The sequence below is a fragment of the Gopherus evgoodei genome, chromosome 9 (assembly GCF_007399415.2).
Source record: "Gopherus evgoodei ecotype Sinaloan lineage chromosome 9, rGopEvg1_v1.p, whole genome shotgun sequence".
NCBI classification, from domain to species: domain Eukaryota; kingdom Metazoa; phylum Chordata; order Testudines; family Testudinidae; genus Gopherus; species Gopherus evgoodei.
Genome location: NC_044330.1, coordinates 67692756 through 67764844, shown reverse-complemented (window position 1 = coordinate 67764844; position 72089 = coordinate 67692756). Strand labels below are relative to the sequence as shown.

Here is a 72089-nt window from a genome sequence, read left to right as displayed (position 1 = left end):
ATTTTTTTTTAAATGAGCAGTTTTGACTGTGGACCACAAGGTGGCAGCTTCCAGGAAAAGGGACAGGCTCACCAAACTGCCATGAGCCATTCCGATTCCCTTTATGACTGAGGCCTGGTCTACACTACGCATTTAAATCGATTTTAGCAGAGTTAAACCGATTTAATGCTGCACCCGTCAACACTACGAGGCCCTTTATATCAATATAAAGGGCTCTTTAAATCGGTTTCTGTACTCCTCCCCGATGAGAAGAGTAGCACTAAAATCGGTATTACCATATCAGATTAGGGTTAGTGTGGCCACAAATCGATGGTATTGGCCTCCGGGGGGTATCCCACAGTGCACCACTGTGACCGCTCTGGACAGCAATCTGAACTCGGATGCACTGGCCAGGTAAACAGGAAAAGCCCAGCGAACTTTTGAATTTCATTTCCTGTTTGGCCAGCGTGGAGCTCTGATCAGCACAGGTGACCACGCAGAGTGCATCAGCACAGGTAGCAATGCAGTCTCCTGAGAATAGAAAAAGAGCTCCAGCATGGACCGCATGGGAGGTACTGGATCTGATTGCTATATGGGGAGAGGATTCAGTGCTAACAGAACTCTGTTCCAAAAGACAAAATGAAAAAATATTTGAAACAATTTCCAAGGCTATGATGGAAAAAGGCCACACCAGGGACTCAGTGCAGTGCAGAGTGAAAGTTAAGGAGCTCAGACGAGCCTACCAGAAAACTAAAGAAGCAAACGGAAGGTCCGGGTCTGGGCCAAAAACATGCCGCTTCTACACTGAGCTGCATGCAATTTTAGGGGGCTGCGCCACCACTACCCCACCCTTGTCCGTGGATTCCGAGGTGGGGGTTGTAATCTCAACCATGGCTGAGGATTCTGCGGAGGGGGAAGATGAGGAGGAGGAGGAAGAGGAGGACGACCTTGCAGCGAGCACACAGCACTCCGTTAGCCCCAACAGCCAGGAGCTTTTTCTGACCCAGACGGAATTACCCTCTCAGCCCTCCCAAGCCACTAGCCCAGACAGTGAAGCCATGGAAGCAATCTCTGGTGAGTGTACCTTTGTAAATATAAAACATGGTTTAAAAGCAAGCGTTTTTTAATTATTGATTTGCCCTGAGGGCTTGGGATGCATTTGCGGCTAGTAAAGTTACTGGAAAAGTTTGTTAACATGTCTGGGGATGGAGCGGAAATCCTCCAAGGACAGCTCCATGAAGCTCTCCTGGAGGTACTCCAAAAGCCTTTGCAGAAGATTTCTGGGCAAGGCAGCCTTGTTCCGTCCACCATGGTAGGACACTTTACCACACTATGCATGTAGCAAGTAATCGGGTATCATTGCATGACAAAGCATAGCTGCGTATGGTCCCGGTGATTGCTGGCATTCAAGGAACATCCGTTTTTTATCTCGCTCTGTTATCCTCAGCAGAATGATATCGTTCATGGTAACCTGGTTAAAATTCAGGAATTTAATTAAGGGGACAGAGATGGCCATTTCTACTGGGCTGTTTGCCTGCTGCTTAAAAGAAATCCTTCCTTGCACGTAGCCAAGCGGGGGGAGGGGAGGAAGGATAGCGCTGAGCTTTTTTGCGTTTGTCTAGCAGGAATCTTCCCAGCTACCAGCCACGTGGGGGAGGAGGCAGGGGGGTGATTAGCACTGATCTTCCATGATACCAGCTATGCAGTTGGGGGAGGGGTAAAGCAATCATCCTAGAGAATTGGATGAGGGGGGTTGGCTTCTGCTGCTGCATTTTAACTGGAAAGAAGCATCAGTGAATGGGATTTGTTTGGTATTTGAGAAAGGAGGGCACTGTGTATATGAAGGCTGGAGAAGCCGAAAGACAACGGCTTACCATGGCCACATGCAAGCTGAATTCTGATGCCTGCACCTGCGTCTGTGAGATCTGTAACACCAGAGCCGCAGGCACTCAATATTAAGATGCAAAATGTGACCTTGTAGTGAAATCACATGTGCTACGTAAGGTGAATAGTATTGTTCACTGTGAAAGAGTATAACCGTTGTTCTGTAAAATGTATCTTTTTAAATACTTCTCTCCCTTGTTTCCCTCCCTCATGCAGCTGCAAATTTTTCAAGCCTCCCTACTCCATCCCGAAAGCTAGCTCAGATAAGGCGGAGGAAAAAGAAGTTGCGAGATGAAATGTTCTCGGAAATCATGGAAGTGACCCGCAATGAAAGAGCTCATCTGAATGAGTGGAAGGAAGTGGCAGTAAAGTACAGGAAAGATGCCAGTGAACGTGAGGATAGGAGAGACGCTCGAGATGAGAGGTGGCGGCAGGAAGATCAGAAGTGTAGGCAGGAAGATCAGCGGTGGCGGGATGCAATGCTGGGGGTGCTGCGTGATCAAACTGATATCCTCCAACGACTGGTGGAGCATCAGGAAGAGCAGCAGGGTCACAGAGTGCCACTGCAGCCCCTGTGTAACCACCTCCACCACTCACCATGTTCCATATCTTCCTCACCCAGACATGTAAGAACGCGTGGGGGAAGGCTTCATGCACCCGCCCACTCCACCCCCATGGACAGTCCAACCAAAAGGCTGTCATTACACTGAAATGTTTTTAGTGGCCTTTTCCTTCCCTCCTATCCTCCTCCCAAACCACACCTGGGATACCTTGTCAGTTCTCTCCCTCTTTTTATAATGACTTTTTAATAAAGAATACATGATTTTTAAACACTAGTGACTTTATTTCCTTAAGCAAGCTGTAATCGAAGGGGGAGGGTGGGTTGCTTACAGGGAATGAGTCAATCAAGGGGGTGGTTCATGAAGGGAAAACAAACACAGCAGTCACACCGTATCCTGGCCCTTGATGAAACTCATTTTTAAAGCTTCTCTGATGCGCACCACTTCCTGGTGTGCTCTTCTAATTGCCCTGGTGTCTGGCTGCACGTAATCAGCGGCTAGGTGATTTGCCTCAGCCTCCCATCCCGCCATAAAGGTCTCCCCCTTACTCTCACAGAGACTGTGGAGCACACAGCAAGCAGCAATAACAAAGGGGACATTGGTTTGGCTGAGGTCTGAGCGAGTCAGTAATGTGCGCCAGCGCACCTTTAAACGGCCAAATGCACATTCTACCACCATTCTGCACTTGCTCAGCCTGTAGTTGAACAGCTCCTGACCACTATCCAGGCTGCCTGTGTAAGGCTTCATGAGCCATGGCATCAAGGGGTAGGCTGGGTCACCCAGGATAACTATAGGCATTTCAATCCCCAACTGTTATTTTCTGGTCTGGGAAGTAATTCCCTTGCTGCAGCCATTTAAACAGAGCAGTGCTTCTGAAGATGCGAGCATCATGAACCCTTCCTGGCCATCCCATGTGGATGTTGGTGAAACCTCCCTTGTGATCCATCAGTGCTTGCAGCGCCATGGAAAAGTACCCCTTGAGGTTTACATACGGGGTGCCCTGGTGCTCCAGTGCCAAGATAGGGATATAAGTTCCATCTATCGCCCCCCCACAGTTAGGGAATCCCATTGCAGCAAATCCATCCACTATGACCTGCACGTTTCCCAGAGTCACAACCTTTCGTAGCAGCAGCTCATAGACTCATAGACTCTAGGACTGGAAGGGACCTCGAGAGGTCATCAAGTCCAGTCCCCTGCCCTCATGGCAGGACCAAATACTGTCTAGACCATCCCTAATAGACATTTATCTAACCTACTCTTAAATATCTCCAGAGATGGAGATTCCACAACTTCCCCAGGCAATTTATTCCAGTGTTTAACTACCCTGACAGTTAGGAACTTTTTCCTAATGTCCAACCTAAATCTCCCTTGCTGCAGTTTAAGCCCATTGCTTCTTGTTCTATCATTGGAGGCTAAGGTGAACAAGTTTTCTCCCTCCTCCTGATGACACCCTTTTAGATACCTGAAAACTGCTATCATGTCCCCTCTCAGTCTTCTCTTTTCCAAACTAAGCAAACCCAATTCCTTCAGCCTTCCTTCATAGGTCATGTTCTCAAGACCTTTAATCATTCTCGTTGCTCTTCTCTGGACCTCCTCCAATTTCTCCACATCTTTCTTGAAATGCGGTGCCCAGAACTGGACACAATACTCCAGTTGAGGCCTAACCAGCGCAGAGTAAAGCGGAAGAATGACTTCTCGTGTCTTGTTTACAACACACCTGTTAATGCATCCCAGAATCATGTTTGCTTTTTTTGCAACAGTATCACACTGTTGACTCATATTAAGCTTGTGGTCCACTATGACCCCTAGATCTCTTTCTGCCATACTCCTTCCTAGACAGACTCTTCCCATTCTATATGTGTGAAACTGATTGTTCCTTCCTAGGTGAAGCACTTTGCATTTATCTTTATTGAACCTCATCCTGTTTACCTCAGACCATTTCTCCAATTTGTCCAGATCATTTTGAATTTTGACCCTGTCCTCCAAAGCAGTTGCAATCCCTCCCAGTTTGGTATCATCCGCAAACTTAATAAGCGTACTTTCTATGCCAACGTCTAAATCGTTGATGAAGATATTGAACAGAACCGGTCCCAAAACAGACCCCTGCGGAACCCCACTTGTTATACCTTTCCAGCAGGACTGGGAGCCATTAACAACTACTCTCTAAGTACGGTTATCCAGCCAGTTATGCACCCACCTTATAGTAGCCCCATCTAATTTGTACTTTCCTAGTTTATCTATAAGAATATCATGCGAGACTGTATCAAATGCCTTACTAAAGTCTAGGTATATCACATCCACCGCTTCTCCCTTATCCACAAGGCTCGTTATCCTATCAAAGAACGCTATCAGATTAGTTTGACACGATTTGTTCTTTACAAATCCATGCTGGCTATTCCCTATCTCCTTACCACCTTCCAAGTGTTTGCAGATGATTTATTTGATTACCTGCTCCATTATCTTCCCTGGCACAGAAGTTAAACTAACTGGTCTGTAGTTTCCTGGGTTGTTTTTATTTCCCTTTTTATAGATGGGCACTATATTTGCCCCCTTCCAGTCTTCTGGAATCTCCCGTCTCCCATGATTTCCCAAAGATAATAGCTAGAGGCTCAGATACCTCTTCTATTAACTCCTTGAGTATTCTAGGATGCATTTCATCAGGCCCTGGTGACTTGCAGGCATCTAACTTTTCTAAGTGATTTTTTACTTGCTCTTTTCTAATTTTCTCTTCTAAACCTACCCTCTTCCCATAAGCATTCACTATACTAGACATTCCTTCAGACTTCTCAGTGAAGACCGAAACAAAGAAGTCATTAAGCATCTCTGCCATTTCCAAGTCTCCCGTTACTGTTTCCCCCTCCTCTTTGAGCAGTGGGCCTACCCTGTCCTTAGTCTTCCTCTTGCTTCTAATGTATTGATAAAAAGTCTTCTTGTTTCCCTTTATTCCCATAGCTAGTTTGAATTAATTTTGTGCCTTTGCTTTTCTAATCTTGCCTCTGCATTCCTGTGTTATTTGCCTATATTCATCCTTCGTGATCTGACCTAGTTTCCATTTTTTATATGACGCCTTTTTATTTTGTAGGTCACGCAAGATCTCAAGGGTAAGCCAAGGTGGTCTTTTGCCACATTTTCTATCTTTCCTAACCATCAGAATAACTTGCTTTTGGGTCCTTAATAGTGTCCCTTTGAAAAACTGCCAACTTTCCTCAGTTGTTTTTCCCCTCAATCTTGATTCCCATGGGACCTTACCTATCAGCTCTCTGAGCTTACCAAAATCCGCCTTCCTGAAATCCATTGTCTCTATTCTGCTGTACTCCCTTCTACCCTTCCTTAGAATTGCAAATTCTATGATTTCATGATCACTTTCACCCAAGCTTCCTTCTACTTTCAAATTCTCAAGTTCCTCCCTATTTGTTAAAATCAAGTCTAGAACAGCTTCCCCCCTAGTAGCTTTTTCAACTTTCTGAAACAAAAAGTTGTCTGCAATGCAGTCCAGGAACTTATTGGATAGTCTGTGCCCCGCGGTGTATTTTCCCAACATATATCTGGATAGTTGAAGTCCCCCATCACCACCAAATCTTGGGCTTTGGATGATTTTGTTAGTTGTTTGAAAAAAGCCTCATCCACCTCTTCCACCTGATTAGGTGGCCTGTAGTAGACTCCCAGCATGACATCACCTGTGTTTTTTACCCCTTTTAGCCTAACCCAGAGACTCTCCACACTTCCATCTCCTATGTCCATCTCCACCTCAGTCCAAGTGTGTACATTTCTAATATATAAGGCAACACCTCCTCCCTTTTTCCCCTGTCTATTCTTCCTGAGCAAACTATACCCATCCACACCAACATTCCAGTCGTGTGTATTATCCCACCAAGTTTCAGTATGCCAATAATGTCATAGTTGTATTTATTTATTAGCACTTCCAGTTCTTCCTGCTTATTACCCATACTTCTTGCATTTGTATATAGGCATCTAAGATACTGGTTTGATCTTGCCTCCCAGCTTTGCCCTGACCCTCCTTCCTCTCTGCCATTATAGCCCGTGCTCCCTCCTGTTTCCAATCCATCTCCCAGGTCTTGTTCCCCACTTACCTGTGGGCTTTGCTCACCTGTCCCCGTCGAACCTAGTTTAAAGCCCTCCTTACTAGGTTAGCCAGTCTGTGCGCAAATAAGGCCTTTCCCCTCTTTGAAAGGTGAACGCCATCTGTTCCTAGCAGTCCTTCCTCGAATAGCATCCCGTGGTTGAGGAAGCCAAAGCCCTCCTGGCGACACCATCTTCGCAGCCAGGCATTCACCTCCACGATGCATCTGTCTCTGCCCGGACCCCTACCTTCAACAGGAAGAATCGAAGAGAATACCACCTGCGCTCCAAACTCCTTAACCCGTACTCCCAGAGCCCTGTAGTCACTCTTGATCTGCTCAGTGTCACACCTCGCAGTATCATTTGTGCCCACATGGATGAGTAGCATGGGGTAGTAGTCAGAAGGCCGGATAATCCTCGACAATGCCTCTGTAACATCTCGCATACGGGCCCCTGGCAGGCAGCATACCTCCCGGGATGAACGGTCAGGGCGACAGATGGGTGTCTCCGTCCCCCTCAGCAGAGAGTCTCCAACCACCACTACCCTACGTTTCTTATCAGTGGTGGCAGCAGACCTCCCAGCCTTAGGGGTACGAGGCTTCACCTCCTTAACTGTTGGGGGTGATTCCTTCTCTCCTGTATCAAGAAGAGCATAACGGTTATCTTTTACCATAGCAGGAGGGTTCGCAGCTTAATGATTGCTTTGGCTACTTGCATCACAGCAGCCCCCACAGTAGATTTGCCCACTCCACATTGATTCCCGACTGACCGATAGCTGTCTGGTGTTGCAAGCTTCCAGAGGGCTATTGCCACTCGCTTCTCCACTGTGAGGGCTGCTCTCATCTTAGTATTCTGGCATTTCAAGGCAGGGGAAAGCAAGTCACAAATTTCCATGAAAGTGCCCTTACGCATGCGAAAGTTTCGCAGCCACTGTTAATCGTCTGATGCCTGCAAAACTATGCAGTCCCACCAGTCTATGCTTGTTTCCCAGACCCCAAATTGGCGTTCAATGGCTAGAACCTGTCCCATTACCAGCAGGATCTCCAAAGTGCAGGGGCCCGAGGTTTGAGAGAATTCTGTGTCCATGTCTTCACCACTCTCGTCGCCACGCTGCCATAGCTGCCTCCTCCTCGCCTGGCTTTGCAGGTCCCGGTTCAGCATAGACTGCACGAGAATGCACGAGGTGTTTACAGCATCCACGATTGCAGTATTGATCTGAGCAGGGTCCATGCTTGCTGTGCTATGGCGTTTGCACAGTTCATCCAGGAAAAAAGGCACGAAATGCTTGTCTGCTGCTTTCATGGAGGGAGGGGTGAGGCTGTACCCAGAACCACCCGTGACAATGATTTTTGCCCCATCAGCCACTGGGATCTCAACCCAGAATTCCAAGGGGCAGGGGAGACTGCAGGAACTATGGGATAGCTACGGAATAGCTATCCACAGTGCAATACTCCGGAAGTTGACGCTAGCTTCAGACCATGGACACACACCGCCGAATTAATGTGCTTAGTGTGGCCGCGTGCACTCGACTTTATACAATCTGTTTTACAAAACCGGTTTATGTAAAATCGGAATAATCCCATAGTGTAGACGTACCCTGAGGCGTCTCAGGTAGGCAAACACTTTCTTGTTTTCTTTCCCTTTCCCAGCACACCGCACCCTGGACTTCGCTGCCCCTGGCGGGGTGATTTTAGTTGTGCTGATTGCTGTTCTCCTAATAAAGAAGATCCACCAACTCCAAGGTGAGATTAAATCCTTTGGAGACCTGTATTTAAATACTGCATGTTTGACAATCCCTGATTTGGGGAAATGGCATCACAGATGTTGTGCTGAGGCCGAATCTCATGCTTCACATCAAATACAAGTGTCCCTGTTCTCCCTTTACACAGATACACCTTCCACCATAACTCAGAACTAGAGCTGGACAGGGAACCTCAGATCCACAAAAGTTACTCCTAACTTTTGCTGAAATCAAAATGTCTATAAAAAATAGGGAGGGGGGAAATCCAAGGGCAAATTGTGGGGGGAGGGGAACATGACAATGACAATTTTTGACCAGTTTTTTTTTAGCTCATTGGAACTCTGGAAAATGGAACATTTGTAAATTTCCTTTGTAAAAGTTTTCAGCATTTCTTTCTCCCATTTTTCAGCCAGTTGTGCTCCAAAAAAATCACTGAGGCTTGGCTTAAATAAAGATTTATTAAACAGGCTGACACTCTAATTTTCTCTTGGTTTGTTTTCTAATCCACAGAAAAAGGCTGCACCGAGTCTGTTGATTTAACCATCACAGTTAGCATAGCCATAGCATCCCTTCTTCCTCTCCTAGCAATCTTTGCGTGCTGTAAGTATCCCAGCCGTTTCATTCCACAAGCAACATGATATCCCTTGCACTAGGTCTGTCTTGTGTATGAAACATCAGCCAAGAACTAACGCATCGCTGCTTTACAGATCATATTAACCAAACATGGCAGAGAGAAGGACAGGAACCCAGAGGGCAAATCTTGCAGGTGGTAAATCTCTGTTAATTGTCTATTTCAATATCAATTGATACTGTCTAGAAACCACCCTAAAGCACAAGAAAGAATGTAAAGTGCTGAGCCTTGTTTCAAACCACAAAAATCAGAAAACACAGGGCCCAATCAGTCCCTTACGCTCCTTAATTTACACCAGTGTAACTCTAATGAGTTCAGTGGAGTTGCTCCTGACTTGGGCCCCAGTTCAGTAAAGCATTAAGCACATGCTTAACTTTAAGCCCATGAGTAGTCCCATCAATTTACTTTAAGCATATGAGTGAGTCTCATTGAGGTTGATAGAATTACTCATCAGCACTCTGCACCTTATAGAACTGAGTCATTAGCTTGCCCAGTGCAGGAATTTGTCAAGCCCAATGGATTACTGAGACATTCCTAATTCAGCAATTAGCCTCCAAAATATACAGCCCCAAAACTCACATATAAAACTGGTCCTGTTTCGAATACATTTCCAGTGTCAAGGCCAAACCATTCCTGAGTTACATATGGCAAGAAAGCATGTATCCAATTCTCATCTATCAGAAATGGCATGTCCAAATCAACTAGTGTTGGAGCACAGACTCAAAAGTCCCAGATGGCTCACAATCATTTCTGCTCCACACACTATGCTCAGTTCTGAATGCCAAATACCCCCTCACCACCCAAATCCACTGTCCCTTTTCCCATTGGACAGTGAAGCATGGCATTACTTCTTTATCTGCACTGATCCTGCTGTATGTTGACACCGTGAACATTTCAATGAGAATTACACATAAACATCAGTGGGCACAGTTAGGATCTGGCTTAGTTAATAGAATTTCTTCATCTTTCACCTTGAAAGTGGGTGTGAGCACTAACACAAGCACTTTCAGACGGGCACATGCAGTAAGATCCAAGAGCCATCTGTTTCTCCAGGCTCTTGATTACGGCAGGCTGGAAGGGAAAGTGTGCTATAATGTAAGGAACAGACTGGGAACCTTGTTTTGTGCTTTTTGTGCAGCGATATTGTAACAAGTCAGAAGTCTTTGGGGAGTTGGTTTTGGATGAAGCCAACTGTTGGCAGTATGCTGTAACACTTGATTTTAATTACCTCATTAATTACATAAATTATCATAGAGAAATAAGCTTTCTGTTCACTACTTACTTTACAAATTTAAGCACAATATAATAAAGGGGTACCAAAATCACCAGAATCACACTCTGTTCACATTGGATCTGATTTAAATGCCTCTTGGAGTCAACTGGAGTCTTTCCATTGACTTCAGTTGGTGTTGGATCAGGCCCATACAAAATTACTGTTGGTTTCCATGTTTAGAGTGGTCTCAGAGAAGTACAACACTGTCTTCCTTTTCTCCTTTACAGAGTCTTGAACACACTTCTGCTTGCCCTCTTCAGTAGGAGTCCATTCACTTCTTTCATGAGTCCCGTGTGTCTGCCTTTGTTTTCCTGTCTCATTAGACCACTCCAGTCTTATCCTACAGGCTAATAGTCCAAATGTTTCTTAATTGTTTTGGTTTCATTGTGAGGCACATAGAATCGCTACTGAATAAATTACCTCAAAATAGTTAAATATCTTTTTTTTTTTGGGCCTTCTTTTTTGGCGGGTTGATTTCGTTTTCTATTACTTTCCCTTCCTATTTTTTTTCCAACTCAAACTTGTAGGGTAGGAGAGCTCATTTTTAAAAACAAAGTAACAATATTTTAAACTATCTCTTAGATATTATTTATTGAGATTTTATGATGCCAATGCTTATACGCTTGGTGGTTTATAAAGTGTAAGAAACTCTAATCAGTACACAAATTCTAACAGAAGAGGAATCAAATTACCAGATAAGAGCCTGATCAAATTCTCATACAGTGGGGAGTGGATGGGGATGGATGAGTAGATGGGTGGGTGGATAAATGGGGGAGGACATTGAATCAGGATCTATACCCACCTCTATATGTGGCCTATTCATCTATCAAGTTATCCCAGTAAAAATGCCCATACAAGGTGGGTTAAGCAGCATGTTCCAAGTTCTGGCTGACCAAGCGGGAGATGGGTATTTCAACTTCATAGGGCGCTTCACAGAGCTTGTCCTGCATGACCTCTCCCATATAATCCCAGTGGCTCCGTCCCAGGTGATTTATCAGTCACACAAGGGGCAGCAAGGCAGTGGGAGAGAGACGCAGTGTCTGAGAACAGCACGGAATGGAGATCAATGGTGCCAACATCATCTTTGCCAGCTCTTTTAGTTGCTTACCACAGCCTACTAATTATCTCACTCTTATCTTGGCTCTTCTCTTTCCTGCAGTAGATGGTGAAAAACTACAAACAAATGAACTAGTTCATGCCCCCAGTGTGTTCCTTCTTGAGGCTACAATAAATCCCTATACCAGCAAACTACCGGGGTGGGAGGAATATTAAAATATGTCATTTAGAAGAAATAAGACAATTGATTCAAAATGTGTAATTTATGTAAACACAACAGCTTCCAAAATGGTACCATAGACCAGGGCCATCGGTACCCATTTGCAAAGTGTGCTTGCTGCTCCAGCCCCTGTTCCGGCTCTTCCCCAGGGGCCCTGTCCCTGCTCCACGCTGCCCCACTCCTTCTCCACCCCAACCCCACCCCCACTCCCCTGAGGACTCCAGAAGCGGTTGGGCCTGCACTCACCAGTAAGTAGAGTGACCCGGCCTCAGTCTGCTCTGCTCCCCTGGCTCCCAGCCGCACCGCTTGTAAGTGCTGGGGGGCGGTTCTCCCCTCCCACCAAGCCTGGGAGCCAGAGGACCAGAGCGGGCTGGGGCTGGGTCATTCCACTTCCAGCAAGAAGTGGCCAGCCTCCCTCCCACCCTAACCCCAATGGAGACCTGAGGCCAGCCCCCACCCCCGAACTCCTGGGGTGGGGCCCCACACAGCCCCCCCACAGAGGCCTGGGGCCAGGAGGGGCTGGGTAGGGCATCAAAATAGCTAGGGACAGCACTGCCATAGACCTATGTGAAAAGAATTAAATGATACAGCTACACATGAGGGTGGCATATGTCATTAGGCTCTGTTTCAAATGGAGGTCAGAAAGCACTCCAATATCCTTCCATGCACACATGCTTTTCCTCCAGCAGGCTCTCCAGGGCTGGGGAGATATGCACAGGGATTCCTTCTGCTCAAGAGGTAGGACTGTGACATTCTATACCTTGGGGGAATGTACTGTAACCCCCATAGTCCTCATTTTCATATAATTGTGATCTTACATATAAAGCATGCCTTGTTAGGTATCAGGGGAAAGGTTATGATCTGCTGAAACTCATTTATCTATCCATATATGTGTATCATTAATGCATATGAAGTTATGAGAATTGTGTTCTATGGTTGTCACTAAAACATACTGTAAATTGGGGAATCAACCAGATATTAGTTCCCCAGAGGCAACAGCAAGGAAAGTAGCCAACACCTAGGTGGGGTGTCAAACAACCCATCAACAGCCATTGTCCAGCAAGGGAGCCACAATGCAGACTCACTTGCATGAGGCCATCCCAGGGGAATTGCTCAACCTTGCTTGGAGAGATTCAGCAATACCTCCCAGACATGCCTGCACTTGTGCTCCCCAAGCACATGGACTGATGGTATAAAACAAACAGAGTGGCCACATACTGGACCCGTCTCCTTTCCCTGCCTTCGCTGCAAGCAACTAAGACACTGAGAAGAAGACAAGACTCCAACGCAGGAGACTGACCCAGGTTTAAGGAACAAACCTGTATATTAAGGATTGCAATATCCAGTGGAGTGAGAAAAACTGCTTAATCTAGATGTTGCCTGGTCTAATAGGGTTGAGAGTTTAGACTGCTTGCTTATTTCTTTTGGTAACTAACTATGACTTTTTGCCTATCACTTAATATCATATAAAATCTATCTTTGTAGTTAATAAATTTGTTTGTTTATTCTACCTGAAGCAGTGTGTTTAGTTTGAAGTGTGTCAGAGCCGCCCCTTGGGATAACAAGCCTGGTACATATCAATTTCTTTGTTAAATTGACAAACTCATATAAGCTTGCAGTGTCCAGCAGGCATAACTGGACACTGCAAGACAGAGGTTGCTAGGGTTGTGTCTGGGACTGGAGATATTGACTAGTGTCATTTGGTTGCCCAATCCAAGGAGCAGTTTACATGCCAGAGGCTGTGCATGAACAGCCCAGGCGTGGGGGTTCTCACAGCAGAGCAGGGTAAGGCTGGCTCCCAGAGTCAAGGACTGGAGTAACCTAGCAGATCACTGGTACGGATAACACCAGGGGAACGTTACAAGGTCATTTGACAAATGGTGGCCCAATTCCCTGCTCCAGCAGAAAAAAGAATTCTGAGGTGGAAGCCACCAGTTGCCAAATCTGCTATAGATGATCGTTGGTGGCCTGTGCTAAAAATCCCCTGTGCTGGTGGCCCAACCTCCAGGCAAATGGTCACTGATGACCCCATGTACTGATTTGGTGGCATATTAATTCCAAAATTTTTGGTGGTGGGGTTTATTTAGGAGGGGATCAGCTAACTGGGATGAAAAGTGAAGGGGTTCAGAGAGACAGGGCAGGAGAGAAGAGGATTAAGAGTAGGTGTAGAGTGAAGAGACTGTAGGGAGAGGGAAGATTGGAGCAAACAGCCCATTAGCACAGGGTAGAGAAGTTAGTTGCATGGTTTATATGAGCTAATGGTTTGCACAAGGCTACCAGGAAATAATTCACTTGAATTAAAACAATAGCTCCTCTACTGAAATATGGCATTTATTCAGAAGGTTAAAGTATGAGATGGAGAGAAAAATGCTTCCAGATAATATATCACAGGTCAACATTTAAAATGCTGTAGCGCAGTGGTCCCCAACCTTTTCTGTCTGGCAGGCGCCAGACGACGAGCCACGGAGGACCACGACCGCAGACGAACATCTGCCGAAATGCTGCCAACAAGTGGCAACGTCAATAGGCGTCGCCACCAAAATGTCACCGACAAGCAGTGTCATCCAGAAGCGGCGACACCTCTGGATGACGCTGCTTGTCGGCGGCATTTTGGTGGACGCTTGTCCACCGTCCAGTATGCGGGCGCACTTAGACACCCTGGCGGGCACCATGGCACCTGCGGGCACCACGTTAGGGACCCCTGCTGTAGCGCTTCAATGAACACACTACTATGCTGATGGGAGAGCTTCTCCCATCAGCCTAATTAATCCACCTCCACAAGAGGTGGTAGCTGTGTTGATGGGAGAAGATCTCCTGCAGATACAGTCATGTCTACATGAGTCCTGTACAGATACATAACTTGTATCCGCATCCAATCTGCAATCCACCAACGTATCTCTAAAATGGGTATCTGAAGATTTGTAGAGCTTTAGATATGAAATTTGGATCCACATACATCCATGATCTGCAAATATGGTCCACAAATATCTGCATCTGTGGATGTCAGCAGATATCTGCAGATTTGCAGGGCTCTAGGTATAACTAAGTTGTTCTGGGGCATGGATTTTTCACACGCCTGAGCGAGGTGGTTCTCCCAATGTATGTCTATAGTGCAGAGCTGGCTACAAATATATGCCAGTACAGGTACATCGCTTAGGGGCATGGACACCAGTAAGCCATGCAGTTACTGCCAAACTCCCAGGCCAGGTCTACACTATAAACTTAAGGCAGGGCTACACTACAAACTTGCATCAGAGCTGCTGCACCAATGCAGCTGTGTCACTGTAGTGCCTCTGGTCAAGCCACTCTAAGCCAATGGGAGAGAGCTCTCGTTGGGTTAGTTACCCTTCCTTGGCGAGAGGCAGTAATTATGTCCACACGTGGGTTAAGGTCGGTATAACTACATAACAGGGGCAGGGCTGGATTTTTCACACCTTTGAGTGATGTAGTTATATCGAAATATGCACTGTGCCACTGGCCTTACATGGATTTAACGGCCTCGCTCGGGGTGTGAAAAATCCCCCTCCCCCACAGTGCTGAAGATATACTGGTCTGATAGGAACAATGAGGAGTCTGGTGGATGTGGTCCACTCCCAATAACTGATGACCCTCTCTTGGTATTGACACCTCCTCATCAGTTATTGGGAGTGGACCACATCCACCCTGACTGAATTGTCCTTGTCATCGCTGGTTCTCCATTTGTACTGTAACTCCCTTCTCTTCATGTGCTAGTATACCTATGCCTGTATGTGTAATTTTCACTCCACGCCTCTGAAGTGGGGTTTTTACCCATCAAAGCTTATGCCCAAATAAATTTGTTAATCTTTCAGGTGCCCCCGGGCTCCTCGTTTTGGTGGCTACAAAGAGGGCTACCCTTCTGAAACCCGATCTGACAGGCTGGGCTTAGAGCCCTGCCCTGGGGAGGAGCCCGACTATTCAGCAAGGCGCTGTCGGAGAGAGTAGGCTGCGGAAATGATTCACTAGTGTTTTTAGCAGCCCTGGGCCCCGCCCTAGAGCTGCTGTTAGCTGAGGTAAGTGTGTGTTGCTCTATGTACACTTTAGATTAGGATCCGCTGTTGGCGGTTTGACACCTTCCTGCCCCGGCTGCCAACTGTTTGCTGGGCGTGTCTTGAACTTTCGGTTTCACGCTTAGTCCGGCCACCCCGTCCTGAGCTGGGACTTCGCACGCCTGATAGGATCTTTTATGCCCAGCCCCGCCCCTGGCATAGGGCCAGCGCTGGGAAGAGGGTTATGAGGAAGGTTTCTTTGGTGCTTTTCTTCTCCTGCCCCCGGCCGTGCAGGAGACCCGCGCTTCCCTCTGCAGGGCCGAGCCTCCGGCCCTTTCACACAATGATCTGTCTGTCCCCGCGACCCTTCGGCGGGTTCCCACTCACGGCACGGGGTGCACCCGCTCCTTGGCAGGCGCAGGCAGCTTACGGGGGTGGCCAGCACTGGGCAGTCAGACGCAAAAATCACAGCTTCCCTTCTCCCCGCAACACAGCCAGCCGCGCAGCCTGCGAGAGGCCCCATGTTAGGGTGTGCGCAGCTTCCTGGACTCTCCGGTTGACGCGGCTCGGAGTAAGAGCCAGGCTTGGAGCAGAGGGGTGCACCAGGGAGAGTGGATAGAAGAAGCCTTTAGCTGCAGAAGGCGCGCCAGGGGAAGGGAAATGTTTTCAGTTAAACCGGGGACAGGCCAGGGAGACGTGTCTGCAAAGCATTCTCTTCCCCTGGGACCCCGCACCTGGTTCTCTCAAGCCTCTTGGGGAATACACTGGGAAATTATTGCTTTATATTCCTGTTTTCTCTCCCAATACTGAATGGCAACACCCTTTGCTGCCGTGCCCTGCCCTCCCCCCCTCCGCCAGGAGTCACAGACTGCTATGAAGCTGGACCCACATAAAGCATGTTCAGAAGGGTACTGAAATGTGACGCTCACTACCTACTGAGTGGCATCACAAGTTATAACCGAAGAACCAAAGCTGTCTTGGCATCTTTTTCATTGTTAACAGGATTCCACTGCACCTCTGAATCAAGGAGTGCAGTAGGGAATACTGTGACTAACAATGAATGTGTATTGAGTTCTGATCACAAATATTATGGTAGCCCCCAAAGGCTTTGATTGGGGCTGGATCCCATTGTGCTAGGCACCATGCAGTTATCATAGTCTCTTACCTTGAAGAGTCTACATCCTGCAAAGGTCTGTGTGAGTAACTTTACTCACATGAGCAGCCCAACTGGAAGTTAATAGCACTAAGTGAGTAAGGTTAGTGGGGTGCATGTGTCTGCAGGATTCAGCCTTGAGACAAAATGCAACAAGTGAGTATATCAACAAAGAATGAGGGAAGTGGGGGAGATAAATGATAACATGGTTCCTGAGGTTCAGTTGGGCATGTCAACACATGAAAATTATTCTAGGATAAGGTAAGTTTTAAACTTAAAGCATTCCAGTGTAGCTCCATGTGTAGATGAGCCGTTATTAGTGATGTGCTGCTGCCTCATTCCTTAAAAAACAAAAGCCAAAATAGCACTTCTGCCATTTCTAAATACTTGAAAACACTAAAACTAGGCTGGATAAAGCACTAGAAAACTTCCTGCTGTGGCCCCTAGGGAACAAACTATAGGTGACCTAGCAGGTGTCTTTCATGTGCTGATACATAAGTTAAAGAACAAACATTTGTAACCAAGAACAAAAACATTGGGTGTCCAATACAAACATGTTAAGTACCTCTGGTTAATTGATTTCCAGACAGGAGTCAGTACTTCCGAATTTTCATCCTGCGGGTAAACTTAGTTCCGGAGGTGTTGTGTCTTCCCCATTGGTCTGCATACTGATCTTCAGCTAAGTACTTAGCTGAAGTAAACTAGTGTTGCTTCAATGGAGCTGCAACAGTTTTACCCAAGCTAAGGATCTGGCTTCATGTCACAATTGCTGCTACTTTTTGTGTGTCATTATACTTTGGTTTCTTGGGTAAGATGATTTTCTTGGAGACTTGCCTTTACCTTGGTAAAATGAGCTTAAGAAACCAAAGCAGACAGTAGCCTCTAGATCAGAATATTCAAACAATAAGTAGGAGAGAAGGACTTTTCAGCAATTGAGTTAGATCTCTTGTAGTGTCCCTGCCCTAGTCTAGCCTTTTACTGATGTGGATGAGTATTTAAGGCCCAGATCCTCAAAGATATCAATCAATGACAGTTCAACACCTTAAAATCTTTGAGGATGTGGGGGTAAACCATCTCCTGTATATTACAGAAGAATAGAATTGTGTTGCTTTCTTGGAAGTTACTGTGCTTTCTTTAATGTTTGGGTTCCAGTTTTAAAGTCTCTAGGTGGTTAAACAGTTTTCCTTTCACAGATGCTGATCTGTTTCTTCTTGGACACCCTGGGTAAAGGCTGTGCATTCGTTGCAGGTAATGTGCCTTTGAGCTAGGCTCAGTCTGGAAGCAGCTCCAGTGAGTTTTGAACAATATTTTTAAAAAGAACAGGAGTACTTGTGGCACCTTAGAGACTAACAAATTTATTTCAGCATAAGCTTTCGTGGGCTACAGCTCACTTCTTCGGAGGCATAGAGTGGAGCACACAGACTGGAGATATTTATACATACAGAGAACATGAAAAGGTGGAAGTACCCATACCAACTGTAAGAGTCCAATCAATTGAGATGAGCTATGTCATGGTATAATTCCCCACTCTGAACCTTAGCGTCCAAAAGATGGGGTACCAGCATGAATTCCTCTAAGCTCAATTACCAGCTTAGTACTTGTAGCGCTGCCACCAACCAGGAATTCCAGTGCCTGGTACATTCTGGTCCCCCGAAAACCTTGCCTGGGGACCCCCAAGACCCAGACCCTCTGGATCTTAACACAAGGAAAGTAAACCCTTTCCCTCACTGTTGCCTCTCCCAGGCTGCCCCTCCCTGGGTTACCCTGGAAGATTACCATGATTCAAACTCCTTGAATCTTTAAACAGAGAGGAAAATTCACCTTCCCCCCTCCTTCACTCTCCCCCTCCCAGACTCTCCCTGAGAGAGAAAGTAATCCTAACACAGAGAGAAATTAACTTTTCTTGCCCCCTTCCCTCCTTTCTCCCCACCAAGTCCCTGGTGAATCCAGATCCTGTCCCCTGGGGTCTCACCAGAGTAAAAAAACAATCAGGTTCTTAAACAAGAAAAGCTTTTAATTAAAAAAAGAAAAAACAGTAAAAGTTATCTTTTTACATTTAAGATGGAATATGTTACAGGGTCTTTCAGATATAGACACTGGGAATACCCTCCTAGCCTAAGTATACAAGTACAAATTAAAATCCTTTTAGCAAAATACAGATTTGAACTCCTTCCAGCCAAATACACATTTGAACTCCTCCCAACCAAATACACATTTGCAAATAAAGAAAACAAACATAAGCCTAACTCACCTTATTTACCTCGTACTCACTATTCTGACCTTATAAGAGCCTGTATCGGAGAGATCGGAGAGAAACCTGGTTGCATGTCTGGTCCCTCTGAGCCCCTAGAGTGAACAACCAAAAAACTAACAGCACACACACAAACTTCCCTCCCTCAAGATTTGAAAGTATCCTGTCCCCTGATTGGTCCTCTGGTCAGGTGACAGCCAGGCTCACTGAACTTGTTAACCCTTTACAGTCAAAAGAGATATAACGTACTTCTGTTCTATTAACTCCTACTATCTGTTTATGGCAAGCTATCATCAGCAGGAAAAAAAAAAAACCTTTGAAGTGATAATCGAGATGACCCATAGAAGGTGTGAGGAGAACTTAGCATAGGGAAATAGGTTCAATTAGTGTAATGACCCAACCATTCCCAGTCTCTGTTTAAACCTAAGTTAATTGTATCTAATTTGCATATTAATTCGAGTTCAGCAGTCTCTCTTTGGAGTCTATTTTTGAAGTTTTTTTGTTGCAAAATTGCCACCTTCAAGTCTGTCACTGAGTGGTTAGAGAGGTTGAAGTGTTCTCCCACAGTTCTTTGAATGTTATGATTCCTGATGTCAGATTTGTGTCCATTTATTTTTTTGCGTAGAGACTGTCCGATTTGGTCAATGTACATGGCAGAGGGGCATTGCTGGCACATGATGGCATATATCATGTTGGTAGGTGTGCAGGTGATTAGGACCTAATCACATCAGCCACGCCATCAGGGGCTTGTTCACCTGCACATCAACCACTGTGGGGAGTTTCTGTACTAAACATTTTTATTATTATAATTAATTTTTACATAAGAATGGTCATACTGGGTCAGACCAATGGTCCATATAGCCCAGTATCCTGTCATCCGACAGTGGTCAAGGCCGGGTGCTTCAGAGGGAATGAACAGAACAGGAATCATCAAATGATCCATCCCGTTGCCCATTCCCAGCTTCTGGCAAACAGACTAGGGACACTCAGAGCATGGTGTTGCATCCCTCCCAATCCTGGCTAATAGCCACTGATTGACCTATTCCCCAGGAATTTATCTAGTTCTTTTTTTAATCCTGTTATAGTTTTCGTCTTCACAGCATCCCCTGACAAAGAGTTCCACGGATTGACTTTAGGTTGTGTGAAGAAGTACTTCCTTTTGTTTTTTTAAAACTTGCTGTCTATTAATTTCATTGGCTGACTGCTAGTTCTTGTGTTATGTGAAGGATTAAATACCATTTCCTTATTCATTTTCTTCACACCAGTCAAGATTTTATAGACCTCTATCATATCCCCCATTAGTCCTCTCTTTTCTAAGCTGAAAATTCCCGGTCATTTTAATTTCTCCTCCTGTTTCATACCCCTAATCATTTTAGTTGCCCATCTCTGTACCTTTTTCATTTCCAATATATCTCTTTTGGGGTGGGGTGCATACAATATTCAAGGTATACTCATACTATGGATTTATATAGAGGCAGTGTGATATTTTCTGTCTTATTATCTGTCCCTTAATGATTCCCAACATTGCTTTTGTGACTGCTGCTGCACATTGAGCGGATGTTTTCAGAGAACTATCTACAATGACTCCAAGATCTCTTTCTTGAGTGTTAACAGCTAATTCAGACTCCTTCATTTTGTATGTATAATTGAAATTGTTTTCCAATGTGCATTATTTTGCATTTATCAACACTGAATTTCATCTGCCATTTTGTTGCCCAGTCACCCAGTTTTGTGAGATCCCTTTGTAACTCTTTGCAGTTTGCCTGGGGCTTAACTATCTTGAATAGTTTTGTATCATCCAAAAATTTTGCCACCTCAATGTTTACCCATTTTCCCAGATCATTTATGAATATATTGAACAGTACAGGTCCCAGTACAGACCCCTCAGGAATACCACTATTTATCTCTCTCCATTCTGAAAACTGATAATTTATTCCTACCCTTTGTTTCCTATCTTTTAACCAGTTACTGATCCATGAGAGGACTTCTCTTTTATTCCATGATGGCTTACTTTTCAAAAGTCAATTTAAATTAAATATTTTTTTTTAAAAAATTATATGTTTTTAGAAATCTAGACCTGTTATGTGTTTTGGTGTAACTTGCATTATCCTTATATTAAATTTGCATTATCCTAACAAAACATTTACTTTATTCATATCTCTTTTATATATCTCATCGACCCTGACACCCCCCTGGTAAATTCGAACACACCCACTAATTTCAGTTCCTGGGGAAACTACTGGATGTGGCTGCTCAGATGCCTCCCCATGCTCCTGGCCACCTCCCTGCTGGGGGGATGCCAAATGCCAGGCTCCCGCTTCCCTGCAACACACATTACCATATCCTCTTCTCTTCTCCATCCCATTCTCCTTCCCCTCCCCAATGCACGCACCCTATCCTCAACCCCCCACTCCACCATTCCCTTCTCTTCCCCCTGCCCTGTCTTACCCCCTCTTCCCCACTGTCTCTTCCACCCTTGCCCTGCCCTTGGGCTCTCATAATTGTACAGAACAGGCAGGCACTAGGACCCAGGAGGCGGTGTCCAGCTGCAGAGGTAGTGACCCAGAACAGCTGCTCCATCCCACTCCCTGCAGGACCTGGCTGCCTGGGACAGGAGCCCAACGAGTGTGGGCATGCAGCGTGGGAAGGATATAACCCACCCCTCCCCCAGCAGGCCGATGAGCAGAGCAAGCCCTGCTGGGCAATTCAGTACTCGCAGAAATCGGGGGGGAGTCGCACGTTCCTCCCTGTACCCCTCTTTGAGGGATCATTGCTCCCCTTGCCGCACCCCAAACTACGCCCATGGTCAAAAGGTACAAAATGCAGAACTCATGGAAGTGGTTTTGAAGTGGTGGAAAGGGTTACGATGTTCCCTACAATGTGCAGAGACCCCCCAGCTGGATTACACCTCAGACTATGCATGCAAACAGGTGAAAAGCATATCATAATGTGGAACCAATGTACCCGTGATATGCTGTGCAGAGGACTGTAAGGCAGCCCCTCGGAGTGATCTAATAACTGAATGCCATAGTGACGCCCCACGAAAGAGCACATGCCCTACAGCAGGCACAGATGAAGCTTCCATATGCGAACTGCAGGTGGAAGCGAGGTGCCCTGCAGACCCCCAAGAAGCATCATGATCATCCTTACTGCTTAGGAATACGGCACTTATTTTTCCTGTTAGAATTTGCCTGACTTTAACTTCCAGCCATCAGTTCTTGTTCTCCCTTTCTCCACTGAATTAAAGAACCCGTTAGTACACAGTGTTTTCTCACCACGAAGGTACATAGAGACTGTAATCAAGTGTCATCTCAGTCTTATTTGGTTAAGCTAACCAAAGTCTCTCACTGTAAGATACTTATTCCAACCCTCAAATCATTTTTCTGGCTCTTCTCTGCACCTTCTCCAGTTTTTCAACCGTCCTTTTTAAAGAACAGCACTGCAGTATACTGAGTCACTCTATGAAGTCCTTTGCAGTATATTGTGAGAGACTTTGTCCTTTCTGAGCCTATGTGTGGAAGTTAAAGTAAACCAATTCCAGTTTTGCACACTCCAGATTTCTATCTGTGGCCTTCATTGCAACTTGTGGCAAGGCGTGGGTTCAGCTTGCAGCAATGACCAGTACCAAATGTTGACAAAAGGAAGAAGATCCAGATCACTAGATGTGGGGAAGGACAGTTCGGCAACTGAGGAGAGCACACAGGCTACATGTAGAGCTGCCAGACTGGAGATGGCTGATGCAATTTTTTATTGTATTTTATTTTGTTAACAGATCATTTATTTTAGGCTGATGAATGCTGACCAGTGATCCTGAACCAGGACCACAATCACAGAATGGTGTGACTACATCTTCACACAGACCTCAGCTCAGAACTTCTGCATGAGGATGGCTACATGTCTGGATCTGTGTGTAGTGCAAGCCAGTCCGTTAGCACCAGGATGTGCAGGTGACGGGCAGTTCCAGCCCCAAAATGGGTTGCTATTGTCCTCTAGAAGCTGGTTACTGCAGGTGGTTACAGAGCTGTGGATAATCAGTTCAGCACTGGTAAGTCAGCTGTTGATTTTGTAGTGATGGATATTTGCCAGGCAACAGTTGCTTTGATTTCACCCCTGCTTGGTGAGGATAGGAAATGTGCCTGAAGTAATAGTTGTCTTTCAGTGAATAGATGACCAGCCATCCATGGTGCAGGTGTACCTCTTATCATGCTCTTGACCAAGATGACAATGTTTATATAAACAGGAATGGATGCTACTTGCTCATTATGGAGGCCTTGATAGACCATACAGGGAGGTTCATAGACACCTACATGGGATGCAGCAGCAAAGTGCATGATGCCAGTGTATTCTGGAGATCCAGTGTATTCAAATATGGCCAAGCTGGGACCTTATCCACAGTTTTTGGGTGGAAGATCAATGAGTTGTCTGTGCTCACTGTTTTTATGGGGGACTGTCATAAACAGATAGCTAAGGGTTAATGTCTCTTTCACCTGAAGCACCTGACCAGAGGACCAATCAGGAAACCGGATTTTTTCAACTTTGGGTGGAGGGAATTTTGTGTCTGAGTCTTTGTTTTCTGGCTGCCTGTTTTCTCTGAGCTTTGGAGAAGTAGTTTCTACTTTCTAGTCTTCTATTTCTAAGTGTATGGACAAAGAGATCAGATAGTAAGTTATATGGTTTCTTTTCTTTGGTATTTGCATGAATATAAGTGCTGGAGTGCTTTGATTTGTATTCTTTTTGAATAAGGCTGTTTATTCAATATTCTTTTAAGCAATTGACCCTATATTTCGTCACCTTAATACAGAGAGACCATTTGTATGTATTTTTCTTTCTTTTTATATAAAGCTTTCTTTTAAGACCTGTTGGAGTTTTTCTTTACTTCAGGGAAATTGAGTCTGTACTCACCAGGGAATTGGTGGGAGAAAGAAATCAGGGGAGATCTGTGTGTGTTGAATTTGCTAGCCTGATTTTGCATTTCCTCTGGGTGAAGAGGAAAGTGCTGTTTGTTTCCAGGACTGGGAATGGAGAGGGGGAGTCACTCTGTTTGGATTCACAGAGCTTGTGTCTGTGTATTTCTCCAGGAGCACCTGGAGGGGGGAAGGGAAAAAGGATTATTTCCCTTTGTTGTGAGACTCAAGGGATTTGGGTCTTGGGGTCCCCAGGGAAGGTTTTTCAGGGGGACCAGAGTGCCCCAAAACACTCTAATTTTTTGGGTGGTGGCAGCAAGTACCAGGTCCAAGCTGGTAACTAAGCTTGGAGGTTTTCATGCTAACCCCCATATTTTGGACGCTAAGGTCCAAATCTGGGACTAAGGTTATGACAGGGACCTAGCCTATCCTCTACTGCCCTGGCTCATTAAGGCCTACCCTGGTGTGGGAACGCATGGCAGAAGACAGTCTGACTTTGCCCTGAGCAGGCGGTGGAATGTGCGTTTGGCCAGCTGAAGACAGGAGGGTGTTGCCTACAAGCCATTTGGACTACAGTATATAATATGCCATTCATGTGATTGAGGCGTGCTGTGTACTGCACATGGATGTGAGGATAAGTGGGAGTACTTTGGCCAGGAATGGATCACTCATGCTGTTTTATGGCCCTCAGCCAGCCAACCAGAAAGTGCACCTCTGGAAACGGAGACTGGGTTCAGGAGAGCATGAGAAATACCTCTGTGCATCATAAGGAGACAGAAACTGCAACTTTATCTCCCTTTGCATCCCATCCCATCCATCCCTACACTTCTCTGCTTATTGCCGGCATGTCCCAGGTTCCTTCTTCCTAACAAGAACATGGCATTGCTTTCTGTTTATTGCCACAAATGTTTTGGTATCTGTGTGTGGCTTTGGGACATTAGCTTGATGTGCCAAAGGGTGGAGGGCTGTGAGAGGAAGGCCAGGGAGGTAGATGGTCTTACAATTTTTTCAGGCTGTGGTAGCATTGGCTGATGAGAGCTTGCTGGAGATCCCTGGCTGGAAAAGAGAACAGTTCTTCCAGGTCTGTCGTAGCAAATCATCCCTGTGTGCCATGGAACTGTTTCATTGTCTGGTGACAGATGGGAAGATTATTTATTAGAGACAACTAGTGAGCTACAAGCTGTGGGGCATGGGGAGTTTGTCTTACTCCAAAATCTCTCTCTCGGGAGTTCCTGTAGAATGAAAAATTCTTCTGCATCATTCCTCAAGTGGACCAAAATTTGTACCATCATGAACAGAATGTTGATTTAGGATGCAGCAGCATAGAACCACCATGAATGTACCTGTGCAACCTTCCCCTACACCCCTGCTTTTGCCTTAGTACCACTGAAAAGCTCAGTTCGAGCAGTCCTGTAATGTCATATGAGGATCCGAGGAACCCTAGTTTTTTTTGTTTTGTTCCTGTAACTCTGTGCAAAAAAGTTATAAAACACTGAGAATTTTCAAAAGCAGCCCAATTTATTGGAAGCGGTCAGTATTTCAGGAGCGTCTTGACCAAATGACCTCAGATTTGCTTCAGTCTGCTCAACCCTTCTTATGGCATAATTATCCAAGACAATTTCCCCATGCGGGTGAATTTTGGATTTTAAAAGCAGATCATCTGTGGTTTGAGGAGGGGAGAGGTGTGTGGCTGGGGAAACCACTGGGCCAGATGACTCTATACTTTCACCACTAATGCTACCTCTGGTCCTGGTGAGGCAGCATAATCTTAAAGAAACTTTGAAAAATTGGCTCTGAAACAAAAAGCTTTGCTCAGCGTTAACTATGGAGTCATTAGTGCTCCATAATATTTCAAATCACTCTTCAGACAGAACTAGTGAACACTAACAGCAACTGTGTGGGGAAGGTAAGTCCTTTCATCCCCATTTTACAGATGAGGAAAATGAAGCATTCTAGTAGGTCAAAATATTTAGGTACTTGAGTAAGTAGCCTCTTGGGTTTTTTTCTTCAGATCCTGGGCTCTGAATTGTGTAAAAGATAGAAATAAAATAGCCAACTATGATGTGTTGGAGAGAACTTCATAAAAAAATGTTCCACAGAGCTATTGTTTTGAGGCATTTTCAGACAATGTCATTGAAAGATAGTGCAGCCCAATCACCTGCACGGTGATGCTATCACTGTCAGTCTGTCCCCATACTCGGCATGTTTTCAGGAGCAAGTTCTACACATTTCCCACAAAGTGCAGTTTCACAGAAATTTGTTTTCCAAGAAATGCTGCCTCCCTTCTTGGCTATGAGAGAGCATATTTGTTTCAATGGGCAAACACATCAGTATATTCCTTGACCTCACCCCAGGGCATAAAGTTGCATCACAAACAGTGGGATTTTCCTCTTGTTAAAATATAAGCAGCATGGCTCTGCTTACAGTATTATGTTATAGGCATAAAACCTCTATACTGGAGCTCATAGACTCATAAACTCATAGGTCAGAAGGGACCAATATGATCATCTAGTCTGACCTCCTGCACAAGGCAGGCCACAGAACCCTACCCATCCACTTTTATAACAACCCCTAACCCAGGACTGAGTTATTGAAATCCTCAAAATTGGTTTGAAGACCTCAAGCTGCAGAGAATCCACCAGCAAGCGACCCATGCCCCACGCTGCAGGGGAAGGCGAAAAACCTCCAGGGCCCCTGCCAATCCGCCCTGGAGGAAAATTCCTACCCGACCCCAAATATGGCGATCAGCTAAACCCTGAGCATGTGGGCAAGACTCACCAGCCAGCACCCAAGAAGGAATTCTCTGCAGTAACTCAGTTCCCATCCCATCCAACATCTCCCTGCAGACCATTGAGCAGACTTATCTGGTGATAATCCAAGATCAATTGCCCAAATTAAACTATCCTATCATAACATCCCCTCCATATACTTATCAAGCTTAGTCTGAAAGCCAGATAAGTCATTTGCCCTCACTACTTCCCTCGGAAGGCTGTTCCAGAACTTCACTCCCCTAATGGTTAGAAACCTTTGTCTAATTTCAAGTCTAAACTTCCTAATATCCAGTTTGTACCCATTCGTCCTCGTGCCTACATTAGTACTAAACTTAAATAATTCCTCTCCCTCCCTAACGTTAACCCCCCTGATATATTTATATAGAGCAAGCATATCCCCCCACAGCCTTCTTTTGGCCAGGCTAAACAAGCCAAGCTCTTTGAGTCTCCTTTCATAAGGCAGGTTTTCCATTCCTCGGATCATCCTAGTAGCCCGTCTCTGGACCTGTTCCAGTTTGAATTCATCCTTCTTGAACATGGGACACCAGAACTGCACACAATATTCCAGATGGGGTCTCACCAGCGCCTTATATAACGGTACTAACACCTCCTTATCCTTGCTGGAAATAGCTCGCCTGATGCATCCTAAAATCGCATTTGCTTTTTTAACAGCCGTATCACATTGGCGGCTCATAGTCATCCTGCTATCAACCAATACCCCAAGGTCCTTCTCCTCCTCTGTCACTTCCAACTGATGCGTCCCCAACGTATATCTAAAATTCTTATTATTAATCCCCAAGTGCATGACCTTGCACTTTTCACTATTGTATTTCATCCTATTACTATTACTCCAGTTTACAAGGTGGTCCAGATCTTCCTGAATAGTATCCCTGTCCTTCTCCATGTTAGCAATACCCCCCAGCTTTGTGTCATCCGCAAGCTTTATTAGCACATTCCCGCTCTTTGTGCCAAGGTCAGTAATAAAAAGGTTAAATAAGATCGGTCCCAAAACCGATCCTTGAGGGACTCCATTAGTGACCTCCTTCCAGCCTGACAGTTCACCCTTCAGTACGACCCGCTGGAGTCTCCCCTTTAACCAGTTCCTTATCCACCTTACAACTTTCATATTCATCCCCATCTTTTCCAATTTAACTAACAGTTCCCCATGTGGAACTGTGTCAAACGCCTTACTGAAATCGAGGTAAATTAGATCTACCGCATTTCCTTTATCTAAGTAATCCGTCACCTTCTCAAAGAAGGAGATCAGATTGGTTTGGCACGATCTACCTTTAGTAAATCCATGTTGCAATTCGTCCCAATTACCATTGACCTCTATGTCCTTAACTACTTTCTCCCTTAAAATTTTTTCCAAGACCTTACATACTACAGATGTCAAGCTAACAGGCCTATAATTACCCGGATCACTTTTATTCCCTTTCTTAAAAACAGGAACTACGTTAGCAATTCTCCAGTCGTACGGCACAACCCCCGAGTTTATCGATTGCTTAAAAATTCTCGCTAACGGGCTTGCAATTTCACGCGCCAGTTCCTTTAATATCCTCGGATGGAGATTGTCCGGGCCCTCCGATTTTGTCTCATTAAGCTGTTCAAGTTTGGCCTCTACCTCAGTTGCGGTAATATCCACCTCCATATCCACATTCCCGTTTATCATCCCTCCATCATCACTAAACTCCTCACTAGTCTTATTAAAAACTGAGGCAAAGTACTTATTTAGATATTGGGCCATGCCTAGGTTATCCTTAACCTCCATTCCTTCCTCAGTATATAGCGGCCCCACTTCTTCTTTCTTTGTTTACTTCTTATTTATGTGGCTGTAGAACCTTTTACTATTGGTTTTGATTCCCTTTGCAAGGTCCAGTTCAATGCGGCTTTTAGCCTTCCTCACTTTATCCCTACATGTTCTGACCTCACCAAGGTAGCTTCCCTTGCTAATCCCGCCTTTCTTCCACTCCCTGTAAGCTTTCTGCTTTTTCCTAATCCCCTCTCTGAGTTGCTTGCTCATCCAGCTTGGCCTACAACTCCTGCCCATGTGTTTTTTCCCCTTTCTTGGGATGCAGGCTTCCGACAATTTCCGCAGCTGCGACTTAAAGTAATTCCAGGCCTCCTCCGCATTTAAATCCACAAGTTCCTCCGTCCAATCCTCTTCCCTAACTAATTTCCTTAACTTTTTAAATTTAGCCCTCGAGAAGTCGAAAACCCTAATCCGAGATCTACATTTGTTTATCCTTCCATCTAGTTTGAACTGAATCAGCTCATGATCACTCGAACCAAGGTTGTCCCCTACCACCATTTCTTCTACGAGGTCCTCACTGCTCATCAAAACCAAATCTAAAATGGCATCCCCTCTCGTAGGTACTTCAACTACTTGATGAAGAAATCCATCTGCTAACACATCCAGAAAAATCTGACCCCTATTATTCTTGCAAGCACTCGTCCTCCAGTCTATATCCGGGAAGTTGAAGTCTCCCATAATCATACATTTCCCCTTTGTGTTTACTTCATTAAAGACATTAAAGAGGTCTCTATCCATATCCAAATCAGATCCCGGCGGTCTATAGCACACCCCAAGCACTATCTCAGGGGAAGCTCTAGTTGCTTTTTTACCCAGTGTGATTTTTGCCCAGACAGACTCTGTCTTATCCATTCCATCGCTTTTTATTTCATTACAGTTAATCTCATCATTGATGTACAAGGCTACTCCACCACCTTTGCCTTTCTTCCTGTCTTTTCTAAACAGCACATAGCCTTCAATACCTGTACTCCAGTCATGAGTACTATTCCACCAGGTGTCTGTTATCCCTATAATATCCGGTTTCACTTCCTGCACCAGTAGCTCCAGTTCCTCCATCTTGTTACCTAGGCTCCTCGCATTAGTGTACAGACATTTTAATTTTTGGCGTTTGGCGTCAGTGACATTCTTTCCCCCGTCGTGCACAGACCTTCTACCACCAGCATCACCCGTTAATCTGGTTTCTACTCCACTATTCCTCCTTGGATCAATTCTTTGGTCCGCAAGGGTATCCCCTCTCACTTTGTTTACTTCCCTCTCCAGGTTATATTCCGGCGTGGAGATCTCCTGAACATCTCCCAACCATCTCCCCCAACTTCCTAGTTTAAAGCTCTCTTGATGAGGTCGGCGAGCCTCCATCCTAGAATTCTATTTCCCTCCTTACTTAGATGAAGTCCATCCGGAGCGAACAGTTGTCTGTCCGTAAACGCTTCCCAATGACCGTACATCCCAAATCCCTCCTTATAACACCAATGCCTGAGCCATCTGTTGATCGCAATAAACTTGTCACTCCTTCATCGCCCTGCTCTAGGAACTGGCAGAATCCCACTGAAGATCACCTGAGCCTCGATTTCTTTGAGCTGTCCACTGCCAGAGTAAAACTTGCCTGTGCAGGAGATGGAGCTTTCACAGGAGCAATCCAAGGCTGTAGAATGAACTCCAACAAGATCTAAGACTTGACTCTAATGTCCTCACCTTCCATTCCAAGTGCCAGGCAAGATTCTTTGATCTTGCCTTCACTAACACACCTAGCACAACAGACGTAATATTAAAAATAAACAACTATAAAATCCTCAAATAATTGTCTTCAAGAGGAAAAAGAAGTAAGGGGAAAAACCCTTGACAAATGCTAGTTCTCTTGTGTAATGCGCTTCTGGAAGGTGCTCTGGTGCTATAGTGATGAGGATGGTATAAATCAGGTGTCGGTAACCTTTCAGAAGTGATGTGCCGAGTCTTCATTTATTCACTCTAATTTAAGGTTTCACGTGCCAGTAAAAATTTTAACGTTTTTAGAAGGTCTCTTTCTATAAATCTTTAATATATAACTAAACTGTTGTTGTATGTAAAGTAAATAAGGCTTTTAAAATGTTTAAGAAGCTTCATTTAAAATTAAATTAAAATGCAGAGCCCCCGGACTGCTGGCCATGACCTGGGCAGTGTGAGTGCCACTGAAAATCAGCTTACGTGCCGCCTTCGGCACCCGTGCTGTAGGTTGCCTACCCCTGGTATAAACCTTTGAATGACCTGGTATGGAAAATGCCCTTTGGACTTTGCTTTATGACTGCCTCTTTTTTTCTGCTTTTCTTCCCTGTCTGGCTAGTGCTGCTGGTGGTTTTCCAGTGGACTTCAGAAGCAGCAGGACCTCTAGAAAGAAAAGCTGCAGCCGTGGGAACCTCGGTGCTGCTGTCTGCCCCAGACAACATAAAAGACATCAACTTCATCCAGTGGGAATATCAAAATGGCACCACATGGTACTTCATTGTGCAGTACTATGTGGGGTCACAAAAGCCAACACTCTATCCGCCCTATGAAAACAGAGTAGTTTTCTATTCGCTCAACGGCTCCCTCTTGCTGGAAAACCTACAAGAGACAGACAGCCGGGTCTACAAAGCCAGTATCAATCTGATCGAGAGCGAAGCCAGGACAACCCTTCTGAAAGTTCTCAGTAAGTGAGAGACACTGAGGAGATGGTCTTACTCTTCCAACATTTACAAATCAGTACATTAGAAGGATCCATTCAATCCAGGGTGTGAATGGGAATAGTCATAATGGAGGGGGATTTTCAGCAAGCCACAAAGGAATTGGGAAGGCCAAGACTATAACAAGGTTAAAAAAAGAACTAGATAAGTTCATGGAGAATTGGTCCATCAATGGCTATTAGCCAGGATGGGCAGGGATGGTGTCCCTAGCCTCTGTTTGACAGAAGCTGGGAATGGGCGACGGGATGGATCACTTGATGATTACCTGTTCTGTTTATTTCCTCTGAAGCACCTGGAATTGGCCACTGTTGGAAGACAGGCTACTGGGATTGTCATACCTTTGGTCTGACCCAGTATGGCCATTCTTATGTTCTTATGAGCCAGATAGGGGATGCTGATGGACACACTGGGAAATGTCAGGGAGATTTGCGAGCCCCGGAATGGGGAAAGCTGTATCTGACTGCACTGGGAAACGTGTGTATGTGGAAGGGGCTCTGAACCCCCAGAATGATGGAGACTTGATGTGTCTGTGAGGTGCTGTGTTCAGTCTGAATGTGCTCTGTGAAACTGCTCTCCACTCTGGTGGCACCGTGTCCCTTGCTGCCTATGCACAGAACAGCTTTGATGCCCCTTGTAGGGGTAATCTCTTGGGAGTGACCGTTCGGCATGCTACACAGGGAACATCTGAATGACACCTATTGTTAGTAATGCTCCAGGGTTGAATGCCTGTGCTCGCTCCTTAATGGCCAGCTCTCTAAGCACAGAGCATCAGTTTGAACAGAGCTGAGAGAGAGAAAAAATGTACTGGCAGAAAACCCTGGATAGATCTCACTGGAGGATACAATAGCTCAGCATATCGCCCTCTAAACAAAAGAATTGCCCTCCACCTGAGCATTGTGCTTCCATCGTTTATTTTTTGCTTTGTCAGAGTACAGTAGCTATTCATGACGGGGGTCAATAGGACAGCGAGATTGCCTTTAAATTGGTCATAGATACTTATCATCTATAGTATTAGAGCATTTGTGGCCCATAAATCTGTATATATTATATACAGATTTGTTTTTATTTTTGTAAACATATTACAAGGGTCAGATTCTCTATGGGCAATTTGTTTAAAAAACAGAGCAGTATAAATAAGTTAAAATAAATAACTAAGAATTCTAACATCTGGGTATATTAAAAGTCCATCTCAGGGAGTCTTCTTTCAGGACTATTCTCTCTCCAGATATATTGTACAAGAGAAATAGCATAGCAATAATATTGGGAACATAGGAATCCCTATACCAGGTCAGACCAGAAACCCATATAGTCTGGTATCCTGTCTCTGACAGGCCAGTACCAGTTCTTTCAGAGGAAGGTGCAAGAAACTCCTTAGTGAACAGTTATGGAATGCCCTGCCCATAGAGGAATTTTCTTTCTAACCTCCTCAGTTAGTGGCTGTCAATCTGAAGCCATGAAGGTATATATTCCTTCTTTTAAAAAAATATTTGTTTAAGCCTATCTTATGTCACCATGAATGTTCTCATTATTAATGTAAATGTCTAATCCTTTTGTGAATCTTACTAAGCTCTTGGCCTAAGTGATACCTGATGGCAGTGAGTTCTACAGGCTAGCCGTGTTTTGGACATTCAGTGCACTGTGCAGCCACCCTGATTCATCCGCTGCTGGTCTTCTCCTTCCATGGATAATTTGGCAGTTGCTCTGAATGGAAATTAGCTGGCCTGTGGTTCAATCTGTAAATTGGAAGCTAAATCCTTATAGATTATATTTAAATTGAATAGCTAGTTCTTTATTCATTTACTTCATTACTATTTTATTATGAACAATGATGAGAGATTTTACTTGACTTTAGCCCACTAACATGTAACCCCTTCTCCTGATTGCTGAACTTCCACCCAGTCCAAACTCCACAGTGCTCACTCTGGCAGGGACCTGTCCCTGCTCAGCTTATCTCAGGTGTGGTTCTGAACCCCTCTAACTCCCGGAAAGAAGCACACATATTGTTAAGGCTGATGCTACACCAGTGTTGTATATTTTTCAGGGCCTGTGTCCCAGCCTCAGATATGGAGCAGTTCTAGCCTGGCAGGTTCACCGATTGAGTTATTCTGCAACGTGCCGGGGGGAACAGTGGAAAACATTGACTGGGAGAAAGAAGGAGGCCCTCTCCCCCAGGAAAGATGTTACCTTCTTTCTGAAAATGACAGTGTGTTGCACATTGGGAAAGGGGGAAAATCAGATTGTGGCTCTTATTCCTGCAATGTCAGCAATGAGATCAGCTGGCAGGAATCCTTGCTGAACTTGACCATTGTCGGTAAGTGTTGCATTACTCCTGGGCTTCAGTTTATCATGGGCAATTCTGTGGCTGCTAGAACCAATGGCCACGGTTCGGTGTTCCTGGCCAAAGGGAGCTGTGGGAAGCAGCGCCCAGCCATGGGCACTGGGAGCTGCAGGGGGCCATGCCTGTGGATGGGCATCATCAGCAAAATGTCTCACAGCCGCAATCAGATTACCCTGATGGGCCGCAGGTTGCCCACCACTGATATGGAGCCTGTTTGAATACATTTCTACTTTGGCCACTAGACAGCAGTTTATGAACCGAGGTTGTAGTTTCCCAGTGGTTAGTAGATGTGTTGAATCAGGTCAAAGGTGGAGCAGTGTAACACCCAGAACTCTCCTACCTATTGATTTGCTATTTGAGTTAATTTACTTGAATGAATACAGTAATGATCTCACTTCGTCCTGCTATTGGTGCAGCTCTGCAGAAGAGGTTCGATCCCAGCTGGAAGGGTTTGTGTTTGGGACCAGGTGCCATCACTGGCAGGGGGTAGCAATCCTCTCATGCACATCCTCAAGCAGAAAACATCCTGGCTCCCAACAGCTTTCTCAGCAGCTCCCAATCTCCCACAGCCTCTCTGTTCTGTTCTGTTGGTTGATTATTTCTCTTCTGCTTCCCCATAAGACTGGGATTTATTTTCTCCACATACCAGATATCTCGCCTCCGCTAGAACTTGCTTTGAAAATGTCTGCTATTGCTGTGGTGTTTGCTCTGGTCTCTGGGATGGGCTTCTTTGTCTTGTGCTGCCAGTCAGAAAAGAAAAGAATCAGTAAGTATTTTATGTGCCTGTGGCTCTTGGATACAAAATTATCTGTGTCTGTTGTACACAAAATTAAACCCTCTTCTCTTCTTTGCTTGAGATTAAATCAGATAATGGCAGGCAGCATTGGCCAATTGCTTTCCCCTTAGCCTCCCAGGATGTGTCTACACTGCAATACAAAGCCTGCAGCATGATGCGGCTGGCCCAGGTCAGCTGCCTTGGGCTCGGGCTTCAGGGCTATAACATTGCAGTGTAGACGTTCGGTTGTGGGCCTGATTCAAAGGCCACGGAAATCAGTAAGAGCCTTTCCACCAACTTCAATAGGCTTTGGGTCAGGCCCAAGATGAAGGTCTCACCAGTGTAGCAAGATCAGTCTATTGGTCCACCCTGTGTGGAAATCCTGGGGAGCATTACCCAGCTCTAAACAGCAGCTGCAGATCCCAGCTCTTCTGGTACTCAGCATAACAAACAGGATTGAACTCTTCAGAGCCTGTTCTGTCTTGATTCCTAAACATTCCTGCGATTTGAGGGCCAGATTCTTCCACCCTTACTCCTGGAGAGTAGTATTTGGCTCTGCACATCAGCACTCACTGACAACAATGCTTAATGGATTATTGTTCATTGTACCAATGGCACAGCCTCTGTTTGCTCTGATACAAAAAGTGTCATGTCCCAGGCTTTAGGAGCATCAAAAATTATAAATTAATTAATAATTAACTTACCCCTATCCATCCAGATTCCACCCCCATATCCCAACCAACACACACTCTAACCAGGTCTGCCCAGAGGATTCAGGGGGCCTGGGGCAAAGCAATTTCGGGGGCTCCTTCCATAAAAAAAGTTGCAATACTATAGAATACTGTATTCTCGTGGGGGTCTCTGCGAGTTCCGGGGCATAGGGCAAATTGCCGCACTTGTCCCCCCCCTCACCCCGGACAGCCCTGACTCTAACCCACCTGCACTCTCCTTATCCCATCTGTAAAAGCAATGGAGAATAGCTATGCCTTGCAGTCTGCTGTTTAGTCAACAGACTCAAGCTCTGTCTGACCAAGGACAGAGTTGGCAGCCCTGTACTGAAAACAGCCTGGCTCCAGTCCTGCCCTTTTAAGCCAAGAAGCTGCCAGCTGCTGAATTTTGGGGGTTGGTTTGAAGCTCAGAGGGAATAAACCTCAGGCAAACAAAAGCTGAGAAAGTTTGTGTCGCCCCGTGAAAACAATCCACGGACCCTGAGGTCTTGTGCAGGTCTGGGCACTCACTGTTGGTTGTCTATTGTTTTTCTAGAGGGGGAGAACTGGAGATGGATGATCATATTCATTCAGGTTCTGGTGTGTGTCTCTTCCATCTTGCTGTTCGCTGCAACTGTTCTCTGGATGCATGAGGAAGGTAGACTCTCCCTGGCTCTAATACTAACAAATGGGTCTGCTTCAGATTGTAAGGAGATGAATGAGGTGAATTGAATGAGTCTATGAAGAGAGAAGAAGAAATCTACAGTTAAAGGGGAGGGTGATCAGATTCAGAGTCACATCTGGAGCTCGTGTAAATAAACATAGTTCCAGTGAAGCCAGTGGAACTGCACGGATTTACTCCAGCTGAGGATCTGGCCCTCAGTAAAAAAACAGGACAGCTGTTGCATGCAGGGGGAAGGAAAGGTAGCACCAGCAGTGATGTTGGTGGGTTTCAAAGAGGAATGTGCTAGGCTTTGGGCATTTGGGGATGGTGGAGGACTCATACAAGGGGGTGGGGGTGGTATGGTGGCTCATTTCAGGGCAAGGAGGGTAGTTCAGCAACATATGGCAGGATTGGCTGGGGTGGACCTTCAGGTGCATGTGTACTCAGGCATCCTGTTGTGAGTTTCACTGGCTGACCTAGGTAGTGGCCTGATCAGGTGGCCGGGGTCAGCAGGGTGACAAAAGCTAGGCTATTACACCGTATTTCAGAAACCTTCCAGAGACATGCATGAGTGCCAGAACTGGGCAACTGAGAAATAGGTTGTGTGAAAAATGAAGGAAAGCTTTAATCTTCCTATGCAATGAGAACTGGGCATCAAAATGGCCCCATGCAATCCAGTCCGCCGAGACAAGGTCATGGAAGTAACACTCTTTTAGCAGCAAGGTCTTGGGAACTGGTATGTATCCGACATCGTAGATACTGGTTGCCACAGTTGAGCAGGAAACGGGCACATCTTGTAGATATTGCAGAGTAACTTAGGATGGGAGAAGAGGGAGCAGCAGGGGTAGTTGATGTATAATACAGGTGTGATCTATATGTTGACTGAAGGTTTTGGTTTATAGTGAATTCTACCCAGTGTTGCCTCTTGGGATGAGTCTCTCTAATTCTATCAGTCTCTCTAATTCTGGTTTAATTCTCTCAGGTCCCTCTGCTGCCTTCATAGTGCTTGAGATTTTGCTTGTATATGTAATAATAGTAACAGTCCTGATATCAGCAACGTTGGTGTATCAGCCTGCAAAGCTCAGTGGATTTAAGACCAAACCATGTAAGTCATTCTATGTATGATTCAGCTACTGGGGGACAGGTGGTGAACTGATTTATTTCCTAAATGGGATTGAGGAAAGACCCTGATAGGCCTCACTAAGTTAGAGGAAAGGGCTGTATAGGGGACTTTTACTGGTACTAATATTGACATACACTCACTCTGCAGCCCATTCCCTTCACATTCACTTCAAAGCCTATCCAACATCTAACTCTTAACCTGCCCTGCCCCAAACACATGACGTTAAAAGGTGGATATATGGGCTGAGGAGAGGGCAGCATGAAAGGACATGAGATTCATTTCTGAAACCTCTCGGTCATGAATTAGCATATTGGATGTGTCAGTCACTTTACTGCAGTGAGGGGTGAGATAACACTAGCTATGCGGAAGGGATGAGTGAGAGACTGAAGTTATAATCAGGTGGAGCTCAGCAGCTTGATGATGACCAATAGAGCTGTAGGATGGCTTGTCTGTCTGCTTAACTGTTCAATTTGCACTGCCTTTTTAAAATATCAGCTGCTACTAGATGAGATTTGATTCCCAAACTTCCTGTCCATTTGTTTCCATAACTCTGGTTTGTAATAGAACTCAAAGCCCCATGATTTGACCCGCTTACTGCATGAGGCACTCCTTGGAATCATGCTCTTGTACATAGCAGAAATGTCCTCAAACAGGAACTTTTATAATGCATTTGTCTGTCTGCCATCACATGTTTCCCTCCCTATCCCAGGGCAGCGTGTCATCCTGGACTCAGCAGCCCCTGGAGCAGTGATATTAGTGGTCCTGTTTGCCAGCCTCCTACTCCAGAAAATCTCTCAGCTCCAAGGTGAGAACAGACCCTCTAGTGACCTATGTTTACACTGCATGTTTCCCTGAGAACAAACCCTCACCTCTGAGAGCTGGAGGTTCTGCATGGGTGGTTCTTGCTGCAGAGCCTGGTGTAGTGACGCCCCATCGCTGGGAGCCACTTCTATCAAGACATGAGGACAGTGCACATGAACACTGAATGTGTCTGTGCTGCATAAGTATCCACACACAGCACGGTGGCGAACAGCAGAGGCTAACAGAGGGAGTTTGCCTGGGATCTGTCTGAGAGGAGGTACGCTAAGTGCTGCATTGGGGGCTATGTTGGTGATTATCTGAGTGTCTGTTGCAGGGGACAATTTGTCAGTTTGTCAGGTGGACTGTGTGCTTGATTGTTTGATTGTTTGTTTGAACAGTGTGAATTGGGAGAGCTTTGTTCCAGGTGGGCCTTGAGTGGGCCTGACTGCTATAAAAAAGCAGTCAGCAGCGAACCAGCTGAGCGGCGACAGCAGAGGCTAACAGAGGGTGTTCGCCTGGAAGTTCACCTGGGGAGAGCCCACTGAGGCTTTCATCTCACGGACTTCCGTGAGTTGCTGCAACAGCTGAGGAAGCTCTTAGAAGGAAGAAATAATGGAAGGTGAGCATTCAGCTGTTGTAACCTGGACAGGTTGTGCCATGTTTGTCTGTCTTCCGCAGGACAGAAGCGACTTTGTCTGTACAAAGTGCAAGCTGGTCTCCATATTGGAAGAGAAGATTTGAGATCTGGAGCAACAAGTATCAACCTTGTGTTGCATAAGAGAAAATGAAGATTTCCTGGACAGACATCAGGATATGCTTCTATGGGCACAGCATCCTGAAGAATTGGAGCAGGCTGTGCAGAGGGGAGAGAGGGACGGTGAAGAAATTTGGCAGCATGTGACCTCCAGAAGAAGAAAGAGGAGCGTCCATGTACCAGCAGTGGAGATATAGATGAGCAACTGTTTCATGTCCTTTCCACAGGTACTAATGTGGAGAGTGGAGTAGATGGTACATCTGAGAGAAGGGAGCAAAAGGAGACTCCACTGATTGGAAGGTACGAGATGCACTGTCCTAGGGATGGGGGATCCACAACCACCGCTCCCAAGAGAAGGAGGGGGTGGGGTGGTTGGGGACTCCCTCCTCAGGGGGACTGAGTCATCTATCTGCCGCCCCGACTGAGAAAACTGAGAGGTCTGCTGCTTGCCAGGAGCTAGGATTCACAATGTGACAGAGAGACTGCTGAGACTCATCAAGCCCTCAGATTGCTACCCCTTCCTGCTTCTCCACATGGGCACCAATGATACTGTCAAGAATGACCTTTAGCGGATCACTGCAGACTACGTTGCTCTGGGAAGAAGGATAAAGAAGTTTCAGGCGCAAGTGGTGTTCTCATCCATCCTCCCTTTGCAGGGAAAAGGCCTGGGTAGGGAGCATCGAATTGTGGAAGTCAACGAATGGCTATGCAGGTGGTGTTGAAGAGAAGGCTTTGGATTCTTCAGCCATGGGATGGTGTTCCAAGAAGGAGGAGTGCTAGGCAGAGAGGGGTTCCACTTAACAAAGAGAGGGAAAAGCATCTTCGCAAGCAGGCTGGCTAATCTAGTGAGGAGGGCTTTAAACTAGGTTAACCGGGGGAAGGAGACCAAAGCCCTGAGGTAAGTGGGGAAATGGGATACCGGGAGGAAGCACGAGCAGGAGAGTGCAAGAAGGGAGGACTCCTGTCTCAGACCGAGAAAGCAGGACAGTCATCGAGTTATCTTAAGTGCCTATACACAAATGCAAGAAGCCTGGGAAACAAGCAGGGAGAACTGGAAGTCCTGGCACAGTCAAGGAACTATGATGTGATTGGAATAACAGAGACTTGGTGGGATAACTCACATGACTGGAGTACTGTCATGGATGGATATAAACTGTTCAGGAAGGACAGGCAGGGCAGAAAAGGTGGGGGAGTTGCATTGTATGTATGAGAGCAGTATGACTGCTCAGAGCTCCGGTATGAAACTGCAGAAAAACCTGAGAGTCTCTGGATTAAGTTTAGAAGTGTGAGCAACAAGGGTGATGTTGTGGTGGGAGTCTGCTATAGACCCCCAGACCAGGGGGATGAGTTGGATGAAGTTTTCTTCTGGCAACTAGCAGAAGTTACTAGATCACAGGCCCTGGTTCTCATGGGGGACTTCAGTCACCCGATATCTGCTGGGAGAGCAATACAGCGGTGCACAGACAATCCAGGAAGTTTTTGGAAAGTGTAGGGAACAATTTCCTGGTCCAAGTGCTGGAGGAACCAACTAGGGACAGAGCTCTCCTTGACCTGCTGCTCACAAACAGAAAAGAGTTAGTAGGGGAAGCTAAAGTGGATGGGAACCTGGGAGGCAGTGACCATGAGATGATCGAGTTAGGATCCTGACACGAGGAAAAAAGGAGAGCAGCAGAATACGGACCCTGGATTTCAGAAAAGCAGACTTTGACTCCCTCAGGGAGCTGATGGACAGGATCTCCTGGGAAAATAACATGAGGGGGAAAGGAGTCCAGGAGAGCTGGCTGTATTTTAAAGAATCCTTATTGAGGTTGCAGGAAAAAACCATCCTGATGTGTAGGAAGAATAGTAAATATGGCAGGCTACCAGCTTGGCTTAACAGTGAAATCCTTGCTGATCTTAAATGCAATAAAGAAGCTTACAAGAAGTGGAAGATTGGACAAATGACCAGAGAGGAGTATAAAAATATTGCTCAGGCATACAGGAGTGAAATCAGGAAGGCCAAATCACACTTGGAGTTGCAGCTAGCAAGAGATGTTAAGAGTAATGTTACCAAAATATCGGGTCTGCCTAGCTGAGAGCCAATAACAGCCTGACAGGGATAAGGAAAAGATGCTTTATTCTGCAGAAGAAAGGAGAGTCTTGTACCTTGGCAAAAAAGACTCTGTTCCATACAAATTTCACAAGCCTTTTATACACTTTTAGACAAAGACCCTTGTGTGTTAACATTTGATTGGTAGGTGTCAAACCCCGCACTCTTTATCTGGTTAGTAAAAACTGGTTTGAAGCAAGTTTTCTCTGCTTTGAGGCAGAAGAGAAAAAAACAGTTCAAAAGTTCAGGGTACTGTGTATGTGAGGCTTCTGCTTCCCCCTAATGGCCAAACCGTTAGTTGTTAGGAGGGTTACCAGTAACTTTCACAGTAACAAGAAGGGTTTCTTCAGGTATGTTAGCAACAAGAAGAAAGTCGAGGAAAGTGTGGGCCCCTTACTGAATGAGGGAGGCAACCTAGTGACAGAGGATGTGGAAAAAGCTCATGTACTCAATGGTTTTTTTGCCTCTGTCTTCACAAACAAGGTCAGCTCCCAGCCTGCTGCACTGGGCAGCACAGTATGGGGAGAAGATGACCAGCCCTCTGTGAAGAAAGAAGTGGTTCGGGACTATTTAGAAAAACTGGATGAGCACAAGTCCATGGGGCCGGATGCACTGCATCCGAGGGTGCTAAAGGAGTTGGCGGATGTGATTGCAGAGCCATTGGCCATTATCTTTGAAAACTCATGGCGATCGGGGGAGGTCCCGGATAACTAGAAAAAGGCTACAGTAGTGCCCATCTTTAAAAAAGGGAAGAAGGTGAATCCAGGGAACTACAGGCCAGTCAGCCTCACCTCAGTCCCTGGAAAAATCATGAAGCAGGTCCTCAAAGAATCAATTCTGAAGCACTTAGAGGAGAGGAAAGTAATCAGGAACAGTCAGCATGGATTCACCAAGAGCAAGTCATGCCTGACTAACCTAATTGCCTTCTATGAGGAGATAACTGGGTCTGTGGATGAGGGGAAAGCAGTGGACATGTTATTCCTTGACTTTAGCAAAGCTTTTGATACGGTCTCCCACAGTATTCTTGCCATCAAGTTAAAGAAGTATGGGCTGGATGATTGCACTATAAGGTGGATAGAAAGCTAGCTAGATTGTCGAGCTCAACAGGTAGTGGTCAGTGGCTCCGTGTCTAGTTGGCAGCCGGTTTCAAGTGGAGTGCCCCAAGGGTCAGTCCTGGGGCCAGTTTTGTTCAATATCTTCATTAATGATCTGGAGGATGGCATGAACTGCACTCTCAGCAAGTTTGCAGATGACACTAAACTGGGAGGAGTGGTAGATACTCTAGAGGGTAGGGATAGGATACAGAGGGACCTAGACAAATTAGAGGACTGGGCCAAAAGAAACCTGATGAGGTTCAACAAGGACAAGTGCAGAGTCCTGCACTTAGGACGGAAGAATCCCACTGACTGTTGCAGACAAGGGACCGAATGGCTAGGAAGCAGTTCTGCAGAAAAGGACTTAGGAGTTACAGTGGATGAGAAGTTGGGTATGAGTCAGCAATGTGCCCTTGTTGCGAAGAAGGGTAACGGCATTTTGGGCTGTATAAGTAGGGGCATTGCCAGCAGATCGAGGGATGTGATTATTCCCCTCTATTCGACATTGGTGCTACCTCATCTGGAATACTGTGTCCAGTTTTGGGTCCCACACTACAAGAAGGATGTGGAAAAATTGGAAAGAGTCCAGCGGAGGGCAACAAAAATGATTAGGGGGCTGGAGCACATGACTTATGAGGAGAGGCTGAGGGAACTGGGATTGTTTAGTCTGCAGAAGAGAAGAATGAGGGGGGATTTGATAGCTGCTTTCAGCTACCTGAAAAGGGGTTCCAAAGAGGATGGATCTAGACTGTTCTCAGTGGTACCTGATAATAGAACAAGGAGTAATGGTCACAAGTTGCAGTGGGGGAGGTTTAGGTTGGATATTAGGAAAAACTTTGTCACTCAGAGAGTGATGATATACTGGAATGGGTTGCCTAGGGAGGTAGTGAATCCCCTTCCTTAGAAGTTCTTAAGGTCAGGCTTGACAAAGCCCTGGCAGGGATGATTTGGTTGGGAATTGGTCCTGCTTTGAGAAGGGGGTTAGACTAGATCAGGCCTGCACAACTCGTAAAGCGGCGAGGGCCACATTACTCCAAAGAAAACAGCTGAGGGCCGAACCCCCCCCTGGCCCCGTGGAAACACCCCCCCAGCACCTCCCGGCCCCGTGAAAATACCCCGCCCCAGCACCGCCCAGCCCTGTAGAAACAAACCCTCCTTCCCCAGCTCTGCCCCACTAAAAGAGGAAGATTGGGGGTGGGAAGGTGATACTTGATTTTAAATCAACCAGGGGCTCCCAGCTGAAGAGGTGGCTGGGAGCCCTCAGGGGCAAATTAAAGGGCCCAGGGCTCTGGCAGCTGGGGGAACCCAGAGCTTTGCAGGGCTGGGGCAGGGATTTAAAGGGCCCAGAGCTCCTGCCACTGAGGGGAGCCCGAGCCCTTTAAATCCCAGCCCCAGCCCATCTGCTGGAGCCACGGCCGGGATTCAAAGGGCTCTGGGCTCCCCGCAGCGGCGGGGAGCCCTGAGCCCTTTAAATCTCAGCTGCACCTAGGAATCTCTGCAGGCAGCCCAGAGCCCTTTGAATCCCAGCCACGGCTGAGATTTAAAGAGCTCAGGGCTTCTTGCCGCTGCGGGCAGCCCATAGCCCTTTGATTCCCGGTTGCAGCTGGGATTTAAAGGGCTCTGGGCTCCCCATGGCTGCGGGTAGCCCAGAGCCCTTTGATTCCCGGCTGCGGCTGAGATTTAAAGGCCTCTGGGCTGCCAGCCACTGCCGGCAGCCCAGAGCCCTTTGATTCCCGGCTGCGGCTGAGATTTAAAGGCCTCTGGGCTGCCAGCCACTGCCGGCAGCCCAGAGCCCTTTGATTCCCAGCTGCAGCTGAGATTTAAAGGGCTCTGGCTGCCCATGGCTGTGGGCAGCCCAGAGCTCTTTTATTCCCAGCCATGGCTGGGATTTAAAGGGCTCTGGGCTCCGCGTGGCTGTGGGCAGCCGAGAGCCCTTTGATTCCTGGCCACGGCTGGGATTTAAAGGGCTCTGGGCTCCCCGTGGCTGCAGGCAGCCGAGAGCCCTTTGATTCCTGGCCGCGGCAGGGATTCAAAGGGATCTGGGCTGCCCGCAGAGCGCTGTGTGAACGGGATTTAGAATCCCCCCGTGGGCAGCACGGTGAGCCTCCGCAGGCCGCATGTGGCCCGCAGGCCGTATGTTGTGCAGGCCTGGACTAGATGACCTCCTGAGGTCCCTTCCAACCCTGATATTCTATGATTCTGTCCTGACCCCCAAAGTCCCATCCCGCTGTGCCCTTGGCTCAGCAGAAAACCTAGGAAGGATTTTCAGGAGGTCTGTCTCACCTTTGTTCACTCAAAAGTCCTGGTCAGGGATCTGGAGTGGACGTCCCCAGGGCAGCACACTTGAATCTTGTGTATTATTATAAAATATAGATATTCCGGTTCTCTCCTCCCACAGACATGTCTTAGACCTACAGAGGTCTGGCTTAAATGCAAGTTTATGTCCTACATTTTAGCTCCCCAATGATTTCTTTGAATAAATGTGCAAGCTACTGACAAGCTGTAACTTGGTCTTTTTTTAAAAAAATACATACAGACAGAGGCTGCTCACAGACTGTAGATCTGACAGGCTACGCAGTCATCTCAGCTGTAATCTCTCTGTTTGGCCTGATAACCCTCTTCATTTGGTGTGAGTATCCTTCTGGTTTCATTCCAGGCTCTGTATGGTCATAATTTACTGCCTCTCTCTTTCCTCGGTAATTTTGTGTATGGCTCTCTCACTTCCCCATGCTCCAAGTGACCTGGCTACAGTCAATGCCCTGGGAAATGTCTTTGACTAGGGGACAGGTTTTTAAAGGTATTTAGGCACCTAACAGTTCAGATAGGTGCCTCATGGGGTTTTCAGCACCCAGGGCACCTAGCTCTGTTGTTGTGCACCTAAATATCTTTAACAAGATGGCCCTAAATGAAGTGCTCAGGCAGGTACCTCTGTCCCTGTGGAGACTGAATGTACACTGCAGGCAGGAAGCAGTGGTAATTGGAAGACTGCAGGGATACCTGTGCTAATCTTACTAGTTTGGGCACAAATAGTGAAGCTGCAGCAGCACAGGCTACAGCACCGGCTGTACAAGCCAGCCCGGAACCTAGAGTCTATGCTCAGTCAGTGTTGCTGCAGTATCAGTGTTATGGGAATCCAAGCTAGCTCAGGCGTGTCTACACATACTGCAGTCACACCTCCAAAACCTATGTCCACATTGCAGTTGATCTCCTTCCCTCGAGATTGTCTCTCCAGGGATTGTCCCTACCAACAATTACCCATCCAGTTGCCTTGAAATAAAAGCAAGGTTTTATTTGGCATAGAAATTGCAAGAGTAAAATTGGACTAAATGTTAAACAGAACAAAATTAGTGTAAGGACTGAATAACTGCTTAGCTCACTGTGGCAAATTGTTCAGCTGTCCTGTATTGAGTGTTATGGTCTTTCATCTTAAATGCCATTTGTCTGTCCCCCACTGCTCAGATGCCCAGTTAGTTTGTACATGTCTCTTACATTCCCCCGCAAGTCTGTGTATTTATAGTTCTTGGATTCTGTGGCCTTGTGATGTGAACCACTGTCTCTAGCTGTTGTTGTGTCACTTTAGATCTGTGAGCAGATAAAGGTATGTCTCAGTTACAATGCACTCGAGCAGTCTAGATTTCCTTCCTTTCCTACCCCATCTACCAACTCTCCTGGGATGCTGTTCTCAAGATATGCAACTTCTTGTGCATTTTTCTCATCATTCGCCTGGTTATCGCAGAGCACTTTGCAACACATGTATTAACATCTGGGAGTTCTTCCAAAAGCCATTGCTGCCCTGGGGAAGAGACTCTGAGAGTATATTGTTTTCGTGAAGTTAATCTGTACCGTATCAATAGCTCTTCCTCCCACAGTGTCTGAAATACCAGCAAGAGCAAATGCCGCTGGAGATTCTAGTAAATCAGATTAGTACCAGGTAATTAAGAGAGGGTAAAGTGCAGGTGATGGGGAATATTAGACAGGAAATTTAATTTTCCCACTCACATTCCTGCTCTTGACTCTAAAATCCCAACATTTCCACCTTATGGTGGAAAGGGAGGATCTGACAACTCGTGTTCTCTAAAAGACTCTGATTTGCACTCCTCTCTACAGCTGGGCTCCCTTAAAATGCCATAGAAAGGTGCAGTCACCCTCTACACAAAGTGTGACATATATAAAACACAACACACGGGCTAACCAGCCTCTCGCTGCTTTGCAGATCACAGGAGCCAAAGAGACCAAAGAGAAAATAAACGACATTCCAAGGAGGAAGCAGACCAGGAGGTAGCAGGCCTTGTAACTCACTTTTTATTGTCTATATGTTGAGTTTCCTCTGCCCGTTCAGTTGTAAATTATTATGATAATTATTATTTAACTTACCACCTATACAATGCAGGGGAGGGGCCTGGCTTTAACCCACTGAAGTCAGGAAACTTGGAGCCAGAGCTGAAAAGCTTGGAAGTTGTGGTTCTGAATAATTATATAACCCGTACCAGGATTTTAGCTGGGCTTTCTTTCCCTCCCACCCAAGAACATGAAGAGTGCTGAACCTTAACTTATTGTCAGCTTTGAGTTGACCTCCATTGTCACCTGCAGCCACAGGGCTTCTCTACGCTCCAAAAACTAACAGAACTCGGGTATTTTAAACTTGGAATGTTATTTTCCCCCAGTTATATCACCATGGTAACAGGGTGCAAGCCGAGCATTGTAACATCTGGTTTCCCTGGCTGTTCTGAAGCAGAATGTGTCCAGAAGCTAACTCCAGACCGTTGTCAACAAGCTGTAAACTGAAATAGCCACCCATTCAAGCACAATGTGGGGAAGTCTGATTTTAGGGAGTCTTTAGGCTGTCAAACTTATTTAAAAGTAATGATCACAATCCCATTATTTGCAGTGGTGGTGTAGCCATGCCAGTCCCAGGATATTAAAGAGACAAAGTAGGGCAGGTAACATCTTTCATTGGGCCAACTTCTGTTGGGGAGAGAGACAAGCTTTTGAATTTACTCAGAGCTCTTCTTCGGGTCACTGTAGCTTGAAAGCTCATCTTTTGCTAACAGAAGTTGGTCCAATAAAAGAGGTTTCCTCCCTCACCTTGTCTCTTGTACTCCTGTTAACATTCCTACTGCAGTGGCTACTGAAAGGCCTCAACCATGGTCAGTGTCCCACTGTGCTAGGCTTTGTATGTACACACAGCAAGACAGTCCTAGCCCTATAAAGTGAATGCAGAGCTACACTCTTCCCACAGGGTTTCCTTGCTGCTCTTGTTTTCCAGCAGAGATGACTATGGCCCAACAAGATCTCCAAAATTCCAGTTTTATTCACAAGTTCTCTTAGTGAGTTTTACCATTGCCCAGGAACTGCTGGCATGCAAGTAGCAATAAGGGGGTTTGAAATCCTTTCCCTGTCTGTGCAGGTCCCTACCACTGTTCTGAAAGATTTATGGAAGTTCTGAGTTCCCCAGTGCCCCATGATGAGTCTGGCATTGAGCCCCAGCAGTGGGAGGCGATAGGGCACACTTCATGAACATACATATGTTGTGCAGGTGCAGCAGGAGCTTCGGGAAGACATGCTGCAGCGGCCGTAAAGAGCATCCCCTAGTCTCATGCCACTAGGAATGATCCAGAAGAAGCTACAATCAAATTTGGAAACCTGTCGTCATTATGGCCAGCTCTCGGAAACACCCATACCTAAGTCTGGTTAAGGCTTCCTCTTGCAAGCCTGTGTGGTTGGTTGCTTATAAACGTTGCCAAAATTTAACCACCTGGGTTGAAATTTTCACTGTCAGGACTCTGCTCAGGCTCAGTCCCCCCTCCCACCCCAGAATTTCACTAAAAAATGGCTCCGCTGTTGCTGTTTCCCTTAGGGGGAATAGGAACTTTTCTGCGAATGTTAACCAAGTATTTTTCCACACATTTCTTTGAAGTACTTTCGTTCCTCTGTGTTTTTTAAGCAGGGATTTGAAATTGGGCAAAGTGACAGGCTGGGGTCAGAGGTGCCTTTTAAGATTCTCATGAAAACACTTAAGGCTAGTCTAAACTATAAGCGCTATAGCAGTGCAGCTGTGCTGCAGCGTGTCTGGTGAAGATGCTCTATGCCGAAGAGAGAGAGCTGTCCTGTCAGTACAGTGCTGTTCCCAGGAGCACTTAGGTCAGTGTAAATTATGTCGATGAGAGTGGTGGCTTGTTCACTCTGCTTTTCCACTGCCTTGGGTTAACAATTCTCTGCACATCAGAGCTTTTATTAGCGGGAGAGGCCTCTTCCTGGGGGAGTATCAGTCTAACTCCCCACCCTGCCCCCCCCCCACCGCCATTCATTTGCAGATGTCTGTAACTAAGAGGTAACACAGGATCACTCCTACCAGGACTGGTTGCAGAATCCAGCCCTGTAGGGTAACAAAGTGACTGGGAGTTGGGTTTGCCATCTTAGTTTTGTTGAAGATGGACAAAGCACACAGAGGTAGCATTAGTTGACTAATGACTAACCATTAGCCCCAGGGACGGCCTTAGGGCCAGGCAAACAGGACCCATGACCAGGACGCTGTAGCCAGGAGAGGCGACAAAAGGGGCTCTGGCCTCCCTTGGCCTGCTGTGACTGGACTCCTCTCTTCTCCATCCCCTCCTTCGCACTGGGGCGTGGGCTTCTCCCTGCCCCCGACCCCCTCCCTCATTTGCTCCTCATCCAGCCGGCTGAGGGCTCCATCTCTGCCCCAGCCCCAGGGAGCACAGAGCAGCATGGCCAGGGCTGATCACTGGCAGAACACCCCACCACTCGCTGCCAGCCGAGTCCCTCCCTGCCTGCAGCCCTGCACCATTCAGGTCTTCGGCAGAGGCCGGCCAGCCAGGGCCAGGGGGAGCGAAACTACAATGTGAGTGTGTCATAACTTTAGTCCCAGATTTGGACCTTAGTGTCCAAAATATGAGGGTTAGCATGAAAACCTCCAAGCTTAGTTACCAGCTTGGACCTGGTACTTGCTGCCACCACCCAAAAAATTAGAGTGTTTTGGGGCACTCTGGTCCCCCCGAAACCCTTCCCTGGGGACCCCAAGACCCAAACCCTTGAGTCTCACAACAACGGGAAATAAATCTTTTCCCTTCCCCCCTCCAGGTGCTCCTGGAGAGATACACAGACACAAGCTCTGTGAATCTAAACAGAGGGAGTCCACCCTCTGTAATTCCAGTCCTGGAAACAAAAGCACTTTCCTCTTCACCCAGAGGGAATGCAAAATCAGACTAGTAAATCTAACACACACAGATCTTCCTCTGACTTCTTCCTCCCACCAATTCCCTGGTGAGTACAGACTCAATTTCCCTGAAGTTTCCCAGTAAAGAAAACTCCAACAGGTCTCAAAAAGAAAGCTTTATATAAAAAAAGAAAAAAAAATACATACAAATGGTCTCTCTGTATTAAGGTGACAAATACAGGGTCAATTGCTTAAAAGAATATTGAATAAACAGCCTTATTCAAAAAGAATACAAATCAAAGCACTTCAGCCACTATAGACATGTAAATACAAAAACAACAAAACCATGTTTGGTACTCACACTTGGAAACAGAAGATTAGAAAACAGAAATACTTCTCCAAAGCTCAGAGAAAGCAAGCAGACAGAAAACAAAGACTCAGACCAAACTTTCCTCCACCCAGAGTTGAAAAAATCCGGTTTGCTGATTGGTCCTCTGGTCAGGTGCTTCAGGTGAAAGAGACATTAACCCTTAGCTATCTGTTTATGACAGAGTGAGGAAGGCAGGGGGGACTTAAAGTGACAGTGCGCTCATTGTCTATCAAACTTCCCTAACATACACACACACACAGGCTCTCACACCCACATACACTCTGCCTCTCACAGTCCCCTAACACACATTGTCTCACACACACAGTCTCATACTCCCCAGCACAACTCTGTCTGTGAAAAGGTTATGATTTGCAGAATATGTTTACGCTATCTGTAGGCATGTATCATTTTGTATTTGAAGTAATGAGTTTAAATGTTTGTTCCTAGGGTAATTCCCACAAGGTAGTTAGCCAGCACATCTTGAAGGGACTAGTCAAAGTAAGTGGCTCACCAACGGACTCTTAACTCACACTGGACCATGGGTGATGCCCATCTACATTGAATGGACATTCCTGTAGACATTCCATATGAAGTATAGATAATAGCCTGGAGGCGAGGGGCTGGGGGGTGCGAGGGGAGTCCGTAGGAGCCAAGCGTGATGGAGGGAGCACCATCATACAAGTTCACTCAGGGCACCATTTTCATAAGGCCGGCCCTTATTAACCCTCAATGCACAAACCAGGAATAGTGCCTGATAGTATCCTGATTCCCACCGTTCCTCTACTAGCTAGCAGATAGTCATGTGAGCCATTCCACTGTAGTGCTGTTACTATTAAATAGCTTTATGTTGTACACATAAAAGGTATTAGTTCAAACCCTTCCATTAGTTCACCTGGCTGTCAATATAGCTCAATAGGATGGCAGGATTGTGTTTGTTTTAGGCACTAGAAAATTACTCACAGAAAGCTACATTAGAAGAATATTAAGGTTGCAAAGTCAAGCACTCAAATTAAAACATACTAGTAGAAAAGATTGCACATGTAATCACAAATCTGCACCTCAGGCATAGGTTTTTAATGATGTAGTTTTTAATTGCATCATCACCTACAATGTAGTCTAGGGGACCCCTGCCTCAGTCCATGCTCAGGGCAGACACAGCATGAGGTGATGAATGGCAAGAAAAATATTGTTGTCTTGTACTGAAGGCCTGAGGCTGAGACGACACAGATTCTATTTCAGACTCTGTCACAGACTTCCTGTGGTTTACTGCATGTATACAGCAGTGTGTGTGTGGGAAGAGCAGTAGTGGACACTCTCTGTTTGGGCATTTCCTAACTTTTCAGTGCTGGATTCTGCAACTTTAATGTCACTTCTACAGAGTATAACTCCAGTGTCATTCAGCTCTGGCATGTATCTGTCAGCTATGTTACTCGTGTATGTTTGTCACTGTTACATCAGCATTAAGATTTTCTTTTATAGCATTTCTATGTCTGTGTTATGAGTAATACAAGTAAAATGATTGAGAGAAATATTACCTCATGCTGTCTCATTTCTAATCTGATCTCCCTCTCCCCGCACACCCTCAGCAGTGAGGTGAGGGCTCCTTACCTTACCCAAGTTGCACCCACCTAGCCAGTTTCTGGCTTCTCCACTCTCACATCCTTGCTGATTAGGGAAGACTCAAGCCCAGCTCTTTCAGACTGCCATCCAAACCCTTCTGAGCTCTGTTTCCTTTCCCTCCAGAGGTAAATGGCAACCAGTCTTTCTCACTCACGTTCTCTCCTGAAAAGTTGATTGACCAAAGACATAGACAAAAGGTAGATGATTTGGGTGCAAACCACAAAGGTACTTAGCTGCCTAAACCCCAGATTTTGGCATCTAAATGCCAGTTATAGCTCCATAAAACTCCCACCGAACGCTGTAGGTGTCTTAGTTCACTGAGCACCCAAGTTCTCAGGGTAAAATTTCCCTCAAAGCCTGTTTTTTGTCACTGAGCCACCTCCCTGTATGCAACGGGGGAGTTGGACCTGTCTACCATGTAAGCTCAAGAGTGATTCATGAACTGTGTGGAGAATGATGGGGGCCTGATCTAGTAGGTAGCCTCTGAGCATGCCTACTTGATCAACGTCCATTTAGAATCTGTCAGCAAGGTGGTGGTGCCATCTACCTTATAATTTAACTTATAGCCCAAATGTTACAACACTCGCCTGGGACGTGGGACACTGCACCAGCTAGCAAGGTAGAATGATGCTGTAGCCCAGGAGTTTGGGCATCCATGGGGAATGTAGGAGTCCCAAAGTCCAGTCTTCCTGCTCTAATCACTTGCATTATTTCTCCAACCTGGAACAACTTCAGCAGGAAAGGAAGAGGGTGCCCTCACATCTGCATAGCCTGTAACTCGGTGATTAGAGCACTCTCCTGAGAGGTTTGACACCCCTGTTCAAATCAGTGTTCCTCCAGCAGACGGAAGTGAAATCAGGTCTCCCACATTGCAGCTGAGTGCTCTAATCACTGGATTAAAATTTGTACAGGCAGACATCACTACTCCCTCCTCAGGAGCTGGTGCCTGAGTGGCTGGTTCCCATTCATGCTTCACCAAGCAGAGCTAAGTCCCTAAATTTGGGTTGCAGAGAGGGCCTACCTTCAAGAGCGGGGCAAGGCGTAGGACACATTGTCAGCATTGCCCATTAACTAGGTTAAGCAGCTCCCCACTTCTGGCCTGCACTTGGACTCCAGCCACGGTACGGTGTTGCCATGTCTATGGACTGTGATCCTTGTTCTGATCCCGACCTGTCCAAAAATCTCAATTCCACAGCCCTCCCTTGGGCCCAGTCCCTATCCGACATCCAGCTTCAACCTCAGCTTCATCCACTATGCCTGACTCTTGGGAGGCAGCGCCTGACAGAAACTTCTTTCTGAGTGTGGTCTTTCAACCAGTTTTGCACCCACCTGACTGTAATTTCATCTAAACCATCTTTCCTTGATTTGCCTTATTAAAAATTAAGATATATCATGTCTACTGCTCCCCCATCCCCTACCCACCCTGTCAAAGAAGGAACTGAGGTTGGTTTAGCCATGCTGGCTATTCCTTGTCATCCTCTGTCTTTTGCTGTATCTGTATTTATTGAGTACAATATAGAAATTAGATTCCACACGTAGCATACTGGCTTGTGTGATGCTCATTCTTGGGCTCCAGTCTCTACCCATGACATATGTTGAGAGCAAAGGTATCTACCATAGCCGTGTGGAGCACAGTGTGTTGCTGTGATTTTTCTAGATAGCTAGAGTTTTCTAAGTTGGGCAGTGTGCTGCTCAGCCTTGCGAGGCCTAAATCTCTTTGAGGATCTCACTCACTACACTAGTGGGCCCCAAACTTTTCAGGGTCACAGCCACCTTACACCAGTCTGCACCTCTCACCCCAGGAGGCAGGGTCAGGAGCAGGGCCAAGGCTTCTCCAAATGGAGTGGTAAACAGGGATAAAGGGACTGCAGCTGGGGTTGGATATGGGGCTGCAGTCGGGGGCCAAGGCTGGGGGTGGGAGCAGATGTGGGACTGGGAGCCAGGGCTGTGGCAGGGGATGGGGTCAGAGCAAAGCTGGGATTGGATGATATTCCCTCCCCACCCCCTGTGGGGCTGCCTGGGCCCTGCTGCCTCCCCAAATGTTCCTCTGCACCCCTTAGGGGGGCTGCATCCTGCAGTTTGGGGACCACTGCCTTACACAATGTATCTTGGGTATTACTGTAAGTGGATTGTGAGCACCCTCTACTGGCTGGTTTCCCACAGGTTTGGGTTTGTTACTATTTCCCACTAGTGGATTTAGGGACAGATTTTTAATGGTAATCAGGTGCCCACAGATTAAAAAATTCCACTGTCAGCATTTGCAGGTACCTAAATGTCTCAACAAATTTCCACTTCATACGGCTAAATTCAGTGCCTTGCATGGTGTGAAGTATCAGAGGGAAGCCATGTTAGTCTGTATCCTCAAAAATGAGGAGTTTGGTGGCACCTTAAAGGCTAACAGATTTATTTGGGCATAAGCTTTCGTGGGTAAAAACCCATGTCTGAAAAGTGAATTTGAAGAAGTGGGTTTTTTACCCACGAAAGCTTATGCTCAAAAAAATCTGTGAGTCTTTAAGGTGCCCGTGGACTCTTCATTGTTTTTGAAGATACAGACTAACATAGCTATCCCTCTGATACTCTACAAATTTGGTTCTTTGTCTTTTCATTTAAGCAGAAGAGGCTTATGGTTTAGCTCTAGCATCCCACCTTTGTCATCTAAGAGTGACTGCTCCATTTTGGTACGACATTCTCAGGAAACTTACCTCAGTCTTTTTTCAAGCTCTTCAGAGCTGCCTTGACTTCCAATCACTCACTTTTCTTTCTTCTTTGCCCTTGTCACCTGTTTGCTTGCATTAACTTCTCCAGCCACACCTCTGGACCCCCAACCCTGCCTGTCAATCACTACTGCCCATCCCCTTTCTCTGGTGACACTAGTTTAATTTCTGGTGTAAAACCCCTTAAACATTGATGTTATTTTCTCATGCACCACAAGAGGGAGCATTGATCTGAATTTGGAATGCCACAGGCAACTAGTTCACACAGTACATGACCCCAACCTGACAAATTACAATGATATGTAGTGTTAGCATGACATTTTATTTGAATATTGGTTAAAAAAAGTCTACATAGATTTGAAAAAACTAATGTGTTTAGATAGGAATCACATTGTCAATGCTAAAGTATAGAAATGCTGAGTTCCACATTGTTTCCACCTTCAGTAAAACTGGACAGTGGTTACTTTGTATTTTTAAGTGATTTGGGGACATTTAGCATCTTGTATGAGCAAATGCTATAACACCATAGCTGCATTTATGCATTATTGTGACAATATTAAGTCCCAAGGGGAGCTATTGTACCACAATTATTAAAATTTAAATATTGTTATTTTCTTTGCGAATACAGCAATGGCCTGATTCTGTTCTTTCTTTGGTGTGAATAAGGAGTAACTCCCAAGTTACCAGAGCTGCACTGGTGTAACTTTGGGACGATCAGAATCAGGGCTTTACATTTTGGAAAGGAAGAAAAGTGCATCTACATTTCTTGCAACTGAATTTATTAAAAACAACTAATGCTGTGTGGATTTTTTATGAGCTTTTTAAAGTCTGATCTCTCTACAAATGACCCAGCTCCTACTGGATCAGTTTGCTAGGCCATACAGGAAGGACTGAACATATGAGGTTTTTGAGCTGGGCAAGAGCCGCAATGTTGAGTTACTTTACTAGCTACGCTAATTGTACAAGTGCTATTATTTCTACTTAGTGGTTATTCATGTATGAAATGTGATTCTCAGTAACTGTCCAGGCACATAATGCTGTGCCTAGGCATTGTGTTGACCTTGATTGGCTGGAAAAACAACCAGCAGGGGTGGTAGAACTGTCTATCAGCCCTTGTGATCACCATCCTTATTTGTTACGCAAGTATATAAATGGTGGGGAGGGGGACACATTGGTTGAGCAAATAGTTGTATTTAAATTATGAAGCACTGGCTGTAGTCAGGAAGAGCACAGTCTTTTCTTTCATATGTGGACATGGGTGGCAGGTGAACCTCTGCCTTCTGCCTGAGGCCCTGCCCACTGGCCCTGGCCCTTCTGCCTGGGTCCTTGCCTCCCGTCCCCAGAATCTGCCCACCAGAGCCTCAAACCCGATCCCCCATGGCCAGAGGAGCCCCGGCCTTTCCGCCCCAGCCACACTGACCAACTTGAGTCCCAGGCTTTGACCAGCCCCAGCACTGCCCCAGGCCACTGGCCTGATCTCCCTGACCAAGGCCACTGGCCCAAACCCAGGGCCAGCCCTAGGGTGACCAGATAGCAAGTGTGAAAAATTGGGACAGGGAGTGTGGAGAAGAAATAGGCACTTACAAAGCCCCAAATATCAGGACTGTCCCTATAAAATCAGCACATCTGGTCACCTGAGCAGTCTCTGGCTGCCTAAGTTCCAGGCTGCTGGCTGGAGGTAAGTCCCTGCCAACATCAAGGTTGAGGGGCAGTGAGGACGGGGCCTCGGGGCAGAACATGGGCCTGCTTTAGGAGAGGCTTAGGCCATGGCTACACTGGCGCTTTACAGCGCTGCAACTTTCTCGCTCAGGGGTGTGAAAAAAACACCCCCCTGAGCGCTGCAAGATACAGCACTGTAAAGCCTCAGTGTAAACAGTGCCGCAGCACTGGGGGCGCGGCTCCCAGCACTGCAAGCTAAACCCCATGAGGATGTGGAGTAGGTGCAGCACTGGGAGAGCTCTCTCCCAGCGCTGGCGCTGCGACCACACTCAGGGCTTGTCTACATCACAAAGTTGCAGCGCTGGTGAGGGGGTTACAGCGCTGCAACTGAGGAGGTGTACACATCTGCAGGGCATCACCAGCGCTGCAACTCCCTGTTTGCAGCGCTGGCCGTACTCCCGTTTTGTCTCGGGTGTAGAGGATCCAGCGCTGGTGATCCAGCGCTGGTAATCAAGTGTAGACACTTACCAGCACTTTTCTTGACCTCCGTGGAATAAACAGGTATCCCAGCATACCTGAGGATACCTCTCTGGTAATCAAGCAGGTCTCCTTCCCCGCGGTTTGCTCCGGTGTTCTCCGAATCCCCCCCCAAGCGGGTCTCCTTCTCGCGGTTTGCAGGGGGGTTTGGGGAATGCGAGAGCAAACCGCGGGGAAGCAGGTCTCCTTCCCCGCGGTTTGCTCTCGCGTTCCCCGAACCCTCGTGCAAGCAGATCTCCTTCCCCGCGGTTTGCTCTCGCATTCCCCGAACCCCCCTGCAAGCAGGTCTCCTTCCCCGCGGTTTGCAGGGGGGTTCGGGGAACGCGATAGCAAACCACGGGGAAGGAGACCTGCTTGCACGGGGGTTCGGGGAATGCGAGAGCAAACCGCGGGGAAGGAGACCTGCTTGCGGGGAGGGGGTTCGGGGAACACGAGAGCAAACCGCGGGGAAGGAGACCTGCTTGCATGGGGATTCGGGGAACGTGAGAGCAAACCGCGGGGAAGGAGATCTGCTTGCAGGGGGGTTCGGGGAACACTGGAGCAACCCGGGGAAGGAGACCTGCTTCCCCGCGGTTTGCTCTCGCGTTCCCCGAACCCCCCTTGAAGCCGCCCAACAGCGCTGCAGTGTAGCCACATCTAACACCACTTGCAGCGCTGGTTGCTGTAAGTGTGGCCACTCTGCAGCGCTGGCCCTATACAGCTGTACTAATACAGCTGTAACAACCAGCGCTGCAAAATTGTAGATGTAGACATACCCTCACACTTCAAAGCGCTGCTGCGGGAGCGCTTTGATGTTTTAGTGTAGCTATACCCTTAGCTTCCCAGGCCTTTGATACCACTGCCCTGAATGACAGGTTTCAGAGTCTAGGGACCTTAGAGACTAACAAATTTATTTCAGCATAAGCTTTCATGGGCTACAGCTCACTTCTTCAGATGCATAGAATGGAACACACAGACAGGAGATATTTATACATACAGAGAACATAAAAAGGTGAAAGTATGCATACCAACTGGAAGTGTCCAATCAATTGAGATGATCTATCGTCAGCAGGAGAAAAAAAAACCTTTGAAGTGATAATTGAGATGACCCACAGAAGGTGTGAGGAGAACTTAACATAGGGAAATAGAATCAATTTGTGTAATGACCCAACCATTCCCAGTCTCTGTTTAAACCTAAGAGCTTGGCTACACTGGAGAGTTGCAGCGCTGTAAACCCACCAGCAGCGCTGCAACTTACTCACTGTCCACACTTGCAAGGCACATACAGCACTGCATTTCCCTGGCTGCTGTGCTGGCCGTACTCCTGCTCTGCCTCGGGTATAAGGATTGCAGCGCTGGTGATGCAGCACTGCTCCACAAGTGTGGACACCAAAAGCGCTGTAATTGGTCTCCAAAGTATTTGGAGGCATCCCAGAATGCCTGCTCAGCCACTCTGCTCATCAGTTTGCACTCTACTGCCCTTGCCTCAGGTGACCCGCCCTTTAAATGCCCCAGGAATTTTAAAAATCCCCTTCCTGTTTGCTCAGCCAGGTGTGGAGTGCAATCAATCTTTCCAGGTGACCATGCCTCCACGCGCCAAACAAGCCCCAGCATGGAGCAATGGCGAGCTGATGGACCTCATCAGTGGTTGGGGGAGGCAGCTGTGCAGTCACAGCTGCGCTCCAGCCGTAAGAATTACGATACCTATGGCCAGATATCAAAGGCAATGATGGAAAGGGGCCATGACTGGGACGTGGTGCAGTGCAGGGTTAAAGTAAAGGAGCTGCGGAGTGCCTATTGCAAAGCACGCAAGGGAAACCGCCGCTCCGGCGCTGCCCCGATGACCTGAAGTTTTTATAAGGAGCTGGATGCGATCCGTGGGGTTGACCCCACCGCCAATCCGACGACCATTGGATGGGTGGGGTTCTGTGGCCTGCCTTGTGCAGGAGGTCAGACTAGATGATCATATTGGTCCCTTCTGACCTATGAGTCTATGAGTCTATGAGACCACAATGGACACTTCAGAGCGAGTGGGAGAGGGTGGGCAAGAGGAGGAGGAGGACGACGGGGGGAAGGAAACCGAGAGTGAGGGTACTGTGGTGGGGGGAGACACTCCGGAGTCCCAGGAGGCATGCAGCCAGGAGCTCTTCTCAAGCCAGGAGGAAGGCAGCCAGTCGCAGCAGCTGGAACTTGGTGAAGGACAAGCAGAGCAGAGTGTTCCCGGTAAGCAGCTTTTATTTTCAGGATGGAAATGTTTCGGGAGTGGAGGGGGGCGTTATGGCTGCATGCATGCATGCCTAGATGTGGAATAGCCCATTGATGTGGTCTATCATGTCGCGGTAATCGGCCTCGGTAATCTCTTCAAAAGTTTCCGCCAGAGTGAGGGCAATGCGCTTGAGCAAGTTTATAGGGAGAGCCACTGTGGTTCTTGTCCCAGTCAGGCTAACGCGTCTGCGCCACTGTGCCGCGAGGGGTGGGGGGACCATTGCTGCACACAGGCAAGCTGCATAGGGGCCAGGGCAGAATCCGCATTGCTGTAGAAGACCCTCCCGCTCTTCCCAGGTGACTCGCAGCAGCGAGATATCTTCCAGGATTAGCTCTTGTGGAAAATGTTGGGAGACTGTTCAGTGTAGGTGCCCCCTGCAGCATTTTGCTTCCGCCAACGCACAGAACCCTCTGCACTGCCCTGAACCAATCATTCCCACTTCCCAGGTGACCCGCATCAGTGAGATATCTTCCAGGATTAATTTTCTCCTGCAATCATTGCCCCTTTTACTCACCATTTTTTCGCTCCCGTGCGGTCTGTTTGGTATAGGAAAAGCATGCTAAAGCGAAGAGTGTAAACTCCTTCACTGTGGGGGAGGGAAATAACTGTCTGTCTGTGTGAGATTATAAACAATGGTGCCTCTGTAAATTGTTTCAATTTTTGTCTCTCTAATAACAGTGTCCTTGAATACTGAGTGACTGTATCACAGACTGCTCAGCGGCTACAGAACCTGCAGAAGAAACCACGAAAAAGCAAAGAAGAAATGCTGAAAGCAGTAATGAATCAGTCTGCCAGAGAGAGTAAAAAAATGCAGGAATGGAGGGAAAACATGCAGGAATGGAGGCAAAAAATGCAGCACTGGAGGGAAAGAGAAAGCAAGAGAAAGGCAGTGGCTAAGAAGAAAAGCACGAATCAGCTGATAAGCTTCCTGGCGCGCCAAATGGACTCTATCCAGGCACTTTTAGCCATGCAGGCAGAGCACTACAGTGCCGCTCCCCCCACACCATCCCAAAGCTCTTTCCCTTGTGCCCCAATGTCAGCTCCAAATCCCCTTCCCCAGCATCCAGGTTCTTACCACCGCCAGCTGCCCCCAACACCTGTACGTTCACCTACCAGCCCTGAGAACTACGACCCTTACCCTCTGCACTCAACCCCCATCACCATGCAGTATTTTCATCCTGAAGTGCAGCAGTCATTGCACAGCACTCCAGACAGGACATATTCAAACCTCTGACTGTACATTTCACCACCTCACCGCCCTGCCCTTTTAGATTCCCAAAATGTTGTGTGTCTGTCAATAAAGTTATTTTCTTTTCAATAAATGAATTCTTGGCATTGAAAACAGTCTTTATTATTGCAGAAAGTGAAAGATACCGTAGCCCAGGAAAGAAACAGGTACTGCAAATCATTTTAGGAAAAACAGATTCCTGCTAACAGTGTAACCACTGCACTTCACTCCCGTGCAAGGCACCAAACATTACTGTTGGCTTTCAGCCTCAAATTCATCCTTCAAGGCATCTCTAATCCTTATAGCCCTGTGCTGGGCCTCTCTAGTAGCCCTGCTCTCTGGCTGTGCAAATTCAGCCTCCAGGTGTTGAACCTCGGAGGTCCATTCCTGACTGAATGTTTCACCCTTCCCTTCACAAATATTATGGAGGGTACAGCACACAGATATAACCGCAGGGATGCTGCTTTGCCCCAAGTCTAGCTTCCCATAAAGAGATCTCCAGTGCCCTTTTAAACGGACGAAAGCACACTCCACAGTCATTCGGCACTGGCTCAGCCTGTAGTTGAACCGGTCCTTGCTCCTGTCAAGCTTCCCTGTATACGGTTTCATGAGCCAAGGCATTAACGGGTAAGCAGGGTCTCCAAAGATCACAATGGGCATTTCGACGTCCCATATTGTGATCTTCCGGTCTGGGGAAAAAGTCCCAGCCTGCAGCTTCCTGAACAGGCCATTGTTCCGAAAGATGCTTGCATCATGCACCTTTCCAGGCCTGCCTGTGTAAATGTCAATGAAATGCCCATGGTGATCCACAAGTGCCTAGAGAATCATAGAGAAATACCCCTTCCGATTAATGTACTCGGATGCTAGGTGGGGTGGTGCCAGAATAGGAATATGCGTCCCACCTATCGCCCCTCCACAGTTAGGGAACCCCATTTGTGCAAAGCCATCCACAATGTCCTGCACGTTCCCCAGAGTCACGGTTCTTCTTAGCAGGATGCGATTAATGGCCCTGAAAACTTGCATCAATACAATTCCAATGGTCAACTTTCCCACTCCAAACTGGTTCGTGACCGATCGGTAGCTGTCTGGAGTTGCCAGCTTCCAGATTGCAATAGCCACCTGTTTCTCCACTGGGAGGGCAGCTCTCAGTCTCATGTCCTTGTGCCACAGGGTAGGGACGAGCTCAGCACACAGTCCCATGAAAGTGGCTTTTCTCATCCGAAAGTTCTGCAGCCACTGCTCGTCATCCCAGACTTCCATGACGATGTGATCCCACCACTCAGTGCTTGCTTCCCGAGCCCAAAAGCGGCGTTCCACAGTGCTGAGCATTTCCATGAATGCCACAAGCAATTTAGTGTTATACGCGTCAGGCAACTCGATATCATCGTCGGAGTCCTCATCACTGTCACTTTGGATCATAAGGAATAGCTCAACTGCCAAACGTGATGTGCTGGCGACACTCATCAGCAAAGTCCTCAGCAGCTTGGGCTCCATTTCCCACAGAAATAGCACTGCACAGAAACCATTGGGAGACTCACAATGGCGCCAGACGTGGACAGAAAAACAGTGACTGCTGGGATGTGAAGCGATGCACCACAGGGCATTGGGACAGGAAGCGGAATGACCCGCACCCTCCGTCTCCTTCCCACAACCCACGGCGCCAAAATGGGACGAGGTGCTCTGTGGGATAGCTGCCCACAATGCACCACTCCCAACAGCGCTGCAAATGCTGCAGATGTGGCCACACTACAGCGCTGGTAGCTGTTAGTATGGCCACACTCCAGCGCTTTCCCTACACAGCTGTACAAAGACAGCTGTATCTCCCAGCGCTGCACACCTGCAAGTGTAGCCAAGGTCTAAGTTAATTGCATCTAATTTGCAAATTAATTTGAGTTCAGCAGTCTCTCTTTGGAGTCCGTTTTTGAAGTTTTTTTGTTGCAAAATTGCCACCGTCAAGTCTGTCACTGAGTGGTTAGAGAGGCTGAAGTGTTCTCCCGCTGGTTTTTGAATGTTATGATTCCTGATGTCAAATTTGTGTCCATTTATTCTTTTGCATAGAGACTATCCAGTTTGGCCAATGTACATGGCAGAGGGGCTCTTCTGGCACATGATGGCATATATCACACTGGTAGATGTGCAGGTGAACAAGCCCTTGATGGTGTGGCTTATGTGGTTAGGTCCTATGATGATGTCCCTTGAATAGATATGTGGACATAGTTGGCACTGGGGTTTGTAGTAGGGTTTGGTTCCTGGCTTGGTGTTTTTGTTGTGTGGTATGTAGTTGCTGGTGAGTATTTGCTTCAGGTGGGGGGGCTGTCTGTAAGCGAGGAGTGGCCTGTCTCCCAAAGTCTGTGAGAGTGAGGGATTGTCCTTCAGGATAGGTTGTAGATCCTTGATGATGCCCTGGAGAGGTTTTATTCGGGGGCTGTAGGGGACGGCTAGTGGCATTGTGTTACTTTCTTTGTTGGGCCTGTCTTATAGTAGGTGACTTCTTGGTACCCTTCTGGCTCTGTCAATCTGTTTCTTCAATTAATCAGGTGGGTATTGCAGTTTTAAGAATGCTTGATAGAGATTCTGTACGTGTTTGTCTCTGAGGGATTGGCGCAAATGCGGTTGTATCTTAGAGCTTGGCTGTAGACAATGGATCATGTGATGTGGTCTGGATGAAAGCTGGAGGCATGTAGGTAAGTATAGCGGTCAGTAGGTTTCTGGTATAGGGTGGTGTTTATGTGACCATCACTTATTAGCACTGTAATGTCTAGGAAGTGGACCTCTTGTTTGGACTGGTCCACGCTGAGGTTGATGGTAGGGTGAAAATTGTTGAAATCTTGGAGGAATTCCTCAAGGACCTCCTTCCCATAGGTCCAGATGATGAAGATGTCATCAGTGTAGCACAAGTAAATTAGGGGCTTAAGGGGATGAGAACTGAGGAAGCGTTGTTCTAAGTCAGCCATAAAAATGTTGGTATACTGAGGGGCCATGCGGGAACCCATAGCAGTCCCATTGACTTGAAGAAATAAATTCTGAAATAGTTGTGGGTGAGGACAAAGTCACAAAGTTCAGCCACCACGTTTGCCGTGATGGTATCGGGGATGCTATTCCTGATGGCTTGTAGTCCATCTTTGTTTGGATTGTTGGTGTAGAGGGCTTCTACATCCATAGTGGCTAGAATCATGTTTTCTGGAAGATCACCAAAGGACTGTTGTTTCCTCAGGAAGTTAGCTGTTAGCTTAGTCAGTCATAAGACTTCAGTCCTGGAAAGCTGCTACACAAAGCTCAGACCCCTGAATCCAGCAAGCTCTAGAAAATTAGCTTAACCCAAACTTCCATTCATATTTGGAATCCAATGGCTACCCAGCTCATTTACCAGCCTTTATATTACAGATCAAAATGGAGTTTTATAAAATATATTCTGTTGATATATTGGGTCATACTGCATCTTTGTCACTGGGTGTACAGGTATAGAACAGTCAATAAAGTATTTTAAATGTAAGCCAAAAAGATTATAACACAACAAAACATTTCCATATTACATAATCATAAACCAAGTTTGCTTTAGATGTTCCTCACGGAATCCGCCTGGAACCTGTCACAGGTTCATGATACTTAAGAACTGCATGGGTTTTCACTCACAGATCAAAGTCGTAAAGCGTTTTATTTAAGGATTAGTAAATTGGTCAATAGTTTTAATACAATGCTTTCCCAAACTTATTTACAGAAGATACAATATATTTACAATATACAAGCTGACATATCTGGCTAGAGTTTCCACCAATAATCCAACTAAGATAGCAAGCAATTTGTTAGTTTATTAGTTGATTTAAAACATTCTGGAACCTTTTGAGTTTGCTGGTAGCAACACAATGAACATGGCTTGTTTTATTGCGTTTGTTTACAACAAAGTTAAGTAGCTCCAGGAAGAGTGAGTTTGCTGCTCAGTGGAAAAGTTGAGCTTGTAACAGATGATAGGAAGACAGAGCTGCTCAATGCTTGCTTTCCTTCAGTCTTCACACAAAAAATAACATGTGACCGGACAACTAGCAAAGTTACAACAGAACATGAAGGGAAGAGGGTGTAGATTGGGATAAATAAAGAACACATCAGAGATCTTCTGACCAATTTGAATGAATTGAAATCAGCAGGGTCAGATGCTATTCACCTGAGGGTACAGAAGGAATTAGCTGAAGAAATCTCAGAACCACTGTCAATAATATGAGCCAGCATGGCTTTATTAAGAACAAATCATGTCAAATCAGCTTGATTCCCTTCTTTGACAAGGTAACTGGTTTGGTGGATAGGGAGAATGATGTGGACATAATATTCCTGGACTTCAGCAAGGGTTTTGACACCATCCCACATGACATTCTGCTAACTAAACTAGAGATATGCGGGTTTGGTGGAACTACCGTTAAGTGGATACATAATTGGTTAAACAACCGCAAACAAAGAGTAGCCATTAATTGAACTATATCAGATTGGAGGGAAGTCTCAAGTGGGGTCCACAGGAATCTGTTCTGGGGCTGGTGTTGTTTAACATCTTCATTAATTATTTGCTTGTAGGAATAGAGACCCTACTGATCGAGGTTGTGAATGACACAAAAACGGGGGGAGAGGTTGCAAACACTTTCGAGGCTAGAGCTAAAATTCAGAGGGATCTTGATAAATTGGAAAATTGGGCTATAGACAATAAAATGAAATTAACAAAGACAACTGTAAGGTGTTACACTTCCCTGGTGCACAGATACAGAATGTTGGAGAACTGGCTTGGCAGCAGCACTACTGAGAACGATCTGGGAGTTGTAGTGGATCCCAACCTCAACGTGAGCCAGCAATGCCATGCTGTTGCAAAAAAAAGCAAATGCAATTTTAGGTTACATTAACAGAGACATTGAATGCAAGTCATTTAAGGTGGTAGTACCATTCTACTCAGGGCTGGTTAGGCCTCAGCTGGAGAACTGTGTCCATTTGGGGTCACCTCTGTATAGAAATGATGTAGAGAAACTGGAAAGGGTCCCAGGACAAATGACAAAGATGAACAAAGGGATGAAATGCAAAGGCTGAAGAACCTGGGTATGTTTAGTTTGGAAATAAAGGAGATTAAGGAGGAAGGACATTATAATCCTCTTCATATACTTGAACGGCTGCGATAAAAAAGGTGGAGAGAAGTTCTTCTCTCTTGCCACAGAGGGCAGGACAAGGGGCAATGGGTTCAAACTACAGCACTGCAGATTTAGATCAGATCTCAGGAAAAACTTCCTAACTATAAGAACAGTAGGACAATGGAACAGACGTGTAGGGAGATTGTGGAAGCTTCTTCTCTGGAGGTTTTCAAAGGGAGGCTGGAGCCATCTGTCTTGGATGGTTTAGACACAACAAATCCTTCATCTTGGCAGGGGGTTAGGCTGGATGACCCTTGCAGTTCCTTCTAACTAGGGCTGTCAATTAATTGCAGTTAACTCACACAATTAATTCAAAAAAATTAATCATGATTACAAAAATTAATCACAATTAATCACACTGTTAAACAATAGAATACTAATTGTAATGTATTAAATATTTTTTGATGTTTTTCTACATTTTCGAATATATTGATTTCTATTACAACACAAAATACAAAATGTACAGTGTTCATTTCATATTATTTTTTATTACAAATATTTGCACTGTAAAAGTGTGTTACCAGATTTGCCCGTTACTTTGGGGTACGCTCATTTATTAGGGTTATCCTTCCGGGGTGTGTGTGTGCTGTAATTCTATCAATGTACTGCTTGTGTCACTTGTGCTTTCATATGGAGCTCTACTTTTCCCTTCTGCAAGTCTCCTCCCAATGGAGCTATCCTGCAGGACTTAGGTTCCCCAGGGCTGGGTTCTTCCAGTCCCAGAATCAGATGAACACACACACACACATTAAGAGAGCAAGTCTGAGTGGACCAGGTCAATCAGCACTCTCAAGCTGACTCCTTATATGTCCCTGGACTCAGTGGGCTGGGTCAAGCAGGATTTCCAAGCTGCCACCCTTACATGGCACAGGTAGTGCACTGGAACAGAGTAAGCCTGAGCAGGTTGGGTTGAACAGCACTTCCAAACTGCCACCCTCTTATGTCACAGGTTCAGCACGTCCCTCTCCCCACTTTCACGTTACAATTGTTCTTGACGTAACCCACCTGATGAGCAAACCCCACAGGATTTTGGGGCGCGACAGGGATCTTTAGCTTAGGTAAGAGGAGCATTGCTGTACAGTAAATGTGGAAGCCAAAAACACAAAAGAGTAAAGTTCAGAGAGGGAGGGAAGCAACCATAAAAGTTATTTATTGAATAACAGTAATAACCACACAAGCAGAGCCTAAACAAACATAACAGTTACATTATTGAAGATTACAGAAGTCAGATATAGAAAATTATACCTGATCATACAAATCAGGGTTCAAAAGTTACACCTGAGGTAGAAAAGAAAACAGAGAGAGAGAGATGCGGGTCTCACCACTCCATGAAACTTGAACTGGTCGGGGTTCCCAGGTGATGGTGGTAGCTCAGGGTGAAATTAATGGGCAGCAGGTTTAAAACAAATAAAAGGAAGTTCTTCGCACAGAGCACAGCCAACTTGTGGAACTCCTTGCCTGAGAGGTTGTGAAGGCTGGGATTATAACAGGGTTTAAAAGAGAACTGGATAAATGCATGGAGGTTAAGTCCATTAATGGCTATTAGCCAGGATGGGTTAGGAATGGTGTCCCTAGCATCTGTTTGTCAGAGGGGGGAGATGGATGACAGGAGATCACTTGATCATTACCTGTTAGGTTCACTCCCTCTGGGGCACCTGGCATTGGCCGCTGTCGGTAGACAGAATACTGGGCTAGATGGACCTTTGCTCTGACCCAGTATGGCCATTCTTATGTTCTTATGGTCCTGAGTGCTGGAGACAGGCAGAGCCCCCAGCACAATCAATTAGGAGAAGATGAAGTCCCAGTGGAACTGATGCAGAGTTTGGATCTAGGCATCAGAACACTTACTTGAGTATTGGTGGGGGACTTTGTAGGAAAACAACAATGGTTCAAGGGAGAACACTAGATTTGTTTATGGGTAAACTGATGACTCAAGGGTTTTCTTTAGACTAGACAACAGGAACTGATCATTCCTGGCTATGGGTGGTATTCCTTCAAGCGAGCTCACAATGCAATTAGGCAGCTTCAGTATTTGGATATCAGTCAAGGAATCATTACTAGAATTCGTCTGATATCTGCTGAGCTGGATGTGTGCAGACATAGGTTCATTAACATCTGGAGCAGAGATCCCCCACCATGCAGTGCTTCCCTTCTTTTCTGGTCCAAGAGTTCAGTGCGGTTCTTGCCTTCGAATCTCTGTTCTCCATTCTGTATGCTAATGAAAATGCCTCCCTGTATCATCTTTGATGCAGATGGGGCTAGGGAGTTACCTTAATCCTGTCACCCTTGTCAGGAGGGGTTTAGGTGTGTCTGCCACCACCCTTCACTGCTCTCTGTCTTCCTTTCAATTGGTTTTGGTTCAAGCAGAGGCTGGCATTCGGGGGTGTCCTTCATGAGTCAGACATGCAGGATACTGCGTCCTGGTTCCCCAAGAACACAGAGATGATTGGTATCAAGTGATAAACAAAAGAAATAGTATTTTTAAATTCACCTCATACAAGTTCTGTAGTGCAATCTCTTTATCGTCAAAGTGTAACTTACAAATGCAGAATTTTTTTTGGTTACATAACTGCAGCCAAAACCAAAACAATTTAAAACTTTAGAGCCTACAAGTCTACTCAGTTCTACTTCTTGTTCAGCCTATTGCTAAGAGAAACACGTTTGTTTACATTTATGGGACATACTGCTGACTGCTTCTTATTTACATCACCTGAAAGTGAGAAAAGGCATTCGCCTGGCACTTTTGTAGCCAGCGTTGCAAGGTATTTACATGACAGTTATGCTAAACATTCATATGCTCCTTCAGGCATTGGCCACCATTCCAGAGGACATGCTTCCATTTTGATGATGCTCACTAAAAAAGTAATGCATTAATTAAATTTGTGACTGAACTCCTTGGGTGTGAATTGTATGTCTCCTGTTCTGTTCTACCCGCATTCTGCCATATATTTCATATTATAGCAGTCTTGGATGATGACCCAGCATATGTTTGATTTAAGAACACTTTCACAGCAGATTTGACAAAATGCAAAGAAGGTACCAATGTGAGATTTCTATGGATAGATACAGCACTCGAACCAAGGTTTAAGAATCTAAAGTGCCTTCCAAAATCTGAGAGGTGAGAAGAATGCTTTCAGATGTCTTGAAGAGCAAAAAGCAGCAAAAAGTCCTGTGGCACCTTATAGACTAACAGACATATTGGAGCATGAGCTTTCGTGGGTGAATACCCACTTCGTCAGACACATGTAATGGAAATTTCCAGAGTCGGGTATAAGTATGCAGGCGAGAATCAGTCTGGAGATAATGAGGTTAGTTCCATCAGGGAGGGTGAGGCCCTCTTCTAGCAGTTGAGGTGTGAACACCAAGGGAGGACAAACTACTTTTGAAGTTGGCTAGCCATTCACAGTCATTGTTTAATCCTGAGCTGATGGTGTCAAATTTGCAAATGAACTGAAGCTCAGCAGTTTCTTTTTGAATTCTGGTCCTGAAGTTTTTTTGCTGTAGGATGGCTACCCAAGCAAAAAACTTCAGGACCAGACTTTGTTGCTTTTTACAGATCCAGACTAACATGGCTACCCCTCTGATACTTAAAAGAGCAACACTCCGATGCAGAAACTACAGAACCCCAACCACCAAAAGAGAAAATCAACCTTCTGCTGGTGGCTTCTGACTCATGGTGAAAATGAATATGCTCTGCTTTGGATCGTTATCGAGCAGAACCTGTCATCAGCATGGACACTTGTATTCTGTAATGGTGATTGAAGCATGAAGGGACATATGAATCTTTAGCGCATCTAGCACATAAATATCTTGCGATGTCAGCTACAACAGTGCCATGCGAATGCCTGTTCTCACTTTCAGATGACATTGTAAACAAGACGTGGGCAGCATTATCTCCTGCAAATGTAACCAGACTTGTAGGTTTTAAAGTTTTACCTTTTTTTTTAGTGCAGTTATGTAACAACAACAAAAATCTACATTTGTAAGTTAACTTTCGTTATAAAGAGATTGCACTATAGTACTTGTATTAGGTGAACTGAAATATATATTTTTTGTTTTTTCCAGTGCAAATATTTGTAAAAATAAATATAAAGTGAGTCCTGTACCCTGTGTATTCAGTGTGGTAATTAAAATCAATATATTTGAAAACTTAGAAAACATCCAAAGAGATTTAAGTAAATGGTATTCTATTATTAACAGTGTGATTAATTGCAATTAATGTTTTTAATCATGCGATTAATTGTTTTAATCACTTGATAGCCCTACTTCTAACCCTATGGTTCTATGAGTCCTTGTACCTTAATTACCAGCATTTAAATCATGCTTTATTTTCCTGTGCTGAAAAGAACAATCAAGCCCCTGAAGCTGTTCTGTCTTACTCCATGTTAATAACTAATTAGTGGGGTTACACTGGTACAAAATCAGACTGAGATCAGAATCGGGATCCAAACTGTCAAGTAAAAGGTGCACATGCTCACATTTTCTTATAATTTCAAAGAGATTAAATTCTAAAACTAAGAGTTTTAATCTGGATTTTAAAATGATTGCTCTAACAACAACCCACTGAAATTGATGAGACTTTTACCATTATTGATGTACATTTACCTACTACCATAAACATTTCTAGACTATTTCTGCTCGTTGTCATGCCAGCCTACGACTTCATCAGAAGCCCTGCAGCCTCTTCACAGGTTTTGTTTCTTTGTTGTTTTTTTTAACTTAAGCAATCCAGTTTTTCCCAGTCTATGCATCTTTAACTTCTGTAGCCAACAGCTGCACGGAACTGGCTGTGTTGGGCACTGGAGAGGCCAGGCCTTGGCTCAGCAGTGCCCATCTCCCCCTCAGTTTCACTTCACAGCTAGCACAGCCCTGTCACAAAGGTCAGAGAGGCCGATTCTCCCTCATCTCGTGGAACCCATGCCTGCTTGGAGTGGTGCTCTGTCTCCCTCTAATGACACCCAGCCCCACTAGTAAAAGATGAGTCTGCTACAGCTTTGGCTGAGAGCCACATGGCTTTTACCTCATGCAGTGGAGGCTCATCAGGGCAGCAAGCCGCAGGGGGCGCTCTGCCAGCGCCGCGAGGGCAGCAGGTAGGCTGCCTCCGGCAGCTTGCCTGCAGAGGGTCCAATGGTCCCGCGGCTTCGGAGGACCTCCCGCAGGCAAACCGCCGGAGGCAGCTTGCCTGCCATGTTTGGGGCAGCCAAAATCCCTAGAACTGCCCCTGAGGCCCATGCACCGAGCTTCAGAGCAGGGCTGGCTCTAGGCACCAGCAAAACAAGCAGGTGCTTGGGGCAGCACATTTGCAGGGGGCAGCATTCAGGCCATCCCCCCACTTTTTTTTTTTTTAAACTCACTTCCTCTCTTCTCACAATCCTGCAGAAGCAGAGCCAGGGAGCAGCTGCAGGTCCACTATGGGAGCGGAGAATCCATGGGACCCTGGGAGCTGTAGTTCCTTGCCTAGCTCCCTGCCTATAGAGCCAGCCCTGGAGCAGGGAAAGAACTACATTTCCCAGCAATTCCATGGCAGCAATCAACAGGAAAGGGAGGGGTAGGGAGTGAGGTAGCTAGACTATGCTGCGAATCGAAAGGGGTGGCACTGTGAATGGGGAACAAGTGTGCCCAAGGAGTAGAAGGCTTTGCGCCAGATATCCCCTTCAGAAGACATCCCCAAACTGCATTAGGGATACTGGTGTGACCTCACCTTGCAGCCCCCAAAGAAAGAATTGGGTGGACTAAATGAACAGTGCTGCTCTCTATCTGAAGCTTAGCAAGGGAGGTATGTGGATCCCACTAGAATTTAAAATGAAAAGTAAGGGAGGGGAGGCTCTGCTAGGGGACTTCGGCAGCTTTAGATACAATACCAGGCACGTAGGAGGATTTCCACTTCTGAGCCATGGAAGCAGAAATTGACGTTTCCTTTCCAGATATAGCTAATATTCAGAAAGAGAATCTAGCACCTGCCTTCCAGATTTGAACACCCTCAAAATTCAGGAGTGCCCAAGCTCTGTTCGGGCAGCTGTTACTTCTTTTCTCCCAAATCAAATATACTGATCCACTGAATCTTGCTGTAGAAAAAGTAGGATAAAATTGAGCAAGAAATGCTTCCCAGTGGTTTTTAGGACTGGAATTGCTATTTTCAACAGCCATTGCCTTTTTTTTTTTAATTTTATTTGTTTAAAAGGAAGACAGTGATGTTGCATTGGCAAATTCCCCATAGAAAGGAAGAGTGGAACAAAAGAATAATAAAAGCATCTCAACTTTTCCTCGGGGGGTGGGGGAGCCTAGGGCTGGGGTTGGAGGCAGTCAAAAAAATTTTTTGCTTGGGGCAGCAAAAAACCTAGAGCTGGCCCTGCTTCAGAGATCCCATATTCGATCCGGCCCACCAACGACCAGGGTCTGTCAGCATTACACTCACACCTTGTGCAACCAACTGCACCCATGCAAAGTGCAGATAATACTAGGGGCTTACGCTTCTCAGCTTATATAGGCCAACCTCCATTCCACCTGCACATGCCCCCTGTGTGCCACCCTTCCATCCCCCTCCATTTCAGGGACTTTCTGTCACTCCCTGCCAATTTCTCCCCTGATAGGGGTTCTATGCCCATTCCCTCCTTCTCCCACATGCCACATGTGTTCCCCCTCAATCCCACTTCTTTCCATGCCCTCCATCCCCATTCCCCCAATGTCTGTGGCTTGTGTACATCCAATACCACCACTCATTTGACGTCCACTTTACACAAGTATAAATGCTGGCAGAAAGTTCCAGGCCATGGAGAACCGGGCCCTTTCCCTCCATCTCCCATGCCAATACAGACTACCAGCAGATTTTGTAGCGACATTTCAGTCATTTTCCCCACATTATGAAAATTTCTCAACTGTGATCAAACAGTGGATGTATTTATCCAGGAGCAGCAAACTCCCCTGAGCCACACAGTACACGTGACAAAGGGCTTATCTATGCCAGGAAGCTATTCCAGAATAAGGTACAGTTTGAGTTTACAGTACTAGAGCTATCCTGAAATAACTCCCCTGTGGATGCTCTTATTCCAAAGTAAGAGTGCCTTTTTCTGGTTTAGCTTAATCCAAAAGTGGATTAAGGTAAATGCAGCAATTCCTGAATAAGGGTGTCCACACAGGGAGTTATTTCAGAATAGTTTATTCTACAATAGTTATTCTGGTCAATTTCCCCATGTAGAAAAACCATAAGTAGCTTTAAGAAGCTAAATCAAGCCTCTAATTGGTTGGAATACTTCACCAGTGGGAGCTGCGGAGCTGGCTCTCAGGGCAGGGGCAGTGCGCAAAGCCTCCCTGGACACTCATGTATCCTGGGGCCACAGGGACCCGATGTCTGCTTCTGGGAGCAGTGCCCTGGGCTTAGCCCTGGGTCCCTGCTGCTCCACCAACCAGACGTTTAACGACCTGGTCCGTATTGCTGACTGGAGCTGCCAGGGTCCCTTTTCAACAGGGCGTTCCAGTAAAAAAAAACAGGCACCTAGAAACCCTATCTACAAAGGGGGTTAAGGTTGGTATTACTATGCCACTCGGAGTGGGAAGGGATTTTTTACACCCTTGAGGTACTTTAGTTATAACAAAAGTATGTAGTGTAAACCTGGCCTTACATGGGTTTAACTGCTTGGCTCAGGGCTGTGAGGTGTGGTTTCCAAGATAATGAAGCTACACTGCCTTTCAAAACAAGCCCAAGCCACCCAAAACAAGTCAATCCCATTTTGATTGTCACTAGTCTGCGTCCACAGTGCGACCAGCCAACTGCCAGTACAGCCGTAATACCGCCAGACCCCCAAAAGACACGCCCCCCCCACGATGGTGTACCACATCACCAGAATGCCCTGAGTCACTGACCAACAATGGTGGCACAGTGCCATTCACTCCCCCAGCCCCTTGGAGTCCCTAGGCCCAGCCATGCCACTCCCCAATCCTCCCCACCAACTCCCCCAAGCTGCGCTGCAGCCCTCCAGCTTTTGCCACCCCCTGCCTCCTCCCCCACACAAATCCTCACAG

At 46.3% G+C, this 72089-nt stretch overlaps 1 protein-coding gene across 1 annotated transcript; it reads left to right on the top strand.

Moving 5' to 3' along the window:
• Positions 1–15367: 15367 nt before the first annotated feature.
• Positions 15368–48305, top strand: LOC115657961. The gene is made up of 11 exons (XM_030576346.1): positions 15368–15455; positions 17778–17832; positions 30641–30985; positions 33061–33330; positions 34007–34123; positions 35396–35497; positions 36486–36608; positions 37336–37431; positions 43901–43993; positions 45578–45642; positions 46901–48305. Exons 2-11 carry the CDS (start codon positions 17778–17780, stop codon positions 46940–46942), a joined length of 1308 nt encoding a protein of 435 aa, XP_030432206.1. The 5' UTR covers positions 15368–15455; the 3' UTR covers positions 46943–48305.
• The last annotated feature ends 23784 nt before the right edge of the window (positions 48306–72089 follow it).

Excerpts from the sequence above, each read along its gene's own strand:
- LOC115657961 (XM_030576346.1), top strand. The coding sequence starts at position 17,778 with ATGCTGATCTGTTTCTTCTTGGACACCCTGGGTAAAGGCTGTGCATTC. Across the intron at positions 43,994-45,577 it reads GATAACCCTCTTCATTTGGT|ATCACAGGAGCCAAAGAGAC; the intron begins GTGAGTATCCTT and ends GCTGCTTTGCAG. Across the intron at positions 45,643-46,900 it reads AGGAGGAAGCAGACCAGGAG|GTGCAGCAGGAGCTTCGGGA; the intron begins GTAGCAGGCCTT and ends TATGTTGTGCAG.